General features: G+C 36.6%; 1 long non-coding RNA gene across 1 annotated transcript; it reads right to left on the reverse strand.

Annotated features, from left to right (window-relative positions):
* Nucleotides 1–18,873: 18,873 nt before the first annotated feature.
* Nucleotides 18,874–38,801, reverse strand: LOC311599729. Its single transcript, XR_014779984.1, has 3 exons — nt 38,688–38,801; nt 37,583–37,654; nt 18,874–18,930 (listed from the first exon to the last, which is right to left on the reverse strand). It is a non-coding gene; the product is annotated as an uncharacterized lncRNA (long non-coding RNA).
* Nucleotides 38,802–64,273: the final 25,472 nt, after the last annotated feature.

Genomic DNA, 64,273 nt, shown 5'->3' on the forward strand with positions numbered 1-64,273 from the left:
TTCATGTTTCATCAATTCTTTGTAAAAATTCAATACTCTTCTAATAAATTAATTTCTGCTTAATTTGAACTCCATTGTTCCCTGTAAGACTAACCCTCAAATACATATTTGGAGTGCCCCAAACACAATAGGCATTTAAGTGGATAAAAATGTGCGAAACAGAAGAGAGAAAGCAATATTTAAAAAATAAAAATAAAAAGTGAGTAGGAAGTGAGAGTAAACAGATTTCATGTGTAAAATAATCATGGTGGAGGAAGAGTAAGAGCTACCCTAGTAACATCAGGCATCAAGACATTTGTTTACTCAGGGGAAGTATTTGAAAGAGAAGAAATAGATGTGTGGGCAGACAATTAGCACAGAAATTCCACACGGAAACTGGATGACAGAGGGAGAAATTAGCTTTCTGAAGGAGAAAGAATCCACTGAGAGACAATGACAGACAGAACTAACTTAGAGGAAGAATGTGAAGAGATGTAGCAAGCAGCCCTTACATTCTTTGGGAAGTAGGTGTGATGCCATGCTAAATCTGAGGGTTAGGTGTGAATGGGCATGCCAAGGAAAGTGGAAAGGAGGACCAAAATGAACAAAGCAATTAGTCCAAAAGAGTAAAGCTGAGAATTTTTGAACAAGCATAACAGTCTAGTAGTAGAAGTAGGGATTTTAAGTTTATTTTCTATTCTCTTATCATTTCTCTTTCTTTGCTTTCCTGTACCAGTTAATAAAAATGTATCATAAGGGAATAAAAACATTCACACACTTCAACACATGAGCATTAAATCTATATGAATCATGGCTTTCCCTTGTTCTTTTGGAGTTGTTCCTTTGTGTGCCTTCTCTTTTGCTCTTCTCTCAGGGTATCAGTTGCAAATTCTAAATTATACTTTGCAATCTGAAGAATATACTTTTTGGGGACTGGGGTGTTGTTTTCTAAAAAAAAAAAAGTCTATGAAATTTTATTTAATTTTATTTTTGAGGAAGTCTCACCATGCAAGCCAGACTGGTGAGAATTTTGCACTCAAGCTCAGCCTGACTTCAAATTTGCTATCTTCTTGACTCCTGATTGCAGGAATCACAGCCGTGTACACATACATGCCTCTGCTCCAAGACGTACCTTTATTATTAGGAAGTAGTATTTTTAAGTAGTTCTTTTATTCTTTGAAACTTCCATATATTTATACAATGCATTTGACTACATCTAACCACTAGGAACTCTCTCAATCCCGCCCCCAATACTCCATGTCCTATCTCCTTTTCAGCTTAATCTACTAGCTTATAAATTAAGCAAAAACAGAAGTGTATTTTGATAAATAATTCATAAGGTGTATATGCTTTTTTAAAGTGTTATTCCTTTTACCTCTTAATCATGGGTGAATTTTTTCATTTTATACTAATATGTCTTCATACATATTCATAAATAAAACTGCTCAGTTACACATAGGTAATATTGTTGACCTTTTCTTTTCTATACTCTAGTTGACTTTTTAAAAACACAAACAGTACTAAATTCACTGAGAAAAAGCTTTGAAATTATATGCTTTGTAAAAACAGACATCCTAGAGTTTGGTCTGTAGGTCTCTGTGATGAGACCATTGCTAACAAATGAGAGAACATAAGGCACTCATGCACTCATCTTCATAAGAGGTATTATAAAAACAGAATTTGAAGGCTGAGTGTATAGAGTACTTACATGAAATATACAGAGCTCTGGGATGCATCCTCAGCACTGCATAAATCCACATGAGGCAAGAGGATTAGAAGTTCAAAGACATGCTTGGCTATATAACAAATATGGGCCAGCCTGCGTTGTATGGGACCCTAACTCAAAAGTAAAATAAACAGTCTACTTGCTGACTTTTCAGCTGGCTTCTGTGTGTTTTATGTATTTCCTTGTAAATCTGCCTTGGAGTTTGGAATTAAAGCTGAGCCTAACAAACACAGATGACGCAGATACACAAAGGCCACAGAAGTGTTGCATCTAGCTTTGGAATCGCATGAAAGAAGAAGCCCAGCAGTTCATGTCCCTAGAAAGTTGGGAAGTTTATATCCTTCTCAGGTCTTTAGTGGAAGTTAGTGCACCAGTGGCCTTATAATCAGTTCAAGGTTATATGGTAAAGAGAAAAAGAAAAGGAAAGTCACGAAATTCCTTCAGTGTAACTTCTTTGTTTAGCATTTCAAAGTGTCCATATCTTCTCTCTCAAAGCCCTGGCTTGGGTTTATGTATTTGCCAGAAGTCAGCAATCAGTTCATTTTCATGGAAAATATTTTATGTATACATAATTAAATTAAGAAACTCAATTGAGAAATTTCCTCTTCACTGAGAAGCAATATAAACTACATTATTCAAATTTCGACTGTCAGGTATATATATATATATATATATATAAGGATATATATATATCCTTAAGGCTAAGAATTTGTAAAACTAGTGATTATCAATGAAGCTCTAGTTATTTAATATTGAGAAATCATTTTACATTTACAGATTTTAAAGTTATATATTTTAAAATAAAATGAAACTATCATTATAATTGGATAGTTTTCTTTTTCCAAAGATCTATAAATGTGCTTTAAAGAAAAATTTAATATATATTTTGATATAATTATTTGAAATCACATTTATTGTCTATTGTGCCCATTTAATGCATATAGTTATGATATATAGTGTTTGTTATGTGATTATAATAACCATAGGAATGTGCATACAATAACCATAATAGTGAGCAAAAGGACACCAATAAATTACCTGTTTTTAGAATTACACACAGGTGTGGTAGAAAGATAGAACAGTGGGTCAAGCATTTGCTACTCAAATGTGAGACTCAGAATACAGACTCATGACATCTTTGTATAAGCCAATGTGTATGTAACCCCGAAACGTAGGAGGCAGGTACAAAGAATCCTGGATAAAAGACGGCTAGCCAGACAAGTTAAAAGTAGTAAGCTGCAGGTCCAACAAGAGACCTCCTCAATAAAGACACGCAACCTCAACTTCTGGCACACAGGTGGAACTAGACAAAGGCCACCACACACACATACACATAACACAGGTACACATGTTCAAAGGGCGAATAACTAAATTTCATTTTAATTAAAAACAGAAATTAATTGTTACACTAGCGTTTAGTCATCTTATAATAATTTACCTCATGTTTTAGGTATTAAAATTAAATATCATTTAATATAAAACTTTTCATACTGTATTTTAATAAAATCAGTTCAACCAAAAATTTTGCTTTTTTTTGCTTACTACCTAAATTTTTCTGAAAATAACAGAGTTGCCTTAGATATTTTGTGATGTATCCTCTGCTCATTACAACATTAGAATCTAAAATGACATTAGTGTTTCTATTGCTCATAATTGTTCCTGTTCACTTGAAACAGTAATTTATAGATACAAAAGAAAATGTTAGGGAATTGTATGTTATATGAAGGATTAAGGTTCAGATGAAAAATAATTATTAATAAGTTAGTTGTTTTTCAATATCTTATCCTTGAATATTGAGTAAAATTTTATTATATTTTTACTTTATTTTTAAGATCATAATATAATTACATTGTTTCATCCCTCTTTCTTCTCCCTTCAAACCCTCCATCTACCCTCTCCCTTTGGTCTTATCCAAGTTCATGGGCTCTTTAATTGGTGTGTGTGTGTGTGTGTGTGTGTGTGTGTGTGTGTGTGTGTGTGTATGTGTATGTATGTGTGTTCTAAATACAGCCTAATCAGTCTGTTCATTTTATGTATGTTTTCAGAGCTGACCATTTGGTATTTGACAGTCAACTTATGTGCTTTTTGTTGGGGAAAGCTATTTCTCTTGCTCTCAGAATTCTTTAGCTGACTGCAGGTTTTTGTCTGTGATTGAGGTCTTGTGAGCTTTACCCTTTTCACATTAGCATGTCCATTGGTGTCATTCTTGTTTAGGTAATATTAAGGTAGTCATAATTTACATATGAACAATATTTATGTGAAAATCAAGCAGAATAACATCGGGAGATGATCTATTTTAAGGGACTTTGAAGATCCACTACAAATATCTTTCTATATTAAGAAAACACTTTAATTAGTACTTTAAAATTCACTGACCGATATTAAAATGAGCATATAACTTGAAATGTATACTTTCTTCAATAATTCATATCAAATGAATGTCTATGATAATCACTATGCACCTTCCTTACTGTCAACTAGTTCGAAGTGCTATTTTTTCTATCAAAATAAAAAAAATTTGATTGGTTGATGTATTGATTGCCTGAGTGAGTGGCTTCTTGCCACTGACTCCCAAGTGCTAGAATTACAGGTGTGAATGCTACACTTGGCTGCAAGGTGGAATTCTTTTTATATATCCCTAATAGTTCTGGGAAAGTTTTACAATTGACTCTGGAACGCAGGCAAGATTGCTTTCATGTATATTTTCTTACAATCCCTGGTTTGAATACCTATAAACCAGTGGACTGGAAATTTGAGAATACATTTTGAAATTTGGATAATGTTGATGGAATCTAAGCCCCCAAAGGCAATAGGAGTGCAAGGAAAAGACCACTGAGAAAAAGAGACAACAATGTGACAAATCAACAGATGGAAGTCAGAACAGCAAGGAGAAAGAACACGGAAGAAGACTACACACGTGAAAACCTTCATCATAAACTTGCTTATGTGCTTCTTGAAAAGCTGTCGTGTTATATTTCTCTACAAATCTCTCAATTTGTAGTTACATTCATCTCAGTCCAGGAATGAGGATTCTAAGTTTGTTATTGTTGTGCTGTTTTGATTGTTGAGTGCAGAAGATGCCCCGTGTGTGCTACCAAGCATTCTACTATTGAGCTACAAGCCCAACATGTGTTCTAGCCTGAGAATTATGGTAAACCCTTCACAGTTACAAACAAGCCAAGTAAAATCAGTATAAATGGGGCTGGAAGGATGGCTTAGTGGTTAAGGGCACTGGATCTCTTCCTGAGATACTGGCAATTCCCAGTACCCAGTCAGAAAACTCTCAACAATCTGTGACTTCATCTCTAGGGGATCTGACATATTCAGCTGGCTCTTGTAGATATCCAAACACATGTACCATATATAAACATACACATTATATATAGATATCCAAAGATTATACATTATTTATTTCACCAAACTCAACTCAAAACTGGCTTTAAAACATGTGATTATAGGTTGTGTTTGGTTCTTAGAAATCTGATTTTAAACTTTGAATGTGAAAAGAAAGACAAGTGAATATTTTATATAGCAAAGAAATATTGTAAAGTCTAGGATTTTGTTTTTTCTTTTCTCCTTTTTTAGTTACATATTTAAGTTATTGAACATATGTATCTTATATTCAGTATTATATTTTTCCTAGTTCTATGTCATTTAGGATAATTGTGATCCTAAAGATATTAGACATTGGTTGAATGCATTCTGAATTAATCGTCAAAAACAAAAAGACGGTTACAATACTCTATTGGACACAGTCAAAAATGATGGTAAACATTCTAAGGAGAGAATATTGTCTAATAACTAACACATACCTCAGGCTCTAGATTGCTTTAGTGCTGTCAGGTACAGGTTCCATCTAATGATGTGATTCTTAAACCCAGTTGTTGTTTCTGGCTTTAATTCCCTTGGTTGCTCCCATAATAATTGGGCCACTATTTCACCAGTATCTTATAACAAAGACACCATTGTAGACAGCAGGGTTTGTAGCCCAGAAGTAGGTGGTCAACACAAATCAGATTCTATTTATATGAATGTGTGTGTGTGTGTGTGTGTGTGTGTGTGTGTGTGTGGTGTGTGTGTGTGAGTGTGTGTATATGTGTGTGTGAATGTGATGTAATGTGTTTATTTTTTGTCCTGATTTTTATATTTGTTTTTAGAATGAAGACGGGAAAAAGCAAATGGGGTCAGTATGGAGGTAGAAAGGATTTTGAAGTAATTGGGGGTTGGAAAAACATTATCAAAATATGTATAAAAACATTAAAAGAAAATAATAAGACCTAAATATTAACATATTCTCTCAACAAAAGACTTATTTCCCCAGTATGGATATAGACTGGATTTTAAGTCATGTAGGAAAATATTACAAAACAACTGGAAACCAAAAGTACACAGGAATGGCTACTCATTCACACATTACTTAATATTGCAGTATGGCTCTTAACTCTGGGCATAACATGCCATCCTGCCGTATCTGGGAGAAAAGACACTTAAAGCCTTTTAGTCACAGAAATTGAGTGGGCAGAGATGCAGTAAAAGCTATGTCTATGGTAATAAGGTCATTAGCAATCCATAATAAAACCAGAGGCCACAGAAGCTACACTTTGGATTATAGCCTTTCTTCCTTCCTGCTTTCTCCCGTCATGCCTTCCTTCCACAACCGCAAGTGATTTGGGGAGAAACTAGATTATTTAGCAGATAGAAGATTAACTGTAGGTGGTATTTCATAAGGCAGGTTCCATGAGGTTATCATCTGTCTTAGTCATTAATCTATTGTTGTGGAAAGACACTATGACCAAGACAATTCTTACAAAAGAAAAACACTAATTAGGGGCTTTTTTTTTTTTTTTACAGTTTCAGAGACTTAGTCCATTATCGTCATGGCAACGAGCATGGTGGCAGGCCCCTTGGGGTGCAGTAAAGTAGCTGGGAGCTAAGTCCTGATCCCTAAACAAATAGAGAGAGAACATAGGTGTGTCACTGGCTTCTGAAACCTCAAAACTCACCAACACTTTCTCCCCGAATGCCACACCCGCCTAACAAAGCCACACCTCTTAATCATTGTAAGTCTTTCAACTAGTGCCATTTTCTGGTGACTAATGAGTATATGGAGGCTATATTTATCAAACTACCACTCATTTTCTGGCTCGCATAGGCTAGTGACCATATCATATTGCAAAAATGCACTCAGTCTAACTGAAGAAGTTCCCATATTTTTCCTGCTGCTGTTGGCAGTGTGATCCTGCCCAAGTGAGGCCTAAAAGTAAGGGAGACGGAAGTCTCATGCAATAGACAACTTCATTCAGAGCATCAATTTATACTTTGCGGTTAGGAAAAGTCATCTGATTAAAGAATACAGTCATGAGGACAACCCATGAGTAGCAAAACTTGTTTTTCCATGGAGGCATATAAACAAATAATAGTCAGTAGGTAATGAATAATCTAAAGTAAACTTATTTTTATCCACTACACCTTGAAAGGACAATTCTGTGTTTTGAGGAAACTGAGGTCACAAAACCATCTTGATTTCTTGGAGTTTTCTCACAAGCATGCAGAATTCTCCCATGACTCTATTCTTGGACTGTGGTTCTGACACCCATAGCCAATCACAGTCTCAAAACTGATTAAAAGTCCAAAGTTCTGTCTGTTCTGAGACTAATGGCTTAACTGTAACCTTCTATAAAATCAAAATCTAGAGGCAGGTTATATACTTCCAATATACAATGGCACAGAATATATATTACCATTGCAAAAAGAATTAAATATAGCATAGTGAGGAGGCACTGGACCAAAGCAAGAATGGAACCCAGCAGGGAAAACTCCAAATTTAGCATCTCTGTGTCTGATGTCAAAGTGACCTTCAGATATCCAACTCCTTTCAGCTTTGTTGACTACAACATACTTCTCTCTCTCTCTCTCTCTCTCTCTCTCTCTCTCTCTCTCTCTCTCTCTGTCTCTCTCTCTGTCTCTGTCTCTCCCCCTCCCTCCCTCCCTCCCTCCAATGCCTGTTTCACACTCTTTCTGAGGTCTCCATACTTGACAGCTTTCTATTAGCTATATGTCAGATCCATGATAGATGTATTGGGGGTAGGAACATGGAAGGCTATGCAAATGAGTTCCCATTCAGCTCAGGGATGATTTTTCATACAGCTTTAGAAGTAACTATAAAGTATGACAACATAATTTGACCAATTATACTTGTTTTCAAGTATAATGTACTGTACATAATTGAGTGTACACGAAGTCTTACTGCATAGTTTATCTGGCCTTAGATTCACCATATAATCCAATCCAGCCTGAAATGTAATGTTCTCCTGCCTGCCCCCAAAATACTTAGGTTATTAGTAGTTATTAACATCTTTGGACATATATATAATCCTTTACTATATATCGTGTCTAAGAGCAAATTAAACTTATTTTCAATAATATCAATAATAAAATACGAGTAGTGCATTGCACTGTTTCAGTAGCTGGGATGTCAAGAATTGGTAACATTATTTCAACTTCCTTATAATATAACACACATAGTCCATCATGGATCAAATTTTCACTTTGCAACCTACTGCTGTAATTAGAATAAACATTAAGTAAAACCAATGCAAGTAATCCGTGACATCATTATTGAAAGAGAAACAAGTCAACTCAACAATAGGGTATGTTAATTGTAAATAATATACACATAATTGAAGCAAATATTAACAAAACACAAGGAAGAAATAGACAGTATAACAGTATAATCAGACAGAAAGTTCAATTTTAAAAATTGGGCTCAGACTTTACCTTAGACAAAATGAACACAGCAATTTATAGATTATTACATAAATCAGTGGTAGCGGGTGCCCTTTTCAAATGCACAGAAACACTCTTCAAGATGTTTTAAAAATCATTCTTAATAAATGTGAAAAGACTGAAAAATTATCAAATACCTTTTCTGATTATTGTGTTGTAAAACTAGAAATCTATACAAATACCAGAAATACATGGCAACTTAAGAAAATGCTCCTAAACTATGAATGGATAAAAATTAAAAGCCAGACAATAAATTATGAAAGTGGAAACACACTGTACCCACAGATATGAAATACAGCATGATATTATGTGAGGGCAGCTTATAGGAATGTACCTTACTCTAGAAACAAAACCAAGATCTTAAATAAACAGTATACAGCATGCCTAAGGATCAGGACCAGTATAAGCCATTGACACAGTTTGAATAAAAGAAGAAACACTGAAGATCTGAAGAGAAAATATAAGATAAAAATTAGAAAGATAATAGGAAAGATAAATACAACTAAGAATTGTGTGTTTACTGTAATGTATTAATTTCAATTAAAATATAATTATTTTATTTCCTCCTTGCCTTTCCTCCCTGCAAACCCTGCCATGTTTTCTTCTTCAGATCGCCGCCCCCCCCCCAATATAGCTTTTCACTCACTCTAAAAGTCAGGTCCTCTTCTTTTTAAAATTATTATTGTTATACACACACACACACACACACACACACACACACACACACACACACATGATTTAAGATCTAAAGGTTGCTTTTAAAGAGATGAAATCAAGCAACATTTAAGCATACCAATGCTGAGAGAATATCTTGTGTCTGTATGGAAACTTTACCTGTCAACAATTAATCTGATAATTTCTTGCCTATATAGCTTAGGCAGGAAATAGGCAGTAGAACATCCAACAGGCAAAATGGATTCTGGGATAGAGCAGGCAAAGGAGATTTTCCCAGCAAGGTATGAGGAGGACAGACTCATTGTACCTGAGTACAGGTAACTAGCCACATGGTTAAAAAAAAGTTATTTTAAGTTATGAGCTAGTCAGAAAACAGCCTAACTATATGGCTTAGTATTTGTATAATATTGAGTCTCAGAGTCATTATTCTGGAAGCATGGGGCCAGGAGAAAAAAAATACAAGCCCTACAGCATAATACCCCACAACAGATCGAGAAATAAAAGAAGCAAAACTCAAATAAATAAAATTGTAGACTAAATAAGAAATACTACACCAAAATCTAAATATCACAAGTTAATACTAGAAATAGTCTAAACTAGCAAAATGAGTAATTTAGCTAAAATAACAAATTTCTGTAAACTTACAACCTTTTGAAACTAACATCACAAAATGATTTACTTATTATGAACAAAGGACAAGTGTAGTATGGTATAAACTTGCAATCCCTGCACTCAGTGGGTAGAGGCAGACTATCTACAAGTTCAAGACTAACTTTGCTCTACGTATGAGAACAGTGTCTTCATAAACTAACAACAAAGTCTAAGTGACCTGTTAACATGTAAGGAGAGCTAAGCAACAATAAAATCTCCCAGCAAATTAAAGCAGTGTCTGATGTCTCTCTGCTGAATTGTGTCACCCATTTAGGGACGACAGAAAGCCTTCTTGACACTGGAAAATTGCGGATGAGGTAAATATTTACAAACTCATTTTACAAGCTAACACTATTCAGATCCCAATGTGATTATCTAGGACACTAGAAAAAAACTGGTAATTATGAGCCAATATTTCTAATGAACTCAGATAAAAAGCTTTCAATAAAATATTCCCAAACACATTTATCACAGTAATGGGGCTATTATTGATACCAAAATAAGATTTGTAAATGGAATTCAAGTAGGCTCAGTATATACAAATATGAATTCATCATCTTTAAAAATATAAGAAGGACATTTAATAAAATTTGACATTTTAGATCACAAAATCTTTCAATCAATTAGCCATAGAATATGTTTATTTTAGTATATTAAGGCAATATGACATAAATCATGGCTAAAGTACCTAGAGGTGAAACTGGAGGCATTTTCTCTAATACCAGAAAACTCACAAAGGTGTTTGTTTATGGTCTAAGCAGATGAATACTAGGAAAGAATGAGGAAGGAAGAAGTCACATTAGTTTTTTGCGTGTAATATAATCTTATATTTTTTAATTTATTAAAATGTTAGTATAAAGAACTTACTTAAAACAAAATGAGAAATAACTATGACTTAAGTAATAAATTGAAAATGAAGTAAGAAATAATTTACTTACAATCAAGGTGATTCTCAAGAATATTAAAGACTTTATTGAAAAATCTTACTGAGATAACTTTTTGATTAATCTTTCTCAATATTAGTATTATTACTACATTTTAATTAAAATATAATTTCATTATTTCTCCTTCCCTTTTCTTTTTTACCGGTCCATTTCATGGTTCTCTGTTCTTTCTCCTCACAGGGTATTTCTCCTTCCCTGGCCATGTCCTTGCTCTCAAATTGATCACCTCTTTTCTTTGATTCTTATAGTTCACACACACACACACACACACACACACACACACACACACACACACAGAGAGAGAGAGAGAGAGAAAGGATTTTAAGAACAATGAAAGTGCATTTACTCTTATAGCTCTAAAGCCAATTAGAAAATTTCACACAAAGATAATTTTCAAAGTATTTGCAGAGACTGGTAAATTTTATATAAAGTCATCAAGAACATTCCTGATTCCTCACAAGCCTTAAAAGATGAAATAATAGTTACATAATCAATGAATAGCTCCATTTTTTAATGAGTAATCAGTATGGTGAAATTAAAAATTCTGTTTTGGTTTAAAATTAAATTACTTAAGACGTCAACTTAAATTGCCCTAAATATTTCAAGTTGGAGAATATAAATTCAAAATTAAACGGAGGAATAAAATAATAATAAAGACTTCAGCATATTTAGGAATTAGGATTGTAAGAAAGGAGAAAGGCCAGGCTCTGTAAAAGCAGCACATTCTACAAATGTGGTGGAAAATGAAGGGCTGGGAGCAGCATAGGAAGAAGTATACAAGTATCTCCTTCTTCAGCAGCAGAGAAAAACAACTTGTCTAGAATACAGTTCAGTGGTAAAGGGCTTCTCTGGCATAATTTAGGTCTAACATTCTAACCATCATACTAAATAACAAGAAAGTAATAGAAAAAGAGGCTCCACCCAGCAGCTGTTAGAAACAGATGCTGAAACTCACAGCCAAACACTAGGTAAAGCGTAAGGTGTCTAGTAGAAAAGTGAGGGGAAGGATAACAAGACCTAGAGGTGATGAACTTCACAAGAAGACCAACAGAGCCAAGAACCCGCGCCCAGAAGGGCTTGAGGAGAGTGAAGCACTAATGGAGGACCATGCAGGAACTGGACCTAGGTCCTCTAAACAGATGTAACTGATGGGACGTTCAGGCTTCGTGTAGTAGGTCCACTAGCAAGGGGAACTGGGCCTGTCTCTCTCTGATATGGACTCTGTTGCTTGCTTTTTGATCACAGCCCCATGATGGGGCTGCCTTGAAAGGCCACAAGATAAGAGTATGAACTCAGTCTTGATGCAACGTGATGAGCTGCATGGGTAGGTAGGGGTCTCCTCTTTTCTGAGTAATAAGGGAGGGGAATGGAGGAAGGAAGGTGGGACGGGGAGGACAGGAGAAAAGGGGCTATGATGAGGATGTAATTTAAATAAAATATAACAACATTAATAATAATAATAATAATAATAATAATAATAATAATAATGGTGGTAGTGGTGATGATGAAGAAGAAAGAGAAAGAAGATAAAAATGAAAGAAAGAGAAACAGAAAGAGAAAGATAAGGGAACTATAACCCACATATGAAAGTAAAAAAAGTTAAAAACAAATTATATGTGAATAAATAAAAATCTTCTACATTAAAAGTTGAAATATCAACCCGTTAAAATAGTAAATGATAAACCATTCTATTTTATGAAGTATAATCATTTGATATTACATAAAAAAATAATGTAAAAATCACCAAAAATCTAAAATGTAATCTATAAAATATCTAAAATATAATTCACAAAGAAAAAATAAGTTCATTAATAAAATATCATGTGCAACCAGACTTTATTTTAGGAAACTATGGAAAATTTAGCAACTTTTAATCCTTTTGTCACATTAATAATGAAGGATCACATAAAAGTGTACACCATTCAGGGCTGGGCTAGGAGATAAAAGCACAACCATGAATGAAATAATGTTTTCAGTAATGATGATATTAGATGAAACTACAACATAATGTAAGAAGTTGGTCCACTAGTAACTAGGAAATAAGAAAATAATACAAAAGTACAAAAGAAGAAATAGAGTCAAATTCCATGAATTACTAGGATATCAAAAGGGGAAACTCAGTCTTACCCCTAGTAAGAAAAGCAAAGGCACAGTCAAATAAGTAATCAATTGGAAATTTTATCAATGCTGGCAAATGTATAATAAATGCCATCCACTCACTGATATTGGCTTTCAAGGGGCAAAAATCACATTTTCAGAAAGATATTTATTAGTATTTCTCAAAAGTCATGTTGTATATGTTTTTGACTCGCTAAACCAGTTTCTCAGAGTATAATCATAATTAGGTAGAAAACCATATGAAAGCAGACATTGGTGAAACATTATTCTAACAAATTGGTTTGGTCCCTAACACTATACACACACACACACACACATACACACACACACACAGGAAAAATAAGAACTGGCCCTGAAGATGACATAGTAGGAAATTCTTATTGTAACAGGAATAAGCACAAACAGGACATACTCTGTACTAATAGCAGTCACAAAATAACAAATATAGCAAAAATGCCTACAAAAAAATTTCAAGTGAGAAGATTTTAGCTTTTATTCTTTTTCCCAATTTCTATTCATGAGACACATATTTTTTGATTGTGTACATAAATGAAAAAGTTTATTGCATAGCACTTGCATTAGGCATCTTTACCTGTCTTTAGCCTGAATATCTATGATTATAAAGTCCAGGAAAGTATACAGTCCTATACAGTATTCTGCTCTGGAATTTACCTACCTAGAGTGCTTGCTGATAAGACAATCTGACTTTTATTTTTTCCTGGTCCTATTTACTATTTGCTGTATGTCCTCCCATCTTCACTTTGGAAAATTCTAGTGAAATCTCTGGAAGGTTTACAATGGTAAAGGTTGGAGATATGATATCACTGTGGGAGAGGGCAAAGAAAGGGAGGAGGAAGAGAGGGAGGGGTAAAAAAGGAGGGACTGAGAAGAGATAGAGGGAAGGGATAGGGGAGGGATTTTGGTGTGGCGAGAACTCCTGAGGTTTAATGTCTTCTCCTTATCTGAGGTAAAGGTTAGTGTGGCTTACACTAGACGTACTCCACCTTTAGCAAGCATGCATGGCAACTCACAGACTCTGATGAGTAGCTGGATCTGTGGTCGGCATCTACTCTTTTCATTTTCCTGAAAGCATTGTTTTCAGTGATCTATACTCTACTTTTCTCTTTTAGAGTGGCAGCATAGCATCATGTGGCTTATTTTCTTCTTTTCTTGCCATGAGAGAAAAAGAATTTCAAGTTTTCTCACATAGCTTATAAACACAACCCACTTGTCTACAGTTAGTTAGGACCTATTATTATAAAGAAGTTCTGTGATATTTGAGCACCCATTTTTTCAAAAACATTTTTATTTTTTACATATACATTTATATTATTACACATATATACAATAAACTAACTATAGCGAGAAGAACCATGACACAATCAGAAATTATATAAATGTTACATTCTTAGTGTTTTGGCTATTTGTATTTGACAGCCTTGAAGAAAACATCTCTCCTTCTTGCTGCATTTAAAATTCTGAATGTAAATCATTCTCCACCACATCTTGTCATTATCAATTTAAAATATCTATCTAGACCTAAAAACATCTTGACCCTTAAAAAACTAAGTTTACTATAAAACTAAACTATGTATTCAACTCCATCAGAGACTAGAAAAGGAATAAACTTGATTACCTGAGTCTGCTGGTAGTGCAGGTTAGTAGCTTTCCAAATGAGAAGATGACAGAGACTGTTATCTACCTTAATAGTCATCCAAAACTCTATAACATTGGGGCATCAACTTCAGCCTTCTGGCCCAGCATTTCTGACAGACATATTTGTGAGACAGGAACTATTGAGGACTTGCTTACTCTGTCTTGGCAGAGTTTGGCTGTCGACTCTGCCTACATCCAAGCTTGCCCTTTTTTTGTTTGTTTGTTTTTGTTTTTTTTCCTTTTTTATTAATTTATTCTTGTTACATCTCAATGGTTATCCATCCCTTGTATCCTCCCATTCTTCCCTCCCTCCCATTTTCCCCTTATTCCCCTCCCCTATGACTGTTCCTGAGGGGGATTACCTCCCGCTGTATATGCTCATAGGATATGAAGTCTCTTCTTGGTAACCTGCTGTCCTTCTTCTGAGTGCCACCAGGTCTCCCCCTCCAGGGGACATGGTCAAAGGTGAGGCACCAGAGTACGTGAGAAAGTAATATCCCACTCTCCATTCTACTGTGAAGAATGTTCTGTCCATTAGCTAGATCTGGGTAGGGGTTTAAAGTTTTACCGCCTGTATTGTCCTTGACTGGTGCCTTAGTTTGAGTGGGACCCCTGGGCCCAAATCTGCCTATCATAATGTTCTATTTGTAGGTTTCTAGGACCCTCTGGATCCTTCTACTTTGCCATTCTCCCATGATTCTCTCATCTAGAGTCCCACTAGAATGTCCTCCCCTCTGTCTCAGTTTCCTGGTAAGTGAAGGCTTTCGTGGGACATGCCCCTTGGGCTAATATGCAGATATAAGTGAGTATATACCATTTGAGTCTTTCTGCTTCTGGGTTAACTCACTCATTATGATCATTTCTAGCTCAATCCATTTATCCACAAATTTCGGGAATTCCTTGTTTTTAATAGCTGAATAGTATTCCATAGTGTATCATCAGGGAAATGCAAATCAAAACAACTCTGAGATTCCATCTTACACCCATCAGAATGGCTAAGATCAAAAATTCAAGTGACACCACATGCTGGTGAGGATGTGGGGAGAGAGGAACACTCCTTCATTGCTGGTGGGAATGCAAACTAGTACAGCCACTTTGGAAATCTATCTGGTGCTATCTCAGAAAAATGGGAATAGGGCTTCCTCAAGACCCAGCTATTCCACTCCTTGGAATATACCCAAAAGATGCTCCAGCACACAACAAGAAAATTTGCTCAACCATGTTCATAGCAGCCTTATTCATAATAGCCAGAACATGGAAACAGCCTAAGTGTCCATCAGTAGAAGAATGGATAAAGAAACTGTGGTACATATATGCTTGCCCTTTTTTAGGCAGAATTCTATCTGTGTTAGAAATGATGACATTTTGTCCAGTGGCTTTTTGCCTCATTTGAAGCCATCTCCATAAGGAGGTTCTTTGATGCTCATCATCACTGACACTGGATCAGACCTGATAGGATTCATTCCTCTCAGCATGCTGAACACTCACATCCTGTATCCTTCATGTTCCAGCACCAAGTGCTTCAGTTGCTCTTCTTTATCAGAACAAGACAGCTCCTAGGACACTTTCAAAGAAAGCTTCCAATCCAAGTTTGTCCAGCTTTGCAGACTCTCCCACACAGGACTCTAAGCCCAGAATTTCTTAACACTCAGAAACTGGACCACAAATGTGATTTCTTGCTTGTTTAACCATTTCTCCAACTTTATTTGGGCTCCTACTAGATAGTATTCATTCCTAATCAGGCTGAAAAAAAAAACCTTAAGAGAATAATGCCTCATTTCCTTTAAGGGGGGTTGGGTAGGTTTTTGCTTTCTTTCTTGGGCTATAGAGGGTTATGATTAATGGGAGTTGGTTACAAGTTATTATTGGTCTTATTTAGAAAGAAAACAAGTTTAGACTCAATGACGTCTCTCTTGAACGTTCATTTTATGATAGCAGAAAATGAACAGACTAAAACTAACCAATTTGTCTACTCTGAAGAGCTAATACACATTTAACTTTTGCGTAAGTAGTGTAGTGTCTCTGTAACTCACCTTCTGAAAAGAAAGCTACATATACTCTACATAAAATGAGAGATGAAACAAAAACCAAAGCAAAAGCATGGGACCAAGAGGTTGATTCTTTATCTCAGAATGGTGTTTTCCACTTGAGCCCTGCTTCTTAAGGTGTAACTAGGTATGGAATCCCTATAGAGATTTACTGTCTGCTATGGACATCTTTTTTCAGCTGTAAAATCTTTATGAGTAAAATGTAACATCATGCAGAAGATTCTCAGCAATATTAAAAGAGTATTAAGGCAATACACACATTTAGCCCATGAAATTTCACCCGCTGTAATGAGTGTGTGCAGCTGACTTCATTCCCAGAATACTAATCTTCTGATTGTCCAGGATATTGCTTTGTGTCACACAGACATATAAAATTTCTAGTCCAAAACAACAAGCATGAGAAAAGAGATTAATATTCCTCCAAAGAAGTCCAATTAACTGAGCAGCATAATTCATGAACAGTGGCACTGTTAACTTGTGAATTATTAAGTTTCATATGGAGGATAATTTGCAAATACAACTGCAAAAAACCAAAAAAATATTGCTGACATATTTTTGTATTCTGTGGAAAATTATCTTATCCCAAAGTAGATAAATCAGGTTCATTTTGTCTAACCAATTTAATCAGAGAGTTCCAGAACAAAAAAGGTGAAACTCTAGTATGATTGTTAAACAAAGATAATGCTCCCATCCTAACATATGTCCTGGAGAGTTAGTGGTTTAGAATGTGTCCTTTGATATCATTGTGACTAAGAAACTTAAAGAGACACTAGTAAAACTATATAGTGTTGGATTTGGCCTTTCACAATGCGATTTTTAAATATTATGATAAATATTTAAATTAGACAGTCATATCCTCTCTGTAATTTGATCAATTAGAATTAAGTCGAAGAGCCAGATGTAATGAGAGGGGGGGAATCCCTGGAAATCAAGAGCTAGAAGGCTGCATGCAGCATGAGGACAATGACTTAAGGCTACACGGGGGCTACAAACATTAACTACAATGAAATAGGTGAAAAGCTGTGAAAAATTTTATACTCTCTTAAAATATCTTTTCATTAATAGTTCAACAGATATTGCTACTAAAATTAAGAATAAATAAGGATAAAAAACAAGAGGAAATAAATGTTGAGAAAACAATTCTAGACAATCAAAGAAACAAGAAAAGAAGCTTTACTTCCTCATCGACTTGGAAAAATTCACAGTGGGAGGAGACGTTTCTAGAAGAGTATATTTTATCAAAATATTTCTAAATAAATGAAGGTGGATGAAAATGTGGCTCAGTGGTGGTGAACTTACAAAAGGAAGGAAGGGAGTATGGTAGGGAGAGAAGAAGGTGTGGGGAAATGCTTTGTAAATGTCAGAACTTATTTTTTATCTAATTTTCATCTTTCAGCAATTTTATAATATTTAAAAGGTAGACTTTTATAACTAGGTCAATTTCTATTGATTTATTTGGCAATTTAAACAAACCTCTTTGTAGAATAAAAGCACTGAGAGGCCTAAAGGATGTTAAAAGGCCAAGCATATGCTATTGCTATGTAACCCTTTGACTGATATGGTAAAGCAGGATTCCTGTTAGTGAGACTGCAGGTGGCATGCAGCCTCTTTACACTAAAATCCTTTCAGGAACTTCAGTACAGGCATTACATGTGCTTTAAGTTCCTTGCTCTGGTAGGTATTTTGTTGTTTGTTTTTATAAGCTTATGAAACATATTTACTCTTTACCAGTATTTTATATGTCTTTCCAAGTTGATGAAAGAAAGTCATTGTTTCTATTAAGGAAGATTCATACAATATCCTGTTGATGACTGTTCCTGATTGACTATAGGAAGAGAGGTGTATTCATCATTCAATAGAACTTTCATAGGTTAAACTTAGCGATAGTACAGGGCTATATTACTAGAAAGAAAGGATGTATCTGTTTCTATGGTTTTGCATAGCAACTGCCTGTTACTTGGGCATCTATTCTATATTGGCTTGTCAGTTTTGCATTCATTTTACATCCTACATAGTGATACCATGGTTCCTAGGACCTGTTATGTTCATATGTAAAATAAACAGTAATTATTTTTGATGGTCTGATTTATATTTAGATAATTGTCTAAACATATGTAGACTAGGTATGTGACGCAGGGGGAACACAGTTCTATACTGTCTCCAACACAATGAAAAAGGAAGAGAGGAAAGAGAAGAAAAAGAAGTTTTACTTCATGAATAAACAGAAATAAACAATAAATGTGTTTTATGCTAATCCAATAAAACCACTGTTGATATTAACATACGTTTTCTTCTGTTCCTCTATCTCCTATGTCCTTTATTTGGAATGCAGAATGTTCCACTCATTCTATTAGCAGAAAAATAAGTATTTTATTACAGAATTGTTCAATGAATTATACTAAGCATATATTTATTGTATCATGCCATTCTGACCACACTCCTGTGAACAAAAATGTTCATAGGATTTATATTATAAACATGATGGAAATCATTTAAGATGTTGGAAATTAACACAAGGACTAACAAGTATTAAGTGATCAATCTGAGAAACAATTTAAGTGTTTAATTGCACAAACTCCACACTCAGCTTGCATCCAAAACTGCTTAATGTACTATGGACTTCCTAACTTCATCTTTTCTCCATTTTTATTATCTTGAAATGCAAGCCTTTGTCATTTGTCATTTATACTTCTTTCATTGTTTCTTAAAGCATCTATCTTAAAATGCAGAATACTCATAATACTACTCTTAGCGATATAGAGCAAGAGATTATTAAAAATAAGATACACCTATATTCTACTTTGCAAGGCAAGGCCTTTATTATCTATCTCTCACACATATTTTGAATATCTTTTCTTATATTTAACCCATGTAAGTCTTACACATGGCCCTAAGCTATTCACAACATTTCACCTTATGCTAACACTGCAAGACACGTGACTACCCTTTTTGAAATGATGATATTTAAATGATATCCTGTAAATACAATTTAGTCATAGAAACTTAATTTTAACCAAGAACAACTTGGATTCTGAGAACTATATTATCTGTGCACTACAAAGCAATATTAAATAAGAAAAATTAAATGATTTTCATTTAAGCTGAATACAGTTTTAATTCCATCATACTGACAGCTAAACTCAGTGTACAAATAATTGTCAATAAAGAACATAAATTTGTTCGTCATAAATTACAACTTACCTAACGACATTTTTTCAATAAAACAGGCATTTCAACTGTCAAGTTCATTCAATGTTTAAGAGTTATATTTGCAGTTAAAACAATCAGAATTTGGTAAAGATGCTCTATTTCTACTTTTAATTCTCTTTTTTCTGCTAATTAGAGATTTTTAAAAACTGAAACAGAGCCAAAATACATTACAAATAAGACCGTGATTAACAGATTAAAAACTTACAATACTATTCCTTCTGAAGTAATCAAGTATCTCTTGATACTATTGAAGTAATCAAGTATCTCTTGATACTATCTATTTTATAAAGGTTAGTCTGAACTGAGGCATCAAACTCACTGGGATGTTTTTCAAACCAGAACTAATGCCAAAATTTATTATATGGATTTTTGACCATCAAGTTATTAAAATATCTATTTTGTCTTTCACAGAAAAAGATATTAAAAACTCAGCTTAATTTATATAATTTTTATTTCTATAGGAATACTATCACTGTATACATTGTGTTTAAAATATAATTATAATGTAAAAGACCCCTGATTTAATCCTAAATGTCATGAAAAATAAAGAAATACATTTATACATACATACATACATGCATACATACATACATACATACATACATACATACATACATAAAGCCTTACTTAAAATTATTATGAATTGCAAGCCAAGAACTGCTGTGTGAATAAAAGCAATCAGGTTTATAGTTATCTTGAGTGATAGGGTAAAGAGTGAATGTATTTATTTTCTTTGGTTATAATCATATAAGAAAGGAAGATACCTAAGAAATTGCATTAAAGTGGATATTATCCAAGTTAGTATTTCCACAAAACTTTATGTGATACCTTTTCCAGTAACTAAATGAAGACAGCCCATGGAATTACATGATAGAATGATGTAATGATTAATAGGTTGAAAGAACTCAGAAAATGTGACTCACAGATGAAGATACATTTTTCAGGACAGAGCAAAGGCTGTATTGAATTAAGGCTCTGTAATTTAATAATAGTCATTCTTAAAGCTTACAAGAAAACCTTAATGTAAAAAAGTGGAAAAATGACAGCTGATGAAGTCATTGGATCCAAGCCTTATTTTGTTTGAATTCAGAGGAAAGAGAGAGAGAGTGGGGGGGGGAGGGAGGGAGGGAGGGAGGGAGGGAGAGGGAGAGAGTCAGAGAGACAGAGAGACAGACAGAGAGAAAGAGAGAGACAGACAGAGACAGAGAGACAGAGAAACAGGCAGAGACAGAGACAGACTAATTTTAAGATCGCTCAACCCACTCTTGTATTTCTCTAATCACTACTTGTTCTCTTCCCCTAGTGCTCATCATTAAACATGAGCTAAACATTTTCTTAATACATTTGAACTGTGATTCAAGATAAACAAGGAAGAAACAAGAAGAGACGATTAAAATGTTATTCCTCTATAGAAATAAAGAGCTGGTGAATAGAAGACAATGAGAAGCCATTTGGAATATATACTGCAACACCAACTGTGAGTCTACAGGTTTCTTTCTTTTTTGTTTTCGATGCTTTTCAGTGGGTTTTGATCCTTTTTATATGTTCATTCTTTGACAATTCCTGCATGCATGATAAGTAGCTTCATCAATTTTCGCCTCAGTAAGAGCCTCTCTTTATCTCACTATTTGTCCATAACCCTTTGGACCAACAATTCTCTTTTTTACTTTCATGTTTTGCTCAAAGAAAGTTATTTTAGCAATATTAATTTATTATAAAAAGCATATATTATCTTAGTAAGATGTGTATGTGTGTCCACACGTGCTGTATATATGGTGACTGTATTACATGTGTTGAGTGTGTGGAATCTGTAGTGTGTGTGTGTGTGTGTATGCGTGCGCACGCATGCATGCATGCACGCATGCCTGCACACACGCATGTGCTCGTAAATGCATGTATACATAGCAATGACCAAAACAGCAGTAGCAATAGTAATGGTAGTGTGGTATTTTGAGCAAGAATCATCCACTTTGGAATCATATGCAATGGGCCAGAAGTGAAAGAATACATACTTGAAAATGTTGAGAAATGAGATCAGAATGCAAGCAATGAAGTGCTTCTAATAAAATATTCCTTGAATAATATTTTTGCAAACTTGAAATTGTTCTGTGATGTTGTGGAGTTTGAGTTTGAATGATCACTGGAACAGGAAGAGTTAAAGAAGAGCGGCATCAGAACGAAAGGCTATGTTTCTATCAGGACTATTCAGAAAATACTAAAATTTCCATAGTTTTCCTATTTATACTTGTCACCTGAAGACTCATGGATTAGTATCAAATTTCCAGATGTTGTTACAATCCCTAGGGCTATTTCTTCCATTTGATGCCTATTAAAAGAAAATTAGAAAAGCAAAAAAACAGTCTAAGTTATAAATGATATTAAATATAAAATATTGAACCTAACTATATACGCAATGTACCCAATGAACTTAGGTTAACTCCTAACATAACTGTGCTTATGTGAAGGAGTTTACTACAAACACCCTCCCTTGCTGACACAGGCATTCCAGCTCTGAGTGGAATCCACAGGCAGCTCTGCCTCCCTAGCTCACCATTTACTCCCTTGAGTTATGTGAAGACTATCCCACCAAGTTTTAAAATACTTTTTTGAAAAACTTAATTTTTTCACCTCACAACACAGATACTTGAACATAGAAAATTCTTAAATGCGTAAGTGCAAAGTAGAATATTTTCAGACTCTGAAACATTTTTTTGGCGATTCAAACCCCAGATGTATATGTCTGTTTAGGCTTTGTACAAAATATAGTATAGTGATTTATAAAGAACAATACTTTATCGCACAAAATCATGGATAAGGAGATCCTAGAAAAAGATGCTCATATAGCTGGTGTCAGGCATATATGCTCTTTGTTTCACTGGTAAGGCCTTTTGTCTACCTTCTCATGTGATAGAAAGGTTACATTTCAATGATCGCTAGTCTCTGGAATGAGTAACCTTCTGAACTAATCACTTTTGAATGACCCCATCTCTTATTTCAATTTATTTATTTATTTTCTTATTTTTAGTTTGTTTTTCAAATTTATATTATATATATATATTAGTTTTTTGAGACAAGGTTTCACTGTTCAGCCCTGGCTTCCTGGACCTCACTCTTTGGACCAGTCTGGTCTCGAACTCAGAAATCTATCTGCTTCTGCCCTGTGAGTTGCTAGGCATGCATCACCACCACCCAGCTTAAGGCCCCATCTCTTAACAGCATCACTTTGGCAAGTAGCTTTTGGTATTGGGATTTTCTGAGACATCCATATATTTATGAAGTGTTATGCAGTCTGAGTAATGATATTAAAACAATTATTATTCAAAGGAATCTCATCATTTTAGTCACTAAGACTTAATTGTTAATTGTTTTAATTTTTAAAAATGATAGGTATAAATTTATGATCACATACTTGTTTTAGCATACCCACCTAGATAAGGATTGAAATATGCATATTTGTTTAACTTTATATAATTATGTCTGGAGAGCTTTAAGAATATTGCCCAGCTAAATGCCTTTATTAACTGTAAAAATTTGAATTGATATTTTTGTGTGTTAAATAATGCAAAACAATTTTACCTAAAAGAGGAAAAAAACTACCTCTTGTAATTAAAATAAGTGCCTCATTTACATTTTTAAAATATTCTGTATTTTTAAAATAAATGTGTAAATTTTCTATTCAATTTTGGTGAACCAGGCCTGAAGTCACAATACTCTGCTTGTGCAGACCTTATTCTAAGTCCATGTCAATAGAATGTAGCTTGAAAGTATACAAATTACTGTCACTGATACATAACAGGATTGGAATGCATTACTCTCTATTAAATTGTGTCTAGTTTTATAAAGACAAACAAATAGTAATGAAATGAAATAAAGCCAGATAAAGTGGGTTTTTTAGTATCTTACAATCCAAAAGCATATAAAGACATTTCTTAAAATATTTCATGGGTAGAAACAACTGTAAAAAGCTCATACAATCAGTTTCAGAAATTAATTGTGTTCAAAATTTTCACATTCTATTTCAGGAAGGCTCTACTTGCAATTTTCGTCTCTAGATTAGCCATTCTGCCTCCTGAAATGCTCTCGTAGACATGAGCATTGCTTGAAAAATTAACCTTAAGTTCTGTAACATTAACAAAGCCCTTGTGGGCTGCTACCATATACACTAACCCCTTCCACCATTAAAACTGGAAATGAATGGGTGAAACCCAGAAACATTGCTTTCAGGACACAGAGAAATCAAGCTTGAACTAAGCAAGAAATGTTTCTGCTGGCTAGATTTCAGATTACTATGGGGTGGAATGGAGGCTGCCAGCGGAAAAAAAATGGCATTAGTGTTTTTTCCAGTGCTGGACCCTGAATGCTATAATCTGACTAGCCAGATAATATGACCCTTGGTGCTACAGTGGCAAGCCTATTTATGGAAGCAACCACCTGTTCTATTGATTGGACTTTGGGTCTGTTGCATAGGAAGGAACTCATGCCTGGTGCTATAAACGTAGTCAGAAACTGTGGCTAGGGAAGTCGTAGACCTTATTTATGAAGCACCTTATTGCAGTGGGGAGCATACAGCACACCGACTCATAACTGTCCCAAACACAAAAACTATGTGACTGTTCAGCTATGGATTGGACATCTACTTCTACACCCACCACCAGGGTTCAGGCAACACAGCAGAAAGGGATTCAAAAAAAATGCAAGAGCAGAGAGATGAGGAAGAATGATGTGAAATTCTGTCCTCTGAACATGACATGGCTGTTGCACACATGACACCACAATAGCAGTTCTTTCCTACCCAAAATCTGCACAAGATTAAATGAAGCTGAAAGTCCAAGCATGGAGGGGAACTGGGTTTCAAGGTTTCAAGGCTCTGTCTCTAGCAGAGACACTATTGACATGATTGCTGGGTGGGAGAACATCCTTAGGATTTTGGCCACTATAAAGTTTTCAAGGTTTCAATGGATGACCACATGTCTACGTGCATTAGTCAGATCCAATAGATTTAACATTAGAAAAAGAAGACTAAAAATTATATAAAAAATATGAAATTGGAAAGATACATGATGGGTACAAGATTCTATCCTTGGTAGAAGTTGGAGGTAAAGAGAAGGAAGTATAAATAAGACCAAGACACACTGTGTATGTGTGAAGTTTTCAAAGAATAAAGTGAAAACACCCATCACTTAAAAGACATTTCTGCCTCTTAAGCAAACTACAGCCCCCAAGTCATACAGGTTCTACACTTCCCCATGTCGGACACACACATTGCCAGATTTGCAGGAACATTCACCATCTTCCTTATTCTCAGATCATGAGAAGAAATCTTGCCCAAGTTTTCAATAGCATATCTTCTTACCACCAAACCCACGAGTATCAATGCCTATACATGCCGGCTCTCACCTTCCCACTCAGCTAACTGCTCAGGCTTTTCAGTTCTCCCCATAGTCTGCTACACCTCCTTAGCAATTCAGTAGGACAATATCACTATTTGTTTCTTATTTGACTAGCCCATCAGTATGCAAAGAGGTTCTTAATTATCCTTACTTAGGGAAGCGTATGCCTCACATTTCCTGGTGGTTATTTTATGTCTACCTGTTGTACTTTCAGCAAAAATAGTCAGAACTGCTGCTTGCTGCTGTGGCTTTTCTCTCCAGGAGCCACTCCCACCACTGCTCTCTGCACATCACACCACATACACGCGTGCATGTAACAAAGCTCCCGATACTCTTGCTATTCCCATCTTCTAGCTATAATATGCTATTCTTGAAAAATATTTTCCATTCCATTCTTCCAGTTTTTTTTTAACTTCAATAATCATTTCTAAAATGTATAGTTTTATGTTTGAACCACAGGCAATTTTCGTAACTTTACTCCAAGTGTGTTATAAAAACCAGACTCACCACTACATCTACATATGTGCCAAACCGAAGTCACCATGATAGCATACCTGAGTCCTCTTGATTCTACTTTTGCCCACGTCACCTTGTATTTTTTTAAAATATTGGAGCATGGCATTGATCTTTTCAATACAATGCGACTATTTCTTAGACCATTCTATGAAGAGAAAAGTCCTTGTTAAGGTAGTGACGCGACATTGAGTAATTCAACCAGAAAGCACATTTATACATCTCTGAGCTCTTCTACAATGTCCTCATAATTTCTGCAATATCTCTGACATTCTACTTTCTCACAGCTACTGATTTATGAATTTTCTGCTTACTGTATCTACCACAGTCTGAGTTCTCATGCCCACACAGTGCTACTCCATTCAAGAAGACATTTCCTTCTTACTCCCGCAAAACCTGAACCGATCAAGACACATCTCAATTCCCTGTGTTGATTTTCTTCTTCCTACCACACTCACTCAGATACTCTTTCAATCATCTACCATTATCCAAGTGGAGATAGAAGGAATCTTTCCTGTAAAAACTGTGTTCTTATAAAATGGGTTTCTGACGAATGCAATATTTCTGACTCTAGGAATTTGTTCAATACAGTGATTTAGATAATTCAATTATGACCAACTTTAGTTGACCAACATGGTGTCAATGAATGGTACATTGAAAAAAGTAGGGGTTTGGTAATATTTTCAATGAGCGGATAAAAGAGGGAAGCCAGGATAATTCAGGAAAATACATTTTTGTTTGTTTGTTTGCTTGCCTGTTTACATGTGAAGAAGCCAAGCAACACAAAACAGCAAAGATCATAATATAGATAATAATATACAAGAAAGTTTGAACACATGAAACTTGGAGAGGAGATGACATATAGGGAGATAGTGTATGGAGGATCCAGTTATACAATGGGGAAGTATGGGGAAGTTATACAATGGGAAAGACATACACTTCCACGTACTGAAGCAAAACGTACGTGCATGCATGTGTGTGTGTGTGTGTGTGTGTGTGTGTGTGTGTGTGTGTGTGTGTGTGTATGTGCAGTGTGCTGATACCATTTCAGTAACCCAAGTTTTAAACTTTGATTGAGAAAATGTTGAACGCATGTAAAAATTTCAGATTTTATTTAGAACTTCCAAACTAATCGTGGAAAAAAAAAACCTGCTATAATTGATCTGGATACATGACAAAGCAATCATGACTAAATGATCTCTTAACTACAATCAATTTTCACTGTGACACTCCCATCATCCTGCCCATATTGGTTATGAGAAAGACATCTTAAGAGAATCTTGACAGTACAATTAGACTCCATATATTTAAAAATCACAAGGACACAAATCAGGGAGTGCAGATGGGGAGATGGGTCTGGCAGGAATTGATAGAGGTCGTTAAATCATCAAAATACCACTTCTGATATCTTCAAAGATTTAACAAAATATTTTAAAAGACTGATTGGAAAATCCAAAACATTATATGAATATATGAAAACTAAAATGGGCTAATTTGTTCTGAAGAAAATCAGCAGATTGTAAATTTATTTTTAAAAAATAATCGTGTTTACATCTACTGCTCGTGTTGTTTGACTGTGTGTGAGACAATTTTGAAAAAGTAGTGTTACTTCTCAACTATTCACCATGTTTTCAAGTCTGCAATGGTATATTTGCAAAATGTGAGAAAGCTTCATGCAGTGGACCAATAGCATGAAGGATGCCATGAAGTGCTACAGTAGCATAGATATCTTGGAAATATTTGCAGATCTGAAGAAGAGGAAAGAAGAAGGCAAGAAAAGAGGAAGGGAAGCAAGAGAAGAGGGAGAAATGGTGAAAAGCAAGGAGGTGATGAGGAAAGAAAAGAAGCAGAGAGGCCACAGAGAAGAGAGAGGTCACAAGAAAATATTTAATTTCCTCTGAAGTTAATGATGGGTCAAGACATGTGTGTGCTATGTAAGCTCACAGGTCGTGAACACTGTGGATGAAGACCTCTCCTGGTAAAATAGCCACAGTACAGTTCAAAGTAGGTTGCTTCAGACAAGTGAAAAAAAAATCACACAAACTTCCTTTGGAAAATGGATGCTAATGTGCCAGGACATATTACTGTGTGGTGTCCAGGGACACAGAACTAAGGTATGAGGAATTAGGAAAAAAACTATCTAGGGCAGCCTTGAGGTCTGGAAAAGCAATCATCCTATTTCCCAAACTACATGCACTCCATACAGAGAGGGGAAGAGCAAGACAGTCTCCATGTCTCTGACCAAGGAGCAGACCCAGGATGTATTACAGACAATTTACTGTAAAGACAGAAAGCTCCTTTCTTTTGATCTGAAGAGGCTTTGAAAACTGAGCCTAGGAAAAGCGTCAGAAGTTCTGTGTGTCTTCCATGCATGTCATCTGGCAGAGCTGTGTGGAGCAGATCACAAAGGGAGGAGACTCAGAGTAAACAGAGCAGGAAGCAGATGTGTTAATGTCAGATGACAGAAAAATCTTCAACTAGTAAACGAGGCTGTGAACAGAGAAGGCGTATTTGAGTGTCATCTGGAATTTGTGAGATTTCAGAGCAGTTGCATTTAGAGGGCAAAGATTATACTGAGTTCTGAAGTCGGAGAGACTGGCAGTGTAATAACCTTAATTTGGCAGCCTGGGAGGAGAGGCAGACCTATTATTCAATAAATATTCATGAAAACTCTACTGTGCACTAGGCACTGAGCTAAAACCACCATGGATTGAAAGATGAACAAACCATAATCTCTTCTTTTAAGAATCTTGCAGTGTAACAGGCAGTGGTTGAAATAATAGAAAAAATAATTTTGGAGTGAATTTGAATTTCCATGAGAACTCACAGGAATATATGGGCAGCAGGCAGGAGAAATGTGCAACTGAACATGTATTTTACCTTTTATATTCACAGCAGTGTGATCACTAGCAACATAAAGTTTACAGACTCAAACTTTCTGATGGTTTGGTTATTAAAAATGTCTTACTACATAAAATGAAAGAGTTTCAACATAATTTATGTTATAAACCTGTTTTAGGTCTGAATTTCATCCTAAATTTAATTAAGGAAGATCCAACTTTGAAAAAACAAGCAAATGAAGTGGAGAAAACTATATGTGATGAGAGAGAGAGAGAGAGAGAGAGAGAGAGAGAGAGAGAGAGAGAGAGAGAGAGAGAGAGAGAGAAACTGTTAGCAATTTTAATCACAGTGCCTGGATTCTGTTCTGTAAAACTGATGGTACCTATCTCTGTTTATATAACTAATTCAGTCAGGTCATACAAGTAAAAAAGAAAAAATCTTGCTCAATTCCACGGTGACATTGCTGTCATAGATGTCAGAGATTCCACCAGCAGGGAGCAAAAATGGCCAATGCCAATTTGTGTCTGTGGAATCAGTACGGCCTCTTTGTTACTATGACACTCTCTGACTTCAGCCAGCTACTGTATATGGCAAGTAAGTACCTAAACCAATGCAACAAATATATAGCTCTCCTTGTAACTTTGATTGTGTGTTCAAGCATTAAAACACCTTGTTAAAGAAAAAGGAGCTATATAATAAGTGGCTCTTTAAATAGTTAAGTGATATTAGAATAAGGAAAAATTACTGTCTCAGAACAGCTTTGTGTTTTATTACATACTTTAGTAAAACCTCAAATTACATTAGATATGGAAAAATGATTTCAAGCATTTGAAACACTAAAAGACCAAGAGAAACATTATCATCAAAAAGAAGAATTATATGAAATCCCCCTTATCATTTTATGAATGGAAGTGGCCAATAACTATGAAACAGGTCAAATCACAATGCAATGAGATACGAACTGCACTGAATTTGGCTTCCAAACCAAGCATAGGCAAAAAAAAAAAAAAAAAAAAAAAAAAGAAAGAAAAAGAAAAAGAAAAGTCTGAAATGTCAGTGTGTGTTAGTTTCTCCTTGTCAATTCTTCCTTTTGGTCATTCAGGTTTTGCTATACAGAGTGATATTAGAAGTTTCTAGAGAAATAATTTGTATGAGGATTTTTCTTTTTTTATGTATTTTACATCTCAATTGTTATTCCATCCCTTGTATCCTCCCATTCCTCCCTCCCCCCCAATTTTCCCTTACTCCTCCTATCTGTGACTGTGACTGAGGGGGATCTCCTCCCTTGTATATGCTCATAGGGTATCAAGTCTCTTCTTGGTAGCCTGCTGTCCTTCCTCTGAGTGCCACCAGGCCTCCCCATCCAGGGGACATGGTCAAATATGGGGCACCACATGATCATCTCCTTAGATGCAGAGAAAGTATTTGTTAAAATCCAACACCCATTCATGTTTAAAGTTTTGGAGGGATCAGGGATACAAGGAACATACCTCAATATAATAAAGGCTATATACAGCAAGCCAATAGCCAAAATCAAATGAAATGGTGAAATAGTTAAGGAAATTTCTTTAAAATCAGGAACAAGGCAAGGCTGTCCACTCTCTCTCCATATCTCTTCAATATAGTACTGGAAGTTCTAGCCAGAGCAATAAGGCAGTATGAGGATTTTTCATCTGGCCTAGTACTCCACTCCTCAGCAACCATTGCACTGAAATGAGGCCCATCTTCTCCTTCAAGTGCACTAGTCACTTAGAATCATAGGACTCCTGCCCTGGGCACCTGGTGACTTGGTAAATAACATTAAGGAGGATATTGTATATAAAAGTTGCTTGGACAACAAAGGTATTAAAAATGTTGCACACACATAAATTAGGACATTTTTGTTGTTGTATTATAAAACGAACAGGTTGAGTGAGACAGACGTACCTACTATCTTATTAAATGACACAGTAGAGATTGAACAGTTTAAATATGTGTCATCTGTATGACATGGCATATGTTTATATATGCAAGGGATAATAACAAAGAGTTAATCATATTAAACCCCAAATGAAGCCTAACCTCCTGGTGCATTACTTCTGTTTAGTTTTCAAACTGTAGTCCTCAATCAAATATATATAATCTCCTACACTCAGCTACCTTAGCTCTAAGAAACAGTGTACTTCTCTCCTTCCTCCTCCTCCTCCTCCTCTCTCTCTCTCTCTCTCTCTCTCTCTCTCTCTCTCTCTCTCTCTCTCTCACACACACACACACACACACACACACACACACACACACTCCCATGCACACCTACACCCTGGCTATCACGGCAATAAAGCCAAGTGAATGTAGGAAACACCAAGTCTACCAGCTCTGCACACACAGCCTTTTTCTTTCCTCCCTTTCTTTTTCTGCTTACTCCAAAAAAATACTTAGTGTAGAAAAATATTTTCCTCAAATTCCAGAAACAAAAGAGACAGAGAGTAATGAGAGGGAGTAAGTTTCATAATAAAGCAGATTAAAGCACCAGGAGTGGCAGTGGCATATGGAGAGTGAGGAAGGGCTGAGGGAGATGTGTGTGGACAGCTCACAGCGTTGGTGGCAGGAGCCTATCACTGACTCAGAAGGAAGAGTAAGCACATTCCTTGTCGAAAAAGACAACACTTCAGATTAAGGGAAAGATGGGTAAAGAGTCAATTCAACTTGTTAAAGCACCCAGTTAACTTTGATCTCACAAAAAAGGCAAGAAGGCAGAAGAAGATAGAGAAGAATGGCTGAGAAAAAGCAAAGGCAAGTTACTCTGTAGATGATTTGACATTTGTAAATAAGACAAAATAAATTTAAAATACAGAAAACAAATAATAATATAGTCCTAATATCACTTAAAGTTGTGTGCCAGTGACACAGCCAACTAGATTAAATATGCTCTAATATCTTGCAGTATTCAAAAGCAGTTGATGCTGTGATAAATCATGACCTTCTGAGAGATCAATTAAGAAAGAGAAGGGTTGAAAATTATGAAATGTTTTAGCATGGCATATCTTCTTAGAAGGTCTGTAGAAAACCCATAATAATTTCACAGAAACTAAAAATAGGGACTCTGACAAAAATGAACACTGTAAAATAAAAATCACAGACAATGTATTTCTACAAAAGTCAATCATTACAGTTAATGATAAAATGTCACAAAAATTCCCTTAAGCTCAGGAACGTGGTAGTGATGATTCACACCTGACTCATAGGTATTATTGATTAGCCACCAATGCACCTAGGATCAGAAGCTGATTTCCTTGCTTGCTGTTTTGCATAGGGGATTTGTCAAAACAGCTAAAATAGGAGAGTAGATGTCTGTGGTAGAAGATTTAAAAACATTCACTGTTCTACCTTACAGTAACTTTATACTTTGTAATTCTATTGACAACATAATTTCTCATATTTTACTCTGGCCAACAATATTTTATCAAAAACAGTGTGATTCAATTTCAGGCACCATATTTAAGTGCCAATAAATGATGAATGTAAAGATTAGACTTCAAAACTGCATCATTTTAAAAACTAATGGACGGGCAATGTAGCCTTGTCCAAAAATACAACACTGAATTTATTTTCCATGTCAACTGCTAAAATGTCAATGCATCAAAGGAATGAATATAAACATGGACTTTTTCTCACGTTGTTAGACATAATTGTGCGGCAAAGTGGCAAATTAGAATAAGAAAGCAACACAGGGATAGTCACCATGCTTTGACCACATACTGGGATACCATAGGCAAGCTACAGGAAAATGCATCAGCTTCCCATGGCTTTCTATTTCAAAGGTGAGAGCTAGAAGTATCAAGGCAGTCAGGGGATCTTCTTCCTGCCCAACCTTAAGGCCCAAAGAAAAGTTTGCTGTACTTGTGTGGAATTTGACTTTAGGAGAAGGACTAGGTCTGAATATGAAGCCAGGGTGAAATATCCTAAAAGCTTCCTGATAAATGATACCGGTGGCAAAAATGTCTGTAAAGTAATTAAATGGATCATTCCTCTGCTGGCAGTGGGGGCCGGGACAAAGGCACTACTAAACCATTGCCCTCAGCACACCAAGGAGGATTCCCTTAATTTTTTTTTTTTGAGATCCTCATTCAGGGAAAACCAAAATCCTTAGCTTTGAGACAGAAAATCATTTCAGAACGAATGACTACGAAGCTGCATTGGGGCCGATCAAAAACAGAAAGAAAGTTACCAAGGGGAAGATGAAGCAGGCCCAAGAACGTGGAGTCTCTTTTGCTGACTCGCGTTTTCCATGTATGGAGACCATTGGTAACAAATTTTAAGCACAAGGATTAAGAGAAAGACATACTCAAGGGGAAAAAAGTCATCTAAGAGTGGGCACAACTTTCTCAAGGGAAAAATGACGATTGTCCTGACATCAGCCACATACATCATCTTGGTGGCACTTGGGCTCTATTGCTAGATAACATCCCCCTCTTCTCTCTCTCTTCCTGCAAAGCCACACCAGAGAACTGCTCCAAACACGCACTGGCTGAGATTGCCATCCTACTAGCTATGTCCAGGTGCCTCTAGTATTGACCATGTGACTGAGGACTAGATCGTGTCCTTTCTCTGTATAGTGGTCTCTGGCGGAATTCCTGTCTGAAAACACACTGGCCTCGAACTCACATATCTGCCCACCTCTGCCTCCTGAAGGCTGCGATTAAAGGCATGAGCCACCCCTGCCCAGCTTTGTGTTCGTGTTCTTGAGTTTTAGCTGGCAGGAGGCTTCTGCCAGACTCTTGGGTGAGGGGCTTCTTACCATGACTCCACAATTTATCTCTCTTTCTATTCTGCCCCATCATCATAATTACACAAAAGGTATCCTCTAAATTAAGGCATTGGGGCAGAAAATACAGACAGGAATGTGCCTAAGAGTGTTGGACTGGGAAGGAAGGGTGGTGAGACCTCACATGTCACCTCTTCCTACAGAGAACTGGGTCAAAACCAAATTGGATGGTGTTCCTCAAGAGTCACCTGCAGACTTTTAACATGGAGCCAGGTTACTCAAAATAACTTTGTGTGACTTATAAATTGAAAGCAAGGATATATTTCCTCTCCAAATCCAGAGGCAAAATGAGAAAAGGAAAACATATTCAAATCCACAAAAACAATTTTTTTTTTTGCAAAAAAAAAAATTCCTGGTATCAAGTTAAAAGTCAAAAGTAAAACTAAAGAGCAAAGTTTTACAATTATGTCACGAAGGGTTACTATATACAACATATAAAAATCCTCTAAAAGAAAAAGGAGGCATTATAAAGGACACTTTTCCAGAAAGGTGAACTAGAAATATGAAGAGATAGTAGAAAGTCTCAGTGATTTCCTCCCCATGTGAAGATATTCTCAGCATCCTTCACAACAGGAGAAATGCAAATCAAAACTAACCAGAACATCAGAAGCTTCCCCTATAAGGTCTCGCCAACATAACTGCCTAAAGAAAAGCTGAGCAAGGACACCACCAATAGACACGCCAAGTGGGCTGAGAAAAAGCCGTGTCGCTATAGCACTGCACGCAGTGGGCAAAGCAGCCTACTCCAGGAAAGAGCACAATGGCTATCCAATAACAAAGTGGTTAGTCAGGGAAGACACATGTGAGTAACATTATAAGACTGAAAAGGTTATATTTAAGAATATGTGTGTGTGTGTGTGTGTGTGTGTGTGTGTGTGTGTGTGTGTGTGGTAACAATTAATGAAAAAGGCCATGAATTTAAAAGAGAACAAGGAAGGTTATATAATGGGATTTGAAGGGGGTGGTAAATGGTAGAATGAAAAGGCCACCCTGAGATATTGTTTCTCATGTATTAGATTGGAAAAATCAAAAGTTTCACCCAGGCTTTTGATGGCACAGTGAATAAACAAGCAGTATTTTTACTTTCTGTAGAAACTGCAAACATTAGATTCTTATGAGGAAATTATTAACAGTATACTTTGAACTAGCAGGTCAAATTCTATTCATCTATTCCAGTTATATATGCTAAAATACAAAATTGTAAGTGTAAAATTTATTTATGTCAGCATTATTTTTAGTACCTGAAAGCTGAAATGAATTTGTATCTATATTTACACACATACACTATGTGTCTCTGTGTGTGTTGTGTGTGTGTCTCTGTGTGATTGAATAGCCTTGGATGTATGCACAAAGTAAATGGCTGCACATCTTTTAAAATGGATTGAGAAGCAGCTACATATACCTCTAAGGAACAATAGTCCAGATACCCTGAAAGACTGTAAAGAGAGCTTCTAGAAGACAGCTTCCACATAGCAGTCACAGGAGGTAGCTAACCCTAACCCACAAGGCCATGTTTCCATCACAGATGAGGTAGCAATTCAAATCAGAGCATCTCTGTGGTGGTTTGAATGAGCATGGGTCTTAGTTAGGGTTTCATTGCTGTGAAGAGACACCCGTGATCATGGCAACTGTTACAAAGGGAAATATTTAGTTGGGGCAGTGTGCAGGCAGACATGGTATTGGAGAAGGAGCTGAGAGTTCTACATCTGGATCTGTGAGCATCAGGAAGCACCGGTGTGCTGCTCTGGGCATAGCTCCATCCTATGAGACCTCAAATCTCATCCTCAGAGTGACACAATTACTCTAACCAGGCCACAGCTTCTCCAACAAGACCACATCTGGTAATAGTGGTACTCCCTTTGGCCAAGCATTCACCCACATATATATAACCACAGGCATATTTTTAATACTTGATTCCCTCTGGAGGAATTGCTTGTGAAGGACTAGGAAGTGTGTCACTGGGGATGGGACTACTGAGGTTCCCAATCTCCGTTCTCCCTCCTCTTCCCTCCCTCCCTCCCTCCCTCCCTCCCTCCCTCTCTCCCTTTCTTCTTCTTCTTCTTCTTCTTCTTCTTCTTCTTCTTCTTCTTCTTCTTCTTCTTCTTCTCCTTCTTTTCTCTCTCTCTCTCTCTCTCTCTCTCTCTCTCTCTCTCTCTCTCTCTCTCTCTCTCTCTCTCTGCCTTTCTCTGTCTCTGTCTCACTGTGGATTGAGGATCAGGTCTGCCTGTCTGCTGCCACACCCTTTCTGTGATGTTCATGTATTCTAACCCTCTAGACCACAACACTCCAAATCTAATGCTCTTTTTTTTATAAGTTGCCTTTGTCATGGTACTTTACCACAGCAATAAAAAAAGTAATATAGACAATCTCTAAAGGGTCATTTCATCTTCACATCTCTGCAGATGGTCATCTCTTGCTTTTTATAGAGATTAGCTTCAGCTAGTCTGTAAAATGCTGCCCTTTTTTCTCTGGTCTCTGGATGTGTTGATCCCCATAAGTGCAAACTACCAGCCCATTATATTTAATCACAGAACCTGCTTCCTTGGGGACTCAATTTGAACATGAACAATAGGCCAGAAAGTCACATTTCAATGGAAATTTAAAGATGTACCATAACACTACACAGTGAAGCACAAGCAAAACTCTGTTACATCCTGGCATTACATGTAACAGACACAAGCATGCACTGGGATACCATACTAAAGTGTGAGAATGAAGCGTTGCTACAGTATATGAGCTGTTTAAGACATACAGTGGTAACAACTACATACCTGTAGGGAATGTGGACTGTGTAACAGGAAAATTGCCAATTGAGCCAGAATGAAGTTCAAGATGTGTCTAAACACTGAACATCTCAATCTTGAGACCTACAGGAGTAAGGATCACTCCGTCCCTGTGTGTGCTGTGTCTGCATGCCCTGGCAGGTGGCCACAGCTCTGTGACAACACACACACACACACACACACACACACACACTTGCAATTCTCTATGTAGTCATGTAGCCTAGCACCTGAAATTCTTCTCCATGCAAATGAAACATTCTCAGTACCTCATCCCCAGTCAATGATGGTCACTCACCCGAAAACCACTACTCACTTCCCCAAGGTTTATATACCTTTTCTTCCTCGCAATAAAGAGAGCTTCCTCACTGGGAGAGCTGCCTAAATAAAACAGCTGTATCACTAAAAGAGCTGAATCAGAGAAGGTTTCTCCCTCCAGGCATTAACCGCTAAACCGGGATCCTGCAAACCCACCCACCCTCCAACCTAAGCATCATTCTCTCAGCTCCAGCACCTGGATGCCCCAAAGGGACAAAGTAGACCCAGGCTCTGGGTCTGTTCAAGGTTAGGGCAGACAGACTCATAAAGACCAGCTTGGGCTCATACATAGAAAGATTCTATTTTTAAAAAATGAAGGAAAAAATGAAAGAGAGAGGGGAGGGAGGGACAAAAACAGAAAGAAAGAAAGAAAGAAAGAAAGAAAGAAAGAAAGAAAGAGAGAAAGAAGAATAGTTCTGATGCATGTTTTTACTAAGCTTGAAAACTCAGATCGACAGTCTATAAGCAACCATGACTAAGTAGAAACTATAAACCACAAGCAGGACTGATTAGCAGTGAAAACTAAGTGTGAAAATCCTCGTAATTTACCAATCAGCTGCTAAACTAAAGAAAAACACTGGGCTTGGTCCTCAGACTGCAGGCTAAATTTGTAGATACTAAGGTAAGATCCAGACCTTTCTAGGAAAGAGTGACACTTTAGCTATGAAGCGTTTATGAAACTGTTGTGCTTAGATGACACGACTGAAATTAACGAAGATGGATTGCACCTCCAGGCGTGGCCCATTCCTACCTAAGCAAATATGAGAGAAGAAGGAAGTCAGAGCTCCAGAAAGCTGCAGATGTCATCATCAGGCCCCAGCATACACTTATACTAGTGGAGAATTGATGCAACAAGATCTTCTGTGAGATTTTCATTAGGGGAAACAATATAATGGAGAGTAGGAAAAATGATCAGAGAATCCTTCTCTTCCTTATGATATGGGATATTCCTGCTTGTCAAACACCTAGCGTGATTATAAGGATATGCTGCTAAGATTGCTCCAGAAACATAGAACCAAGTGTCACCAACTAAGTGAAATAGAAACACCAGAACTACACAACAGATGGTAGAAATAGTATTTAAAATGAACAGAAGTGGGTGAGCAAGAATATAACTTAGAAGGATATAAAGCTCATAATATTTACCCAAGCAAGGAGGCATGTGCCACTGGGGAGGAGTAGCACACTCGTTCATGTTCAATGCCGCTCTCCTCCAGCCTAGAAGTGATAAAAACAGCATTACAGAATGAGGACAAATAACAGTGTTCACACGAAAATATCCAACAAGTAGAGCTAAAGCACTAAGCAGAGGCAGAGTTTAGATGGCTGTAATTCTTAGAGGGAAAAGGCCGGGGTGATCTGACTGGGAAGACTGACGAAGTTAACTTACAGAAATGATCAGGGGAGTGTGGCTTCTAAGCAGGCATCTAGAAAGCATACTGTTCAATCTTTAAAATGAGAGGAGTCCAGCAGCAATCACAACTGTGAGGACAGGACTGCTGCCCTGATAAAACAGCATGGTGTCATCCTGCCAGCCTGTGGTCTCTGATTCCTACATTAAAGAGGCAAGATGCCAAGAATGATTCTTAAGGGTCTTACAATCATTTCTTCTGTGGATGCTCAAGAAACTGAAAGATTATTTAACCTTTTTTTTTCCCCACCTTCATGTTGAAAGGTGACAAAAACAGGTATTTCCTAGGACAGCAAACACAGATGACATCAGCTTCCATCATTAGCCATTCTGAAAATGCAATTAAAATTCAAGTGACAGGAAGAAATGACATACTTGTGTTGGGGTGAGAAAAATAAATAAAATAATGATGCCATATGTTGGAAGATATGGAAAAGAGCTGGTAGAGATTTAAACAGCTATTCTGGAAAACAGTGTTGGCATCCTCTTAAGGAAACTCACAGGATTCTTCAGCTGCACTCTCAGGAATTCATTACAGAAGGTTAAAACTGAATTTACAAGCAAAAATGTATATAAAGGTTTACAGATGTTTTACATATAATATTCAAGATTACAAATAAGTGCAGAAATTAAAGACAAAAAGAACATTAAGTTGTCAACGAAACAAACACTTCCATACAGAAGAAACACAAACATTTTGTAAAGCGTTCTCCATCCATAGCCATCAAGGAAATAAAATTAAAAACCCCATGTTGATACCAAGTTATTCAAACCAGACTGACTATCATAAAGAAATCTGACAACAAATGACTGTGGGAAAGTAAAATAATATTATACTACCTTTTTCTCCCCTCAGCAATTCTTCACCATCTCCTCCAACTCTTCCCTCTCTTGTGCTTTAGTGAGCTGAGAGTTTTATAAGAGAATTGAATACACTGGTGAGATTTGACAACAAGCATCCATTTCTTGCAGCTGTGGAAACTGAAAGGCCCAGGATTAAGGTTAAGGTACCAGGTGGTTTGATGTTTACAGTTGATCATCTTGTGCTTGTACTCTCTCATGACAAAGGGAAAGAGAGGGAGAGGAAATGGGGAAGGAAGAATGAAGGAGGTAGAAGTTGAAAGGGAGAGAGGGAAAAAGAGAGGAGAGAGGTGTCACATCTCTACTGATAATGGCACTAATTGTATACTGAGAGCTCTGCTCTCTGAACCAAGGCACCATCTTCACATACCATTACATCTAGCTTAGGATCTGTTACCAAATACGAATAGCCCAAACACTATGAATGTAACGTTAATATAATTCCTGGTTGGTTCATGGTTCTTCTTGATGTGTGTGGCTTATTTTACATATGTGTAATAACATAAATGTCTAAGTAAATATATATTTTAAAAATTTAAGAGGACATTGAGTCCCTGATCCTCCTTGGCACAAAATATCTTCATGATATTCTCTGATTGTCCATACCCAGACCCTCTTTTATAGAAAACAAAATGTATGTTTGTGTTCTTTAAGTACTGTTTGTACCCAACTATCAACATGACATATCATGAATATAATCACCTACAGAGATTTTTACAAGGAATCAAAGGGGCTTATTCCTATCTTATTGAACCATTTTCCAAATTTTATTTGGGCCCCTACAGAAGTATTATTTGACCCAAATCATCCAGAAGAAACCATAAGAGAATGATGTCTCACTTCCCTTAAGAGTGACTGGGTAAGTTTCTGGTTATTTTCTTGGGCTATAGATGTTTATTTTCATTGGGAGTTGGTTAAAAGCTACTGTTGGTTTTATTCAGAGAGAAAACAAGATTGAACTCATGGAAGACTGTTTTCTTTAATCTTTCTTTCTTAGGTTTGGAGGTAGGGTTTGAAAAGAAAGACAGGGGAATATAGAAATATATAGGGATGATAGGACAAAAAACAGATTATTCAATCTACTCCTCAACTTAAGGCCTTAATTGTTACTCACAAGGCTTTTTTTAAATTAATTATTATAGAATTTTGTATATTCATAAAAAAGTTTAATTTTGATACATTGGTGTGGAATTCAAATTAAGACTGTTTTCATACGTACAATATATATAAATATGTATATTCACATAAAAAAATATATATATTCCTACCCTAATATGAGGTATTATACCCACACAACTCAAGTAGAATACTAGGTTTACCTCTCATACTTTGAAAGTGTTATTGCAGGATGTTTAGGTAAAGTAAGTTATACAAGTTAATTGTTAGTTGACCAAATCATGGTCACGTCAATTACTAGTCTACTTACAGAACAAGAATATACATCCTAGGTTTAATAGATAAATATGATTATATAGATGGATAAAGTAAAATAGTTAGATGATGTCGTCAAAAGCCTCAGAGACCTACAGAATATGGCATTTAAAGAGGTTTTTATTATTTCAAAGATACCTTTACAGTAAGACAGGTTTAAAAAAACAGGTTAACTTATGGCAACATCCAGCCTACCTCAAAGAAGATGATGCACATCAATGAACCTCCTTATGGAGAAGGCTTCAAATGTGGCAAACCAGCCCCTGGGCAAAATGTCCTCATTTCTGACACAGACAGAATTCTGCCTAAAAGTGGGCAAGCTTGGATTCAGGCAGAGTCGACCACCAAACTCTGACAAGACAGGATAAGAAAGTCCTCAATGGTCCCTACCTCACAAATATGTATGTCAGATATACTGAGCTATAAGGCTGAAGATGATGTCCGACCATTATAGAGAACTCTGGGTGACTGTTCAGGCATTTTATTCATGTTGTAAGTTGCTAATCTGCTCTTCCTATTTACTCAAGTAATTAATTTTATTCCTTCTCAAGTTTCCAATGGAGTTAAAGACCAGATAGATTCGTTTTACAATTAAACTTAGTTGTTTAGGTATTGAGATGGTTTTAGGTCTACATAGATGTTTTATGAATATTTATCATATTGATTTACTTTCAGAATTCTAGACTAATCATGATAGGAAAGATGTTTTCTTCAAGATTGTCAAATACAAATAGTCAAAACACTATGAATTCCTGATTTTTGTGGGGTTTCTTGCTGTATGTAGTTTATTTTATATATGTATAATAATATAAATGTATATATAAAAATAAAAAAATATTTTAAAAAATGCTTCTATGCTAGAAGTATAAGTCTATATACTACCTTCCTTTTAATCCTCATTACCTCAATAAAAAATAAACAAGAAAATAGAATTTCCAAACTAATTGTGCTAAGTGTATATTTGGGAAGATAAAGACAGGTGATATAAGCCATTATAGTTTGTGCTATAAGAATCATTTGTATTCCGGGGCAGAGTAGACTATTTAAGCTAAATAAGTAGAATTATATTTTTAGTACTGTCCCAATCCCTAGTGTAGCTTCCTTAAGTTATTAATTTGCCTCCAGAGACTAGAGAAAGTGTGCTGAGTGCTGGAAAACGTTAAGCGACAAATAAATCATACTTTTTTTATTATTTTTAAATTTAACAAGATCAAATATGGAATCTTTTTTTTTTATTCACCAAGTAATTTCTTAGGCTGAAATAAGCAGGAATATGATTCTTTAACTAATGAGAAATTCACATATCAGAATAAATCTCTGGAAGTGTGTAATTCCATGATTTGTGTTGCATTCACAGAGTTGTATGAGCACAGTTATCTAGCTCTGGGGTAGTGTTGTCCTCCACAGAAAAAACCCATCCCTGTGAGCAGCCACTGCCATTCTCTAGACCCTAAAACTTTTCTATTCTAGGCCCTTCACATAACTGTGATCACACGGTGTGAAAGATATTGGCTCTGGCCCCTTTAAGTTACTTAGAAACTTTCAAGATTATTCTGTGGCATGGTATGTATAAGCACCACCTTTTTATGATTATATAATATTATATGCCAAGAGCAAATTTGTTCCCTATTCATCACTTGATAGGTATTGGGTTATAAATTATGCTGTCATAACATTGATGGTGTGCATGTGTGTGCGTGCGTGTGTGTGCGTGTGTGTGTGTGTGTGTGTGTGTGTGTGTGTACACATGGCTTTGAATATTTGTAAGCATCATTAACCGTAGAAGCCCCAGGTTATATGGTAACTCTGTTTCAGTTTTTGCATAATTGTCAAACTGCTTCCCAGTATCTGTATCACTTATACAAATAAAATATTTGTTATTGTTGCTCATATTGTAGGCATTTTATCGTGTGCAATATGTTATTCCACGGTGGTTTCCTTCACTTAAATGGGTTCAATGTGCTCACTGGACAGATATTTATCTCCTTTGAGAAATGTCTAAGGAAGTGTGTATGTATGCTTTAAAATTAGCGGTATACTCCTGAAGATTGAGCCGAGACCACTGACTTACCACCCCACGTCCTATTTGTTTCTTTTTATTTACTGTCTTTTTATTTTGGAGTTGTGAGAATTCCTCACGCATTTTGCTTACTAAACAATTCTTACATTAAAATAATGTCTTCTCTTGATTATCTTTTTATTTTGTTGGTAGCTTCCTTATAGTGCAAAATCTTTAAATTTTGATTAACACATATTCAGCTAGTATTTCTTTAATTTTGTTTGTTTGTTTGTTTGTTGTGTGTGTCTGTGTATGTAGAGAGTCAGAGACAGACAGACAGACAGACAACGAGAGAAACAAAGAGAGAAGAGAGATAGATAGAGAGACAGAGACAGAGACAGACACACACACACACACACACACACACACACACACACACACACAGAGAGGGGGGATTAGGATTCGATATCTCAGAAACTATTGACAAACTCTGGGTTTGAACACATACACATAACTAACTACGACATCCTTTCCCCTTCTGTCCCCAGATCTACACATGCTAACAACAAACACATATCCCCTTAGCATAGGGCAGTCAAATCAAGTTGTAAAAACAATAAATTCACTTTAATATTTTGTTCTCACTGGAAAACTTTGTATGTTATAAAATTAAATAATCTAGTGATGTTACCACTGAGAATAGGTCTCTGCATCAAACTACTGTCCATATTCTTTTCTGCACATAGGGAATGTGTTAAGGTTACACTGTCAATCAACAGACTACTCACTTTTAATGAGCATTTTTTAAGCAAATGGGCCTAACAAAAGCTTTGTAATTTCATTACTTTCTCTAAACAGACTGGAAACTTCCTAGACAAGGTATTTTTACACCAGTTACTGGAGTAATCACAACCTATGTGAGGATATTAATAATGATGCCATAGACTGGGGAGCAGTGACAAGTTCATTCTCACAGTATGGCCATACATTACGCAGCCTATCTTTATATTCTCAGTATGTGATCTCTGTAAGCAGAAAATATGTCTGACTTCAGGGTTGTGCAAATAATTCCCTGATAATTAGCATATCTTATAAAATAATTGTCTTTTCTCAGCATCCAATTGAGAATTTCTGATTAGTTAATAACTATATAAAGGCTCATAATATTATAAAAACACACTTACTTAGAAATGTATTAAAATTACTTTAACAACTGAATGCCAATGCATACTTTTCTTATTTGTATGTTAACATCATTCTAGTTTCACTTCAATTAAGTAATTAGCAGCGAAGTAATTAGATAAGAAGGTAAAATTGGTTAATAATAGACTAGATAGCATGATAATAGCACCTTATTTCTTTCCTTCCTTCCTTCCTTCCTTCCTTTCCTTTTGTTTTGCTGTTGGTGTTGTTATTGTTGTTGTTTTGTTTTGTTTTTTTGAGACAGGGTTTCCCTATAGCCTTGGCTATCTTGGACTCACTTTGTAGACCAGGCAGCCTCGAACTCACCAAGATCTGCCTGCTTCTCTGCATGCAGGGATTCCAGGTGTGTGACACTGTGGCTATCTTAGGGCACATCAGCAACAGTGGATGAACTAATATCCTCATCAACAGTGGATGAACTAGCATCCCCAGCAACCATGGATGAACTGGTATCGCTGTTTGCTAATTCATGTTTATTGGAATTGATCATAATTGTTTCCAGAATTATGAAGTCAGCCCTTCAGTTTGCATTTCACCTTTTTACCAGCGCATTCATTGTTTGTTATTCCTTAAATGTTATAACAGGGAAACTATTCTTTTTTTTTTTCTTACAAGATACACATATTACATAGAAAGAAAGTTCGTTCAGATCCTGGGTGGAGTCTCTCATAGGACATCTATGGATTAGGACAAGTGCTGGGACAGGCAGGTGGTCTGTGGGTGTCGTGCTGAGAGTGGTATGGAAGACTTGGGGGACAGAAGGACCCAGATGGTTCAGAAGCCCCACACGAAGACCGGTAAAGCAAGCAGATCTGGACTCAAGGTAGGCCTGCATCAACTAATGCACCAACCAAGGACAGGGCATGCAGAGAACCTGGGACCCCTGTTCAAATACAGCCAATGGACAACACTTTCTCCAGTGTTGTGGGTAGAGGGAGGACTGTCTCTGACATGAATTCTGATGCCTGCAATTTGATTCAGTCACTTCCTCTTGGTGGAGAGGCCATGTGGGCACACAGAGGAAGGCAATGTGGTTATCCTACTGAGACCTGTTAGGCTACGGTCAGACAGTTGGGGAAGAGGGGCTACGGAGGGCAGTAGGGAGGGGGAGTGGGAATGGGAAGAGAGAAGCACAAGGAAGGGGATAACGATCAGGATGTCCTATGAATAAATTATACTTTTAAAAATGTTGATTCCAAATAAAATATAAATTACATTCCCACTGGTATCATTTTTCTTCACAGCTATGAAAGGAAGTAAGTTTTAAATTTTTAACGTTTTACTGATTGCTTGTGATTTTCACATCATACACTCCGAACCCATTCGTCCCCCAGTCCCTCCATATCCATAATCTCCACCCGACAAGAAAACAGTAACGAAAAGAAAATAAAAGAAAAGGAAACCCAGACAACAATCTTGCCTTAGAAGCTGCCTCGTGTTACATGGTATACCTTTTTGTCCGTACAGCTCCACTTGCCGAGTTCCTCGCAGTGAGTCTTTGGTCTAGTTCGAGATCTCTGATATCCTGTTCCTGCCTTGTGTCAGGTAGATCAGGCCGCCTTAGTTCTGCAGGACCGGTCCCTTCCTTCCTGTGCTCCAGCAGTTCACAGATGGGGCACGTGTTGGGATGGACCAACTCAAAGTACCGAAACACTGCGGGTAGCTCTCCTGAACCCAGGAGTCTTTTTCAATTTTTTTCTGATTACGCTATTTTTATCCTTTTCTCTGCTCATTGCTCTAATAGACAGTCAAGGTGATGGACCATTTTCAAATCACATTCCCTAGAGACCCCTTATAAAACTTACATGATGACCAGCATCTTCAGAATCAGCATGAACACTGGAGAACAGTCCTCATAACCTGACAGCCTCCCATGCTCCTCTCAGTAACAGCCACGAAATCTGTCTACACACGTTCAAATGCGAACCATTGGCCTCACTAATTTCCTGTTCCTGACACTTCATACTTCATTTACCTCCAAATTTGGTTTCTTGTGCCGTGTGCATATTTCCAAGCTAGTCTAGTTCCTTGCTTTTCTATTAGATCAGCCTACTGCTAGGCATCATGTAAAGCAAAGCCAAAATAAAACTAGAGATAAAACTTCCTGAGTTTTCTGCTTAGTTCCTTCTTACGTGCTGTTTACTGAGACGCGTTTTAAGCGGAAGGTTCGCCACTATACAACAACAGTAATAATCCAAACGTTCACTCTGCGTTAAGTCAGACCATGCAATGGGCTTCACACAGCTTTTACCATATCCTAGAAGCTCCAAATATTGGGGCTTGCTTTTGTTAAGCACACGAGTGGAGAACATGGAACTCAAGGATCATGTGTGACTCTTGAGCATTTGATATGTGGATTGTTTGAACAGAATTGATATTGTAACTGTAAAAGGAACACCAGATTTCAAAAGCTTAGAATTCTAAGAACTAGTGCCACATATATCTCTGGTAATATTTTATATTGATTAAAGGCTATAATATAATTAATTTTGATGTTTTTTTCTTAAAATGTGTCACTACACAGGCCTAGGTTTTGCCTGTTTTCTCTTATTTACACATTCTAAGTATTTCATAATTTTTCAAAAGTCCCAAAGAAATGATTATATGTGAACATATATTTAAAATGTGCAAAATTTATTAGAGGAAGAGTTCTAAAAGTACTGACCAAAGGGGGAGGGAGGATAACACATTTTAATGTTTTCCAGTTTCCCATACACCCCATCTCCCCTCGCCCTCTCTCTCATTTATTCGGTTGTGTGTGGATTTTAAACCAGGAATTTACACTCAGTAGGCAAGGTATTTACCACTATGTTTTTTCTCTCTGCTGTAAACTTGTCATGATTTTACATTTACAAATTCTCTGAAATCAATTAGATATTTCTTGTGCATTGAACTATATTAATGCTATTTAATGGGTACCCAATGATTAGTGACTATATATGGTTTAATATTCTAAGACTAGGGAATAAATGATGCCAGCATTTACATTGTTTCTCTGTAAATGTCATATTAACAATTATGCTTTCTATTTTGGCAAGAATAAAATATTGTCCTTATTCTTTTTTCACCCTTTTATGCTCCAACAGTAATCTAACAATAAGTCATCTAAAGTTCTTTTTAATTTTATGCTTGTAAAATATATATTATGGCTTATTTAGACCCCAATTGTTTACACTATTTTACCTTTTTACAAATTTCATGTAACATATCAACATCTTGATTATGAAATCTATCTTTACCTTTCCTATTTTGAACTATAAGAATTATTTTAAAGAGTCTTTCCCTGATGTTGTATTATCTAATGTGAATAATGTGCAATTTGTTTCAAGCATTAAAATGTCAACTTAGCCAAGCAAAACATCAGATATGAATTCCTTTGTAAAACTTTTTTGCATTCAGTATTGCTGCTGTAAAATAAAGTGTGTTTTTATTTTCTTTTCCTTGTGGGTAATTTTATGTTTCTCTCTTAAAATAAGTTATCATTTTCTACAATAATCTTATGTCACTGTGGTATATCTGAATAAGATTTCTGCCTTCTGACCTCTCCTTTTGAGTTATTTGTTGACTCTGCTTTAATTTACTCAAACAAATAATCAATAATATTTTTAAATATTTTGTCCTTATGTATGCTTTGCCTCTCCTTTTGGAAAGGTATTTCAGTTTCTAACAATGTTCTCCATATATTTTTCTTCTTCCATTGCCTCTCTATCCCTTTCTCCATTGTTAATGCCCTCTGAGATACTCTTTGAAACTTACCTTCCAGTTCAAAAAAATCATCATTCAAATATATTCAATGAGATCTCTCTTTTTGGCAATAAGTAACCAGAAAATGAAATGAAAAGTAGATGTCATTTAAGATAACAACAAAGCTAGCAATAGCATTGGTAGAAATTAATCTAGCAAAGACTGCCTGAGAAGTGTATGGAATATTTTCAGACTTATATTGAAGAATTCAAATCAGATTCAAATTAATTGCAACCCTTAATATTCTTGTGAATAAGATGGCTAAGAGGTGAAAGGTTTCAATTGACCTCAGCTTAACTTATAATTTCATTTGTTACTCCATTGAACGCAACAGCTGTATTTGGAAAGGACCATGATCAATTAATTGTAGTTTATATAAAAAGATAACTTTTCATGAGTCACTAATTTTCAGAACACATTAAAACAGATATGATAAAATTATCAGTGGGGCACTGAGGCAGGGATGGGATAATTGACTGAATGAATGGAAGAATAAGAGTTGAAGTGGGTTGCTTTTTAAAGTAGTAAAGGATACATCATATAACTCAGGGAAACAACCATTTTCATGAGATAAGGAAGTTCATTTGCCTTGAAAATAAAAATAAAATTAGACATCTAGCATATGCAGTTAACAAAAGTTAACAATGAATAGACGAAAAGACTCAAATCTGAAAGTAATCCATTTAGCCTATCTGAAGGTAGCTTTTGCTATTACAAGATTAATAGTTCAAACCAAAAGCATATAGCCAGGACTAGGAAAAGGAGTATAGTTCAATGGGTACACATGTGTTTTGTACAAATGTAAGGATCTGAGTTTAGGTTCCCAGAATGGACATAAAGCAAGAAAAGGAGTAGCATGTGTCCATAATCTCAGCACATCTCCCTGAAGGGAGATTGATAGTAGAGAAGAATTCCTGGAAACTCCTGCCAGACCACCTGGTGCATACAGCAGCAAACAAGAGAGACTGTCTCAAACAGTGTGGAATTTAAGGTTGCACTCTAGTCTCTACATGTGTACCCTGGCAACTGTGCACACATGTGTGCACTTGCACACACACACACACACACACACACACACACACAGAGAGAGAGAGAGAGAGAGAGAGAGAGAGAGACAGAGAGACAGAGAGACAGAGAGACAGAGAGCGCACTAGTAAAAGAATTGAGTAAAATTAAAATAAGTAAAGATTTTCATGTAATAAGATGAATTCATTCAAGTTTGCTCCCCATAAAGCAGTAAGAGGTTATTATGTAGTATTTGTTGAAAAAGGCCCTCGGAAAGGTGAGGGGAAGAAGAAGGGCGGATGAGGCAGGTAAGTCACGATGCAGAGGAATCAGTTCCAGGTACCTTTGTGCCAGGAGCTTCAAAGTGCAGACATCCCTAGAGTAGAAACACGAGAAGGAAATGCTTATTTTCCAGCCAACACAATTCCCTCTAAGGCAGGAGTGCTGTAGGCTGCAGTCAAGCATCACCCCTTGTCTCTGGGAATAAGCCCTGAACACTGAGCTGAAAGAGAACTCACTCAGCCCATCTCACTCTTCAGAATGAGATTAAAGTGGCAGCCTGTGTGAACTCACTCATTATGACAATTTCTAGTTCAATCCATTTGTCCACAAATTTTGGAAATTCCTTGTTTTTAATAGCTGAGTAGTATTCCATAGTGTATATGTACCACAGTTTCTTTATCCATTCTTCTACTGAGGGACACGTAGGTTGTTTCCATGTTCTGGCTATTATGAATAAGGCAGCTATGAACATGGTTGAGCATATGTCCCTGTTGTGTGGTAGTGCATCTTCTGGGTACTGTTGAGTGGAGAAGGAGATCTGATTTTCACACAAACTCTGGTGCCCCATATTTGACCATGTCCCTTGGATGGAGACGCCTGGTGGCACTCAGAGAAAGGATAATAGGTCACCAAGGAGAGACTTGATACCTATGAGCAAATACAGGGGGAGGAGGTCCACCTCAGACACAGACATAGGGGAGGGGAGTAGGGGGGAAGTGGGAGGAAGGGAGGAATGGGAGGATACAAGGGATGGGCTAACAACTGAGATGTAATATGAATAAATTAAAAAAATAAAGTGGCAGCCTGTAATTCGGTAGTACAATCAGAAAATCCTAGAAGTCATCTAACAACTTACCCCCAAATGGTAAAGGTTACTGAAAAGAAATAACATAGAATAAGTAGAAATGCTTAATAAGCCTATAAGATCACCTGATATTATTATCAATCAGTAAAACATAAGAGTGCACATAAGGATATTGAGCACAGCATTGTTTTTGGAGTAAGGAACAACAATTATTCTGGTGTTGAATACTAATACAAGAATAGATAAAAATGTTTTTCCTTTATTATAGAATAATAACAGGAAAAGAAACAAGTTGGCAGTGTATAAAGAAAAGATCATATGAAAACATACTATGCTGACCATAAAATGTAAGACAAGATTTAAGTCATCAATGCCACTGACTGTGAAAATTGTAAAGTAAGGATGATAATTTCTCTGTTAAATTTTTTAAAAGAAATACTGGCTAATATATGCAATCAAGTATTTACAGGAACTGGATAGCAACCAGTCGAGGCTTACAACCTTAAGATGAAGAGAAGGGTATCAAATGAGTTCCACACTCACTCCTGCATTCACTGTGAAGGTATTTTATGGTCCTCAGCATAAGGCAATAGAACATAAAAAAAATAGAAACCTTCCTTCACAAAGAAAATACAAAGTTGAATGTAGAATTGCTGAAGCAGCAAGTGTGTGAGAAGGGCAACATGGCAGAGAGAAAGGCAGCAGAAGAAGCCACTGATGTCTGCGTAATTGTCCCCCCAAGTTTCTGGTCAATTCTTAAGCTACCCAAGTACACAGTGAGGCTATGAAGCATAATAGAAAGGACCAATGACTAGCAGGCTAAGCAATTAACACACTATTTCAGAAGTGAAATCCTGACATGAAGAAGTTGAGATTACACTTAGGCAGCAAGCAGAGACTCAAGGAAACTCACTAAAGGTACAGATGTAATCACATGACTGAGGACTCTGTTCTAGGAACAATGGCCATGTGTTGGAGAAAACATACTTTCACCCAGCAAAACTAAATGCCAAGTATCCTAAGGATCCATAGTAATTTAATTGCTTCAGAATAAAATTAATATTTTGAGATATTCAGCAAACCTTGCAGTTTTCACACAAATTATCTACAATGCCCAGATATGTACAGAAAGAGGAAATACAAACAGGATCAAGTGTTTATAAATAGTCTATAGAAGCATAGTCCAACATTGCCTATCTATTGCAGTTGTCAGATAAAACTTTTGAAACGATATAGACAAAAATATTTAAAATGTAAAGTAGTTTGTATTTTTAAATATGTTTATACATTTTATAACATTTAGTTGATAATTTAATACACTTATCAGAAGAAATGATTAACAGCAAAAGCAAAGGAGTACAGTAAACATTAAAGTGTAAATCCATATGTATGGGTGAAGATGAGAATTAGATAGACATGCAAGGAAAAATAAAGAAAATAAATTATGTAATATTTTGAAAATACACACCAAACAGAAATATAATCAACTCAGTTTTGCATATTAGAGTGAGAGACAGAGTGAGAGCAAGAGTCCAAGAGAAAAAGAGGGAGAGACAGACAGACAGACAGAGACAGAGAAAGACAGAATGTGAGAGAGACAGAGAGACAAGAGACAGAATCTGAGCATTTGTTGATAGATAAGATTTTAATCTGGTAAAAAAAAATCATTTTGGGATTGTCTTAATGGCTTGCTGAGGCAACTGAGTGTCATAACCTGCCACCCCAAGATACAAGTCCCCTATTTCTTCTTTCTAGTGTGGAAGCTATGTGGATAAACAAAGTGCATGTGATCCACCAACGGCACAACAGCTCTGAAAGAATCCAACCCAGGAAGGAAATGCCAGCAGCACAGTCACATAAAATGGTATGGCATGGTCACCATCTTCTAGGACTGCACATCATGGCATGCTTCTTTGTTCACACAAGACTTGTTGTTGTTGTTTTTACAGAGTTGTATTCTTTTCCTCTAAAATCCTAGGAACTTCTCAGAGACCAATAGTAACTCTTCCACTACAGCAAGCCCTATCTGCCTTAGTTCTGCTGGATTGCAGGACTCAGTTATTGATCACCTTGGGCTTGGGATTCCAACTTTCTTGATGCACTTAAATTGATGAGGATCACTAAGCTTCTGAATCTTGTTGCTCTGGAGCATATATTTTAATTCCTAATTCTTGTTCATCAAGCAAACTATCATGACTGTTGGTGTACTTTTGTAGACTATGGATTGTCAAGATGATCAATTTGTGTCAGCTCTCTGCAGCAACACAGAGCAGTTCCATTAGCATATCCTTGGGGAGGCATGGTTACTGAACTTTCTATCTTGTGAATAAGAGCTGAACTGGACCCTCATTATTGATAAGAACTAGGCGAAGAGTACACCTGCATGATCAGAAGTCCTATAAACAGGCCAAAGTCTGTGTTACTATTATTTATCAAAGTAATAACCTGCTTTTGTAGCAGATGGTAACAGGCAGCAGCTGTGAATCTGGGTCTTGGATTGCTTCTTGGATAAATTCACAATAATATACTGTAATCAGCTATGATATACTACATTTTAAAGAGCAAATCTTGGTGAATTGAACAGGAGTGGGATGTTGACCACAAGCTCTATATCTTTTGCATCTTTGATATTATTACTGGTACTGATCACAGTATTTCATGCCACATATTGATGTCAGATTTATCATTTTCCTCAGGTTAGGAGTGTTAATTTTGCATCTTCCACTTGGCTCTTGAGACTTTAATGGTTTTTATTCCTCAGGCCATACATAGCATGTGGGTTCTGCCTGATGATAACTATTTCTCTTTCAATTATTCACATGGGGGGGGGGCAAAATATAACCACAGGCTGGTTACTAATATACTTAGATACAGTGTGAAATGGACTTGGGCCAAACTCCACATATTCTCTCATTTAATCGGAGAACATGATGGTGTTTTGGATCCCATGACACTGGCGTATTTTATCTAAATTGTCCTACAAATGCCCCCCTCTCCCTCCTCCTCCTCTTCCTCCTCCTTCTCACCCTCTGTGTGTCTGTGTGTGTGAGTGTGGTTCTTTACTGATGTTTAATTACCCAGGCCTTTGTGGAAAATAATCAAGTGAATATCTATTGCATATATTTCATGTGACATAACAGATATTTTGTCTAGTTGACTATACTATGAATTTGAGATGTGACATGTGGAAAGTAAATTGAGAATTACAATTTCCCATATTTGTAGTTTGTAACACGTTTATGTTCATCTCATCTCTCTCTCTCTCTTTTTTCTTCATGGACAGCTGCTTTTCTACCTCAAGTCGGAGAACAGCAGGCCTTACTAGCTATAAGCATAGATCCTTGAAGTACAAGGCAAGTTGATACCAAGTCTGTAGATGTTGGGGGATGGCTTTTCGCATTGTGTATTCAGATGCTGATTTCACTGCCTAGAGATATGATTGCTCTCTGAATGTAAGCATTGTCATTACTGTTGAAGAATCTCCTGCCAGGCAGTGGTGGCGCACACCTTTAATCCCAGCTCTGGACAGGCAGAGGCAGGGGCAGATCTGTCAGCAGAGTGAATGCCAGGACACAGAGAAACCCTGTCTCAAAACAAAACAAAACCAAAAAACCTCCTGTCTCAATGTTGTGTAAAATTTATTCTTCATCATCTCTGATTGGTTAACAAGGAGCTGACAACCAATACTGGGGCAGGAGAAGAGAGGAGAGTTGAGGCAGGACCTCTGAGTTCCAAGTGGAGAAGAGAGGACATGGTAAAGAGGTCATCATGAAGGAGTTACCATGAGGACAAATGGATCAGGAGCAGCCAGGCTGAGATGAGATAGCAGGTAACTGGGCACATGGCTGGGAAACAGTCCAGACCAGCATAGACAGGTTACAATAGATGACTACCTGCCAAGGTATAGTGCTTTGGAGGTTATTAACAAATGTAATGGGTCTTCATGCCACTATTTAGGGGATAGAGTGGATGTAGAAACACATATTTTCATTTTTACATGTAATTGCTTGCTTTGTGCCATTGTCTTGGTTGCATCTTACCTTCAGATATACTATTGTCCACTGATACTAAGGAGCCTAACTTGATAGCACTGACTCTGTCATCACCCATAGCCCATAAGGTACAATAAGTGCATCCTTATAGAAATGAATTATAGCCACCGTCATTATGCTGTTCTTATGCATAACTCCACCCATTGGCTACAGGCAATGAAAAGAGGTGTTTAGAAAATTTCGAGAAATATTATACTCTGAAACACTTACCTTAGATCACATCAATGTTTACTATTTTGTGGCTAGAATAAGAAATGACCTGGAAGTTTCAAATAAGGGTTTACCCTTCATACTACTGAACTGTCAGACAAGCTGTAGCCCTGGGGTCAATAGTGGCATTACTGTTTTATCCATAACCAAATACTTTTCTAATTGGATTCGAGCTCTTCATTGGAAGGAATCTATACCTAGTCCAAAAAATATTGAGAAAAAAGAAAAGCTATGGCTGGGGAGGTCACAGGCCCTAGGAAGGAACTACTAATGATGCTATGATAAATGGGCATGTTACCAAACTATCTTTTGAAAGGGTTCATGTCTTCAGACAGCTCTCAGTCTTGGCCAGGGTAGCTTTTTTAAAAACTGGTAAAGACTAGTAGAATTCACCAGGTCTATCTTCACCTTCATGGCCCACAGATCATCATGACAAAGTGTATAGAAAGACCGTAAGAGCTGAAAGATAGGAAAGATTTCTGTGTGTGTGTCAACATTTGGGGTTGGCATGCTTGATTTAATTATGAACACACAGCAGCTGTGGCTATCTACACAACAGCTGCACACACACACACACAAGAGACAGAAGTGTAGGAGGGGGACTATTAGGAAAAAGGAAGGGATCAGTATGAGTGGTAGCAGGTATAAAGGAGTGTAAGGAGGATGAGTGTGCTTATGATGCTGTCCTAGCCTTCAGAGAACAAACTTAAGGGCAAAGACCTAAGCACTACTCTTTATTTAGTCGACTAACTCCTATTTATTTAGGAGTCAAAACAGGAAGGGAGAGAGGAAACAATCCAGTATTGGGTTGCTGTCATTTTGGCCAATACTCTGTGTGCATGCCTGTGTGTGTGTGTGTGTGTGTGTGTGTGTGTGTGTGTGTGTGTGTGTGTGTTTGTGCGTGTGTGTTCCAACCAGTTGTCACATTTTTAAATAAACTGACTAAATGAGATTCACCATGCTTTATCAAGAAAAGACAAGCTAAAGTATGCATCACTATTCCCTGTCTCCCATTAGTACGCTGAAAATTATTTCCCTTGTGTATCATGGCCGCACATGACTAAGAGAACCAAGAAGGCAGTGTAAGACCATCCTCCCCACATCAGCACAGAATCCTTAGAAAGGTAGAAAGAGATAGATGGAACAGGCACAAGGCTATTGTGAGCTGTGGCTGCAGAAATCTGACCAGAGCCTCTGCAGAACAGCAGCTGGCTGGAAGCAATAGGCCAGATGTCTACAGACAGATGAATACAAATGAAACAGAAATGAAAGACCTTGGAAACATGCATACAAGTAACATGGTGTAGATGCAACAGGATATATGTAGGAATATATGTATGTGCAAATACACTTACGCATGCAATAACAATTAATGAAAAAAGAGATCAGGCAGGCAGTGGTATAGCTCACACATTTAATCCCAGGACTCAGGAGGCAGGGACAGTAGAGCTCTGTAACTTTGAAGCTAGTCTGGTTCCAACACTGCCAACACTACACAGAAAACACTGTCTTGAGAAACAAAAACAAAGCAGAGAGAATGCTTAATTCTCATTCAGAAGGACAATAGATACCAGAAGAAGTTAAAGGGAAGGAGCAGAATGGAGCCTACCTTAGAGGTCCTCTGAAAGACTCCATGCAGCAGGGGACTGAAGCAGATGCTGAGACTCACAAACAATCTTCAGGACGGAGCAAGGGAGTCTTATGGAAGAGTTGCGGGATAGAAGCTGCACAAGGAGACCAATAAAGCCAACAAATCTGGGTCGGGTAGGGGGTGCTAGAGGGACTGATGCACCAACCAAGGACCATGCCTGGTGAGGACCTAGACTATCTGCTCAGATGTAGTACACAGTCTTCTTGTGGGTCCCATAATATGGTGTATAGAGGCTACTTCTGACATGGATTCTGGCTATCACACGCTTCCCCCTGGTGAGGCAGCCTTGCCAGGCCACAGAGGAAAAGGATACAGGTAATCCAAATGAGATTTGATAGGCTGAGGTCAGAAGATGAGGGAGGAAGACTGGGAGAGGGGTAAGGGGAGAGGGAGGGAGGGTGGGACTGGGAGGCAATGAGGTCAGGGTCTGCAATAGGAATGTAAAGTGAATAAATTAAAACTAAATAAATATAAATAAATAAATAAATAAATAAGCAAGCAAACAAACAAAAATAAGGAAGAAAAGAAGAGAAAAGGGAAAAAAAGAAAAAGGAGGCTATGAATTTGAAGGACAGCAGGGAGGTCTTGAAGGGAGAAAAGGGAAGGAAGGAATATATATTGTAATTAAATTAAAATCTTAAATATTTTTATAAGATTATATATATATGAAAGAATATATTGTTGAATTGTTTGGTAATTATTTCTGATATATTTTGCTTATTGATATTGAAGGCATAATTGCTAACTGTAGAAACTACATGTATACAAACTACTCATTTGGTTGTTAACTTTTCTGCTTTTAAACATTCATCATTGTGTTTAGTATTTTACAATGCATAGTATTGTGTTGTTCTGATCAATGATAGTCTTAACAGAAGAAAATATTCAAAAATTCTCTCTAGGTCTATTTTATATTCTTTGATAATGTTCATGATTATATAACTTTTTAGCTTTAAGAATATGAGAAATTAAAACTTCTAATACCATTTCTATAAAAAAGAAATACAATTGCTTAGTTAACTCATCTGCAAGCCCACAGATGCTTCATAAATTAATATAGGAAGGACATAGAGGGTAGTTTAGATATGTAGGTTACTTTTATATTTAAATATATTATTTTTGGGGTTATACTGTATTAAATTGTATTAATATTTATATAACATAATTGTATTTGCTCATTCCATGGGTTACTATATTTACTCATAACTCCCATTTTTATTTTTCAGTTTTAATTGATTTTGACAATTTTGATAATGCCTCTGAGTATATTTCTTAAGGGTTTTTTTGTCAATCTCATGGCTAAGGAATATTTTATATCAACAATAAAGATAAGTCAATTGCCCTCTTAGAAGAATGGAAAGATAAATTTGAAGGAGGTATTTTCTGTTATCTTCTAATATTAGTATTACAGAACCTTATTTCATTCATCTGGATTTTTATTGTTTGGCTTATCTCTATATGATATCATCACCACAACCATGGTTGGAGTGAAATTCATAATACGCCTGACTAGCTCCCAAGTACTAAGACGCAGGTGTGCCACAATTATCTCTAAAAGTTTAATTTTTAAAATATCCTCAAAAGTGCTAGTTCTTTGTTATTTCTTCTATCCTCTAGGTAGCTTTTATGATTTGTAGTGCAGATCTCGGCAAGACCAGTTTTTCTTTTTTATTCTTGATGTCACAAAAGGTTTCTGGGGACACGTGTATGATAAAATATTTTAGTGAGATTAATTTGTTCTACATGGTTTGAAATGGTTTACTCGGTACCTTATAATAATTTCAAGAAGTGTCTTAAAGTAATTAGCCCCTCTCCCCAAACAGTGACTCTCTCTTCCATAAGTTAGTTTGCCTCTGTCCCTCCAGTCAGGGTAGGTGTTATTTGTTTGCTTGAGCAGTGTTCTGTGTTCATCCTTGGACAAGGATTGCTTGAGCCTATTAAAGGAATGTGAGTTTCTGCAGGTGTATCTCATTGTTGATGGAAGCCTCTGGGTTCTTAGAGCAGAAGGTGAACTGCAAACAGAGCTTTCACAATAGCAGCTGTGCTGACTTGCTCACAGGAGGAAAGAGTCTTGTCTATTGTTTGGCTCTCTGTCTTCCAGCATAGGGATTTATTCACATTATTTGTGCTCTCTGTGATTAAACCCTTTTCTTTTCTTTTCTTTTCTTTTCTTTTCTTTCTTTTCTTTTCCTCTATATTCTTCTATAGTCCCCAAGCAAGCATTGCCTACTGTTGACTCCAATTGCATGTTTTCATGTACCACTTTCCCCAAACCCTCTGTTGTTTGGGGAATTATCCTCGTGTCTGCTGACAGTGAGGATAGAGAGAATAATAAAATCGAGAAAGGCAATGTTCCTAGCTACCATTAAAAGTAAATTTATGTTGGGAAATAATGGCTATCCAAACCTTGCTAATCAAAATGTGCTCTCTGTACTAGGTACAAGAAGTTGATGTGAACAGCAGCCCTGGCAGCCTCTGTGCTCTAAAATATGGCTCACATCTGAGAAGTGAGGTCTGTAAAGGCCTCTCTGAACATGGAGTCTTTATAAACAGTTTTCAAAAGCTAGTATCAGATACTTCCCTTCTTTTTGAGAACTGCTCTGACAAAGTAATTTTTAGCCTTCAATTTAAAGCACGGCTGATGAAGAGTATTCTATGGACAGATTCAATATGTTTACTTAAAGTGAACATTTTCATTCTTAGTGGCAAAAAAGTCTGCATCAATAATATAGAAAATAGAGAAATAGAAGGACCTACAGGGTCCTAGAAACCTACAAGAAGAACATCGTAATGGGTGGATCAGGGCCCAGGGAGTTCTGCTCAAACTATTGCACTAACCAAGGACAATACAATAGTAAACATCGAACCCCTACTCTGATCTACCCAATGGACAGGACACTCTCCACAGTTGTGGAGAGTGGGTCCTGACTCTGACATGAACTCTGGTGCTCCATATGTGACCATCTCTTCTTGGTGAGGAGACCTGATGGCACTCAAAGAAAGAATAATTAGGCTACCAAGATGAGACTTGATAGCCTATGAGCACATAGTGCGGGGGTGGAGGGAGGTCCCCCTTGGTCATAGACCTAGGGGAGGGGAATAGGGTGGAAATCGGAAGGAGGGAAAATGGGAGGATACAAGTGATAGGGTAACAATTGACTTGTAATCTGAATAAATTAATAAAAATTTTAAAAAATGACACTGAGCAAAGAATGCCACCTAGGAACTTATGTTTCTTATTGGGTAAAATAGTTTCTTTCTTCTCCTCTCCCTAATTTGAAGGAGTCTGCATAGTAATGATTCTTAATAATCAAGATGCAGAAAATGGGCAAGGTTTGACTCAATAAAAAATTTTGTCTTCACTAAATCCAGTCTCTCATCACATTATGTTTAACAGAAATAGATCCCTCTATTAGTGGAGTATATGGATACAAGAAATTAATGGGATTCATGACATTATTATAAATTTAAGTATTACAATTTACTTTAAAGTATAGAAGTTAAAATATCATAAAGGGTCCAGTATGACAAAATAAAACAAAGCACTCTGAATCTTTTTTTTTTCTGCAATTTGGTAGGCAGCACTAGGTGTCTGTGCATCTTTCAAGTCAGTTCACTCAAATAGACTGGTCCCTCATTTAATGGATGTGGCTTGACCTGTAATGCTTTTATGTTCAGGAACTAGAAATCCAGCTCTGTAAATTAACTTTCTAATAATTATGCTCTAAACATGAGAAGCAGAGAGGGGGGATCTGGGTCCTCTATCTCTCTTTTTCTTTCTTCTTCTAGACCAGAATATACGTTCATGCTTGTATGACATCAAGACCATGCAACCGCCCCTTGAGTCTCCACTGAGAGCTAGAGAAAGTGAGAAAAACAAAAAAAGGGCTCTGTTTAAGAGGAGAGAAAGCATCCATAGAAATCCCTGTTGAGGCAGAGTTTCCCTGCCTCCAGTAAAGTCCATGCCTACCTCTGTTAGTGTTAGAGCCAAAGCGAGGACTTTGCTTAAGACATTCCTATTCTTAGCAAACACTCTATTCATAAAGGAGCAGGAAGTGGAAACCAGCTAATATAAAGATAATAGAGCTATTTAAAGATTGCTTGAACTCGAATGTTGTTTAATTAAAACCAGTGATTTTGGCAAACTATATTTTTAGGGCAATGATGAATGTCAATACTTACTCACTTTTGTTATATTTCAGAACTTAATTTTTCATGGATAGCTATTTCAACAGACTGCATACTTCATTTCATGAATTATATTAGTGAGAATGAGATCATTATACTAACTTTTACATACTAAAATATCTTAACACACCTCATTTAAAACGGTAATCTTCTTTGGAAAACATTTACTTGTTCATGCATAGGACCGATTTGCAAAATCTCAAAGATATTTTTGAATAGATTACCAATGTCAGTTCCAAATGAATTTTTTTTTATTGCTAGCATGCTGAAAGTACAGATTGCTGCTAGCCTCCACATCCAAATCCAATATTTTATAGGCTAGTTTCTAAGGTCTTAAAATAGTCCATTGCTAAGAAATACCGCTTAGCACTCATAAAAACTATATTTATTTTCACATCAGGATCTCTTGACTCCTCTGAAACCTGATTGGTAGACCAGGCTGGCCTCAAACTTGTAGCAGTCCTGTCTTTGCCTCCTGTTTTGTAGACCAGGCTGGCCCTAAACTTGTGATAATCCTGCCTTTGCCCCCTCCATGCTCTGAAAACAGTCACGAATCATTATAGTCATCGAAGTTCTTGTTTTATTTCTGTTTTTTCCCTTCTGTAAAACATACACCTTAGTTACTCTGCATGTAATCTGTTTAACATTTATAACTAAAAATAGGCAGGTCATTCAATGACCTTTAGGTGATGGAGTGGGAGGAAGACTGACGGGGTAAGTCCTGTTCAGACGTTCTGGCTAAATGCTTCTCAGATGGCAACACGGCACAGGTTTTTGAATGCAAACCCTATACGTATTCACTATATAATGTAATCTAATATTACAAATTTACATCTAATTTCAAGCCCTCTGTGAATTCAATTAGAATTAATTCCACCTCGTTTTGAACACATTATCAAATACATTTTTTTCAAATCTAATTCTAATCCTGATGATTTGAGATGATTTGTGTTTTAGAAACATTTATACGCAAGTATGGTAGGACATCAAACTTATCTCATTACATGTGGGGTTCAGGGAAAGTGAAGGTTTCTCTAATTATAAAGGAAGATACAGACTCCTCATAAAAATTTTTTACACTTATTGGACAATACGGGTAGTAAACTTCGAACCCCTACCCAGATCTAGCCAATGTACAGGACATTCTCCGTCGTTGAGTGGAGAGTGGGGTCTGACTTTCACACGAACTCTGGTGCCCCATATTTGACCACGTCCCCTGGATGGGGAGGCCTGGTGGCACTCAGAGGAAGGATAGCAGCCTACCAAGAAGAGACTTGATACCCCATGAGCATGTACAGGGGGAGGAGGTCCTCCTCAGTCACAGACATAGGGGATAGGAGTAGGAGGAAAGCGGGAGGGAGGGAGGAATGGGAGGATACAAGAGATGGGCTAACAATTTAGATGTATTATGAATAAATTAATAAAATATTTTTAAAAGCTTTACACTTATTCATTTATACCTAAATCATTTATGACAAAAGGTATATGACCTAGGGGAGGGGAATAGGGTGAAAGCGGGAGGGAGGGAGGGAGGAATGGGAGGATACAAGTGATGGGATAATAAATTAGATATAATCTGAATAAATTAATATATTTAATATATAATAAATAATATATGTTATTTATATATTTATTTATATTATTTATATATAAAATAAAATAAAATAAAATTTAAAAAGGCATATGTAAATATAATTGCTAGAACAATGAAATAGAAATTCTCAAAAGAAAAAATGAAATAGAAAAGACAACATGCTTTATTCACACGATATATGCATAAATAAATTTATACTTTTAAATCTGATTTATGTATATGTAGTTATAATATTCTGAAGGAGTAGTGCTGGCAAAATGAACTCACTTTATTTTCTCTCTTAACACCTCTGGAAATCTGATCTGTAGAGTAATTCTCTCCCTCAGTAAAACCTACATTAGATCCTGGAAGCTTTCTTGAATTACAAAAACACCCACGGTATTTGACTCACTTAAACTTTTTGGCTTTTAAACCTGGTGGTTATATCCAAAGTGAGAGTAATAAAAAACCCCAAGTTTAACTTACAACGGAAGCTTCTGCGCATGCTCCAAAAGCAGGACGTAGCGCAAAGTAGTGGCAGCGGAGGGACTCCATTTCCTACTTATCTTCCTTTCTCCCTTCAGTTAAAGTTGTTAACTTACCTTATTTTGGATTGTATCAGGCTCCAATTTGGTGGGAGAAAATTGGGGGAATCTGAAGAATCCTAGATCCTGGGGCTGTTGTGTAAGCCTCGATTCACTGTCTGTCTCACCCAGTGGAAGTCAGAACTGACTCTCCATCCTGGGCAGAATTTCCGTTCTATCCAGGGATCCTCAGAACACCTTTGTTCCGTTCCTTACCTGCATTTCTCAGACAGCAGATTGGGATCACCATTCTCTCTGCAGAGACTTCTGTTGGAATTTGGTAGCCTTTCAGACACCTCTGGTATTGGATTACTTCCATGCATTTTGGTTCGTTTCCAATTATAACTTATGCTACTTTTTTTTTTAAAGCAGCCCACTATGCTATTATCTCCTACGAACAAGCTTTCGGCAGTGATAGCTGAACAATTTTACATGGAATCAGTGGCTCCATACTGGTACCTAGTGCATTAATCCACTCCTATTGTTCCCAATAGTAGCGTCTCTATTTTTTTTTTTTTTTTTTTTGGCTTGTGCTTCTCCATAAATATCCGTTTATTTCACGATAGTGAATATAACGAATAACTTTTCCACATTAAAAAAAGGTGTTAGGAAAAATTATAATGAGATTTTGTCTTCTGCTTACTTCAACACATATCCAGAACAACTATAAAATATGTAGATCATAGCTGGAGCCACTGTCTCCCTTCAATAGCACAGATTCTGATACACTGATTACTAATGGAACCTACTTAAGACTGCTCACAAAATCAATATTACTCCTTTCAAAGGCCATTTTATAGAGACAGTATTTCCTCCAACAGATACAATGTTTTATATATCACAATGATTTGGATTATTTTGTGAAAAGCAAAGAGAACTGTGTTAATTATAAACATCATCTACTACAGAGATGTTCAGATGTGGCCAGGTCAGGGCCTTAAGACAAAAGCAATTCTGCACTTAAAGTGATGTATTTGTAAGAAGAGAAGAGGACAACACAGAGGCAAGGGGAGGAGGATAAACAAGGCTGAGGAGCTGATCCCTCGCAAGGCATGGCAGGAGTCATCAGAAACTCCAAAGGTACAGGAAGATCTCCCTGCTGCCCAGAAAGGACAGTGGTGCTACTGAGGGAGGAGAAGAGGAAAAGCGAGGGACTGCATGAGATAAACTCAATACACAAGGCCTCTGTGAATTCTGCTGAGTAAGTGAAGGCAGTACGTAGGGCATCGTGATGTGAGGAAAGAATATTCTTGGCAGAGGAAATGGCAAATGAATGAAACAATTGTGTCTTTCAGAAGTGTCTACTGCTCAGGAGCACATAGGTAGGTAGGAACAAGTGGTTCTCAACTTCCTAATGCTGAGACTGTTTAGTACAGTTCCTCGTGTTGTGGTGATCTCAACTGTAAAATTACTTTTGTTACTATTTCATGACTCATTTTTCTATTATTTGGCGTCAAAATGTAAATATCTGTGTTTTCTGATGGTCTAAGGCAACCTTTATCACCTAAAATGAAAAAAACAAAACATTAAAAGTGATTAAAATGTGAATTTTATGAATAGTTCTCTCAGCGCTGATGCGCTGAAATGTACACAGAAAAAATCTATCCTGGTAAACAGAAATGTTGAATTAAGAATTGTTATAGAAATTACTATTTTTACTTATTTCCATGAATATAATTTATATCTAATGGGAGCAATCACAGTTAATATTTTGTTACTTTGAATAAATGATAAACTACCTAGTGATATTGGCTTCTAACCAGGATATATGTATCACTGAAAATATTTTGAAGATAAATGCCATATTAAAAATCATCATAAAGTTCTTTAATGTATGTAAAGAATTATTGAGTATATACTGTTGTCCATGATATATATTACATATGTACAATGGTGGACTATATGTTCCCATATGAATCAATAGCATTTATATTAAAAAGAAACAGACTATGATCTAAGAAGAAATGCAAATTAGGAGTTTTGGAACAGCCTATCGAAAACCAGTGCCAGGAGGACACAATTCTGTGGATGGCTGGAAGAAAGCACTGCAGAGGTGGCATCCTAAAAGAAGCAGGGCTTGAAATGGAGTCAAAAGGTTAATTACACACAACTCATCACACAAGAATGAATAAGAATCCTTAAAACAAAGTGTAAAAAATTCCAGAAGCATGAAATAACACACACAGTATATCATAAGAGGTCGTGGAGAATTAGCTTTAAATCAGGGCCCAAAATGTCAAAGGCCTCACAAACTAAGCTATGGAGTGCTACAATCAGGTAAAATAATGACATCTCAAAAATGTATTTATTTATGTCATTAATAAAGGAAAGATAAAAATGATCTACCATCTGACACATCACTTTCCCATTGTGGATACAAATGCATTTCCCTCTCAACTGAAGAGTCCCTTCTCCAGACTGTCCCCAAATTGAAATTGTCACTCAAGCTGTGTTTTCTGACTCACTCCCTTAAGAATGGCTTTACCTTTGCCATAGGCAAAAGTGTCGCTGCTCTCTGAACCTTTTAAACTTTTCACTTTCTTTATGTGTAAAGCTTTTGAATAGGAGAAAAGCAAACACAGAATAAACACCAGATTTACTGCTTTATAGAACGTACATTCTTTGGATTTCTTGACTCTTCATTCTTGCAAATTAGGGGGAGAAAATCATAGAAATCGCCAAGCAACATTCGATGTAGTGAAGACTCCAGGGAATAGTTAGCTGGCAATAACACCCTATTCTGTAATGAACATTTTTTTCACTAATATCCAAATGTGTATGGATAACTAGAAGAGACCTTTTCAGAGATGTTTGCATGTCCTTATCTCAAAAAGATAA

This window comes from Acomys minous (genome assembly GCF_964271855.1).
Source record: "Acomys minous genome assembly, chromosome: 6".
NCBI lineage: Eukaryota > Metazoa > Chordata > Mammalia > Rodentia > Muridae > Acomys > Acomys minous.